Source organism: Arachis hypogaea, chromosome 15 (genome assembly GCF_003086295.3).
Source record: "Arachis hypogaea cultivar Tifrunner chromosome 15, arahy.Tifrunner.gnm2.J5K5, whole genome shotgun sequence".
Taxonomy (NCBI): Eukaryota; Viridiplantae; Streptophyta; class Magnoliopsida; order Fabales; family Fabaceae; genus Arachis; species Arachis hypogaea.
The window spans coordinates 158,932,743-159,004,831 of record NC_092050.1 but is presented as its reverse complement, the minus strand read 5'-3'; the positions used below and the strand labels follow the sequence as shown (position 1 = coordinate 159,004,831).

The 72,089-nt window shown below is 29.9% G+C and overlaps 8 protein-coding genes across 17 annotated transcripts in view; 5 read left to right on the top strand and 3 right to left on the bottom strand.

The window, feature by feature from the left end:
* The window catches only part of LOC112751893 (uncharacterized), a 1,943-nt gene extending 827 nt beyond the window's left edge, over positions 1-1,116 (top strand). The window contains exons 1-2 of the mRNA XM_025801192.3: positions 1-423; positions 651-1,116. The exon at positions 1-423 is cut by the window's left edge and continues 827 nt beyond it. Of these exons, the coding sequence (XP_025656977.1) occupies positions 1-423; positions 651-683 (456 nt within the window). The 3' untranslated portion in view covers positions 684-1,116. The remainder of the gene's footprint in view (positions 424-650) is intronic.
* A 5,364-nt stretch (positions 1,117-6,480) lies between these two features.
* Positions 6,481-10,340, bottom strand: LOC112751890 (receptor-like protein EIX2). 7 transcript variants are annotated; one of them, XR_011872907.1, is made up of 4 exons: positions 9,890-10,265; positions 7,549-9,754; positions 6,825-7,448; positions 6,481-6,679 (listed from the first exon to the last, which is right to left on the bottom strand). XR_011872907.1 is itself a non-coding variant. In XM_072218126.1 (4 exons), exons 1-3 carry the CDS (start codon positions 10,239-10,241, stop codon positions 6,840-6,842), a joined length of 2,133 nt encoding a protein of 710 aa, XP_072074227.1. In that variant the 5' UTR covers positions 10,242-10,265; the 3' UTR covers positions 6,481-6,679; positions 6,825-6,839. The 7 variants fall into 7 exon arrangements, 4 of the variants coding, with proteins under 4 accessions (XP_072074227.1, XP_029148559.2, XP_072074226.1 ...); XM_072218126.1 differs by having other exon boundaries at positions 6,825-8,212; positions 9,347-9,754; XR_011872905.1 differs by having other exon boundaries at positions 7,549-10,285.
* A 12,385-nt stretch (positions 10,341-22,725) lies between these two features.
* On the top strand, positions 22,726-27,010 carry LOC112751889 (uncharacterized). Its single transcript, XM_025801187.2, has 7 exons — positions 22,726-22,943; positions 23,597-25,273; positions 25,558-25,643; positions 25,787-26,068; positions 26,164-26,393; positions 26,479-26,603; positions 26,702-27,010. The coding sequence occupies exons 1-5, from the start codon at positions 22,857-22,859 to the stop codon at positions 26,339-26,341; spliced, it is 2,310 nt and encodes a 769-aa protein (XP_025656972.1). The 5' UTR covers positions 22,726-22,856; the 3' UTR covers positions 26,342-26,393; positions 26,479-26,603; positions 26,702-27,010.
* Positions 27,011-34,319: 7,309 nt separating this feature from the next.
* On the top strand, positions 34,320-41,563 carry LOC112751879 (ABC transporter C family member 10). 4 transcript variants are annotated; one of them, XM_025801172.3, is made up of 13 exons: positions 34,320-34,831; positions 35,483-35,553; positions 35,696-37,780; positions 37,900-38,220; positions 38,310-38,396; positions 38,517-39,104; positions 39,204-39,368; positions 39,479-39,773; positions 39,872-40,086; positions 40,159-40,464; positions 40,545-40,608; positions 40,697-40,936; positions 41,014-41,563. In XM_025801172.3, the coding sequence occupies exons 3-13, from the start codon at positions 35,729-35,731 to the stop codon at positions 41,124-41,126; spliced, it is 4,446 nt and encodes a 1,481-aa protein (XP_025656957.1). In that variant the 5' UTR covers positions 34,320-34,831; positions 35,483-35,553; positions 35,696-35,728; the 3' UTR covers positions 41,127-41,563. The 4 variants fall into 4 exon arrangements, with proteins under 4 accessions (XP_025656957.1, XP_025656956.1, XP_072074224.1 ...); XM_072218123.1 differs by lacking the exon at positions 34,320-34,831 and adding an exon at positions 34,846-35,143; XM_025801171.3 differs by lacking the exon at positions 35,483-35,553 and having other exon boundaries at positions 34,438-34,831.
* Positions 41,564-42,066: 503 nt separating this feature from the next.
* LOC112751888 (uncharacterized) lies at positions 42,067-43,828 on the top strand. The gene is made up of 2 exons (XM_025801185.3): positions 42,067-42,651; positions 43,515-43,828. Exons 1-2 carry the CDS (start codon positions 42,248-42,250, stop codon positions 43,618-43,620), a joined length of 510 nt encoding a protein of 169 aa, XP_025656970.1. The 5' UTR covers positions 42,067-42,247; the 3' UTR covers positions 43,621-43,828.
* A 597-nt stretch (positions 43,829-44,425) lies between these two features.
* Positions 44,426-45,903, bottom strand: LOC112751886 (acidic endochitinase-like). The gene has a single exon (XM_025801182.2). It carries the CDS (start codon positions 45,878-45,880, stop codon positions 44,789-44,791), a length of 1,092 nt encoding a protein of 363 aa, XP_025656967.2. The 5' UTR covers positions 45,881-45,903; the 3' UTR covers positions 44,426-44,788.
* Positions 45,904-47,604: 1,701 nt separating this feature from the next.
* On the bottom strand, positions 47,605-52,241 carry LOC112751883 (plastidial pyruvate kinase 2). The gene is made up of 12 exons (XM_025801179.3): positions 51,728-52,241; positions 51,062-51,340; positions 50,735-50,900; positions 50,455-50,589; positions 50,214-50,324; positions 50,036-50,124; positions 49,815-49,877; positions 49,540-49,715; positions 49,235-49,337; positions 48,947-49,095; positions 48,400-48,508; positions 47,605-47,959 (listed from the first exon to the last, which is right to left on the bottom strand). The coding sequence occupies exons 1-12, from the start codon at positions 51,962-51,964 to the stop codon at positions 47,852-47,854; spliced, it is 1,725 nt and encodes a 574-aa protein (XP_025656964.1). The 5' UTR covers positions 51,965-52,241; the 3' UTR covers positions 47,605-47,851.
* Positions 52,242-59,236: 6,995 nt separating this feature from the next.
* On the top strand, positions 59,237-60,807 carry LOC112751887 (probable membrane-associated kinase regulator 6). The gene is made up of 2 exons (XM_025801184.3): positions 59,237-60,289; positions 60,390-60,807. Exons 1-2 carry the CDS (start codon positions 59,563-59,565, stop codon positions 60,401-60,403), a joined length of 741 nt encoding a protein of 246 aa, XP_025656969.1. The 5' UTR covers positions 59,237-59,562; the 3' UTR covers positions 60,404-60,807.
* The last annotated feature ends 11,282 nt before the right edge of the window (positions 60,808-72,089 follow it).

The window sequence follows — 72,089 nt, the reverse complement described above, 5'->3', positions numbered from 1 at the left end:
AGGGTGGTGCTGACATGGGACTTGAGGAGGCTTCCCTGCGAAGATGGTGTGAAATATGACATACACGCTTTGCTGGTGGATAATGAAGATGATTGCGTTCGTGGGCATCAATTCCTTGATGAGTTGTGTAAGGCGATTCAGCCATCCTACTTTGATAGTACGTCCATAGGAATGAACGCTGTTGACCTTGGCAACAGCAAAGTATGCATTATCATGGGTGGTCTCGCAGAAGGCATTCCATCCTTTTCCATTTTAGTAGTTGAATTAGGGTTGGTACAAGAGGACAAGCAGCAAAGGTTCTTATCTGTGCGTGTACTGGTGAATCAAGTCTACGATACGATGCCTTACTTAGAGGACGACCGTCTTGAAGTGCTCTACAACTCCTTTATTTTCTCGCTCAGCAAGGGAATCCATACTCCCAAGGTATAATGTTGCTTATTGTTAGGGATTTGGTGAATAAATTTTCTTTATTTTTTAAAAAATTGTTATTCTTAAGACCTGAGAACAAAACCCTAGTAGAACAAAAGTATTTACTATCTTGACTATTATATATTTGCTATTATTATAGAAAAAGGTGGATTAAGAGGCACATTTAGTTTAAATAATTGCAGTCTTGGGTTTTGTATTGAGCTTGACATATTATGTTACAGATTGCATGTCTCCAAGGAAAGAGTCCAAGCTAGCTAGTGGGACGAATCCAAGCAACCAACAACAGCTTTCCAACAAGAATGACTAACTTCAACTTCTTCATGTATGCTTTATTTTATTATTCTGTGCTTTGCTATGATTACTTCTTTTTCATTGGCGATCAGATTTTGAATATTGATGTGTTTATTCCGCTATTAAATCAAGTTAGACATGTTAGTAGGATTTCAATGTTCATATATTATGTACTTTTTTAGGTTATAATCTTTTTCATTCACAAAATTGAGAAAATATAAGTTTTAGTCCAAGAGAATAGGTGAATCAATAAGAGCATATGAGTCAAGAGGAATAAGTGATGTATCTATTTAACTTGTGGCTTATTCCTCTTTCTCTTTTTTACTCTTTTTTTTTTTTGATATTTTAATATTCATTTATATAGTTGAATAAAGTGTATGTATTCTAGTTCTTTAATATCACTTTTATTGTGTTAATATTCTTTCACTTATTGAACCCAAAAAAAAAAAAAAAAACTCTCTTGAGCAAAGTAGGATAAAATAATATAATTTAGTTCAATAAATAAAATACACACATTCAACCCATTTTGAAAAAGTCACAAAAAAAAAGCCATTTTGAAAAATATTGAGATTTAAAATATGAGAGAGAGAGAAAATGTGTTAAATCAACTACTACTAGCTAGTAGTAAATTTTATTCCTAGATTAAATCAGCCACTGATGTAAAGCCATCTTTATTTATTTTGATTTCATTTTTGTTATAATTATGGATATGAGTTCAACTTTAATTTTATGCAATACCTATATATAAATCTATGTGATTAGAAAAAATCATATTAAGTGTATAAAAAAATAGAATTTAGATCTTCTAAGGTAAGAAAGTTGATAAAATGGTAAAATTAAAGGTTAATCACTATTGATTTTATAATTTCTATAAAATGTGTGTTTTATTATCTTAATTTAAGAGGGATTAATTTCTCATTTTATCATTTTACTAACTTTTTCACTTTAAAAGATATTGATAAATAAAAATAAACACTAATCAGTTATAATGTATAAAAATATGTATTTGATATCTCAAAAAAATTTTATTATACTATTATAAACAAATTTAATTTTTTTACCGTTACATATTTGATTAATCTAATAGCTAATTATTTAATTTTATATATATATATATATATATATATATATATATATATATATATTTCAATTGATTTAATAACTGAATTTCAGTATATACGTAATATTTTTGGATTAGAAAATATTTTTAAACAATAATTTTTATTATCAATACAACAAAAAATCCTAATAATAATAATATGAGTATTGAATTTTTTCATTTTACGGTATTACTTAATTCTATTTAATAAGTTATTGCATGTACAACAACATAAGGTAAAATTCAAACTCCTATTATTTCATAAAATAAATTAGTGAGCTAACTATTAGACTAATCTAAATTGATATGGATATTGAATATTGATAATGTCATATAACCAATTTGAGTTAATTCAGTAGTCAATTTATTCGTCCTTTTAAACAAATTTTAAGGGTTTGAATTTTATTTTGTACATGTAGTAATTTATTAATTAATAATAAACCTTTAAATAAAGTTCAAATGTAAAAAATTAGTTATAGACATGTCGAGTTAAAAATATAATAGTACAACTAAAAAAATATGATTCTACTATACCGTTATAAAAGATGTCATTTGAAAATTATTACTTTACCCTTAGCTTTTTTTTTTTGGTGTACTACTTTACCCTTAGCTAATTAGCTTTCATCTCTGGGTTATATATTATTTTGAGGAAATACAGGATCCAATTGAACAAAAATGACTTTATTAAAATTTATACAATACAATGATAACCATAAAAAATCCAATGGTTTATTAAATGTACATATTATTTTTGAAAAAATGGACCCTCCACTTGAATAAAAATGACTTTATTATTAGAAATTATACAATACAATGATAACCATAGAAAAAAGCAAATAATCCAATGGTTTAGTAAATGTACATACACGATTAGTCGTTATCTCTTATATATATTAGCGAATAAAGCAAATGAGAGAGTGATACGAGAATAATAATGCGCACATACACGATCCATTAATTTCTCTTTGAAAAATTATTTAGGTTCATATATCGTGTTAAGACTTAAGACTTGGAATTTGAAGTCTTTCTAGCACTTTCACACACTTAAGTATGCATACAAATCACGTTTGACTAATTAAATATATGGTCTATATATATTTGCATAAATAAATAATTTTGAAAATATAAAATATTTGACAATGTGTAGTCATAATAATTAATAAAACTATCATTTGCTAAATACTTTTGAGCTCGAACAGCGATTTCAATTATTACAAGAGAATAAATCAAACCGAGCTAATAAAATATATATTATATTAGTTCCTATATTCAATCTTACATGTAATCATAATTATATCTTATTTTTGGGTATATTAATATAACTATCTATTTAAAAAATACTGGAATAGGTTGAAATCACTACAAGAAAACAGTTCTATTGCCACGCTTTTAAAGCGTGGCAAAAAACTGAAAAAGTGTGGCGATAATTTTTCGCCACGTTTTTTGAGTTACCGCCACGCTTTTTTAGATCTATCACCACGCTTTTTTTTTGCCACGTTTTTTATAAATTGTCACATTTAAAAGCGTGGCCGTAGATGGGAGATATGGCCACGCTTTTAAAGCGTAGCAATAGAGGGAGATACGACCGTGGTAATAGAGAGATACGGCCACGCTTTAAAAGTGTAGCTGTAGGGTTAGATACGGCCACACTTTAAAAACGTGGCAATAGGGTTAGATACGGCCACCCTTTTAAAGCGTGGCAATAACAAGAGATACGGCCATTAAATCACAAAGCTCATTATCATTGCTGTCATGTTGAAAAAGAAATTCTACTGAAATTCACATATCAAATACCCAACACATTCAGAATTGTATCAAAGTTAATATTAATTATTAAGAGCTAAATCCAAAATAAACCGTCTTACACCAGTAATCAAATCATTCCATTAGTAGTATCTTTTTATGATCTATTGTACCATAACCAAAATAATCATTTTAGAGACATCAATTGAAACCTAAAAGGTTGTCAAGAACTATACAATGGCATAGGAAACTTGAACAATACTAAACTAGTAATACAAGGTGTATTCCGAAACGATCAAGGAGTATAAAATCAATCAGCCTAAGTACGTTCACCACGGATGCGGCGAACAAGCTGAATGTATTTAGGCATTATGGTGACCTCTTGGCATGGATGGCACATAAGTTGGTGTCTTCAAACAAACCAACCAAGTAGACTTCAGCCGCTTCGTGGAAAGCATGGACAGCATGGCTCTCACTACAAAAAAATGGATATAAAATGGCATCAACATAATGGCGGTTTTATAAAACCGCCGTTATATTCATAACTTCAGGCGGTTTATGCAGCTGCCATAATTTACTCATAGAAAGCGGTAGTGTTTTGGTGTTTTTGGCGGATTTTGGCGGATTTAAATGCCATTACCTGCTCTGCTTCACTGATATAAAAACACTTTTATTTCACTAATAAACATGGTGCTATTCAATGGAACTTCTATCGCAATGTGAGAACCAAGAAGAAACTGCAGCATGAGATCTGCGATTTCATCCACAACGCTCTCCTCTGGCGGCAATGTCCTTGTTGCTGCCTTGGAAGGAGCGCTCTTCTTTGATTAGGTTTATTGGCTTCGATTTGAGGGTTCGTTGCGTCGTCGCTCATCTCCTCCTCACCACAAGTAACGCCATCATTGTTGTCCTCGGTGGAGCTTCTGCTATCTGGTTTTGTGCATTTTAGTTGATCCTGAATTTTCTTAATTCTAATTTGCTAACCAAATTTTATATAACAAATGTGAAAATTAAGTAAAAAAATTAAACTCTTTCATTTAAAAATAATAACTAAAAAACTTATTATTTAATTTTGTTTAAGACTCTGTTCTTCTTAACCGATGGGGACTTTTGTCCCTTACGACCATTTTATAAAAGTAGTTTAATCTTATAAATTTTTTGTGTCATAATCTATAATATCAAGATCGATATAATTTTAAAAGATTTATATTCCCGTATTAGTATTACGGATAAAAATACTAGTTAAGCCTCTAATATTAAGTTATCTTATAAGACCACTTGCCCGTGTATAATGAAATTCAGATCAGTTACAAAAAAGAAGAACACAAAACACAGCACTATCATATGTTTAAACATGAGAGGACTTATATTCTCACAAATATTAGGGATATCTTTTATGTTGTATTTTTTTATAATTTAATTTTGATATATTGTTAATATAAAACAATTTTACATATATATTTGATTAAATAATGTCATGTTAACAAAAATAATTAATTTTTATATTGATAGCATGAATAATTATTTAAAAAAATACATGTAATTGAACGATTGCATAAAGCTTTTACACCATCAACGTATCGATTTCTTTTTAAAAAAATTCAATGGATTACTAAAATTATGTTGATTTTAGCACTACTTTGTTGGTTTGGGTGTATATCATTGTTTGCTTGTGGCGTGGAATCATCCTCATAGATTTTGGTGGGGATAATGGACTTGCCGAAAAATAAAATTTATTGATTTTAGTTATTATTTAGTTATTAATTCAATTTTTTTAATTTAGTAATTCAAAACATACTTTATCTCACATTTTTAAACATTAATAATTAATTAATAACCAAAAACAATAAATTTTTGATAGCCCTCTAATATTTCTCAATCGAAAATGTTTGATAATCAAAGAAAATCAGGCAAAAACAGTCATAACTTGTCTTATTTAGCATTCATTAATTGTTGCGACAATTAATTAATGCTAAATAAGGCAAGTTTTGACTGTTTATTTTGTCTACCTAACATTACCCTATCTCTTTCATGGTTTGTTAGTGCGTCAATTGAGAGGTTTCACAATTTGAATGTGTATAGTGGAATGAATAGGATGTATTATATTGATGTTTTTGGAAGAACTACTAAGTAGAAATTACTTCTAGAGATATATTTATGGCTTTTAATGTTAAAAGTTTAATATATAATCTTATATCTTAATAAATATTTTAATTTATTATTTTATTTATGTATAATTTGATAATTTTAGAATTTAAAATAACTTCATCAAACACTATTCTTTTTGCTTATATTATAATTGTTAAAAGCAACTTTACATTATTTTATATATCAAACATAACTGAACTAATAATTTTTGAAGTATAAACAATACTAAATCAGCGGTAGTGTTTTGCTTAGCTTGAGCGTTTAGAGTGTTTAATCTACAAAAAAAAAAAAAAAAGGGCTTATAGTTAGGTTTTCTTGATCAAACCTTTCATCAAAATTGTGAAGAAGTCAAATCTTTAATTAACTATAACCTTTTTGTTGATTGAAATTTTTTTGAAGAAAAAAAAATCCTAGAGATACAAGGTATGAGTAATACTAGATAACTAAATTTTTTCGGTTAATATCAATCAATAAATTTTAAAAATTGTTTTATTTATCTTATATTTTAAATTTTAAATCATAAATTTTTAATCTTAAATTCTAAATTATGAATATAAACTCTAAAATTGTCTAACTAAAAGTTAGTTCTTTATATTTTGTTATGAAATAATAATTACAACGCTTAAGAATGTTGTAGAATTTTTACAAAAATTTAATAGCAATAATTATCTAATCACAATTTCCTGCTTACAAGGAATAATTGATGGTACATACATCACGTTGTTCTGATGAAAGCTAAATTCAAAAAAAAATTACTCATAGTTTAGATATTTTACACCATAATCCAAAATAGATATACTTGAAAATCCATTACATAATGAAATTATAGAACACCATAATAGTAAGTATTTAAAGAAAGTGATCTACAACCCATCAACTTCAATTACAAACCAAATATCTCAGTGCAAACACCTATAGTTATAGCAACCAATGATTTGTCCCTCATCTCAGTCTCAGTGTTGAGCATCTCTGCATAAGAATATAATTTATATTTTAGACATTAACTTGGAGCAAAAGAAAACAAAAAATTACAGAGTAAAAGCTATTATTTTCCTGTTATATGTAAGGAAACATTTTTTGATGGATTAGTTTAAAGATAGAAATTACTTTGTACCTTGCAATCTTTGAGTCACTTGTGAAATTTTGCTACATATACTGCCACTGTCACATATATGTAGTCTGCCACTTTGTTCAAGAATCTGAGATAAGCAATTCTCCAAGACCTCCAAAACAACAATGGCCCTAAAAGGCCCCAGAATCCAGTGAAAAATCCAAAGCCTAAGCTCATGTGTAATGCTTCATAAAAGTCTGAATTGTCATCTGCATCATCATGTGTTGTTGGTTCTTCAGGCTTTACTTCTGGCATGTCTCCAGGACAAGTTTTGTTAAGTTGTGTACCACAAAGATTAGGATTTCCTTCAAAGCTAGAAGCATCAAAGGTATCCATGTGTCTTCCAGGTGGGATTCTTCCATAAAGAGAGTTGTTTGACAACTCTAACACGCCTAGACTATCAATCTGGGAAAGACTTGAAGGGATTGTGCCAGATATATGATTTCTTGATAAGTCTAAGGATTCTAGTGAAGTTATGTTCCCTATTTCAGAAGGAATTTCTCCACTCAAATTGTTTCTTGAAAGATTCAAAGAAACTAACCCAACCAAGTACACAATCTCATTTGGGATTTCACCAGTAAAATGATTGCTGGAGAGGTCAATGCTACTAAGACGCAACTCTGGATCCTTAAATCCACATTTAACACCTTTCCACGTTACTGTTATGTTAAATGTATATCTAGAAATATATACACCATAAAGCACATAATAATAAGTATTGTTGTACCTATATATGAGACTTGCGGTTTCAGTTGAGTTGATGCTCTTCTTGGACATTGCAGTGAAATTCTTTAAGCATGTTGGAATTTCATTTGATAAGTTATTTCTTGAAAGATCCAACAGTTGAATTTTCTTCAGGTAACAGAGATGCTTAGAAAGATTTCCAGAGAAACTATTTCCTGACATGCTCAAAACTATCAATTGGTGTAGACTCTCACCGATCCAAGAGGGTATTGGACCTGACAGCAAATTTTCACTGACATCCAACAAAAATAAAGTGGTGCAGTTCTTCAAACTAGAAGGTAGTTTGCCAATGAATCCATTGCTTCGTAAAACCAAAGCTTCCAATTTGACAAGGGAGCCCATGGATGGTGGAATCTTCCCTGTCAAGTTATTATTACTTAGATCAAGAAACAATAGCAAGCTTAAAGATTTCCAACAATCAGGCAATGAACCCTTCAATTGATTGTTTGATAAATCTAGAGTGCCCAATTTGCTACCAATGTTGTTCTCTTGACACAACAGAGATGATACATTTGAAAATTTGTTTCTAGAGAGAATCAACCAAGAAGAATATAGCAAAAACGATGGAATTACACCCTCGAATTGATTTGAACTCAAATCTGTAGATCCTCCGTTTGGGAGCCTTAGTGATAAATTTGGAATAGCACCTGTAAAATTATTGTGAGACATATTCAAATAATACTCAAGAAATTGAACCTTATACCAAAACCATTCCGGCACAGAGCCATGAATCCCCGCATTAGAAATATCCAGATAAGATAAGTAATTTTGAGTGTGTAGCCAACTTGGAAAGTTAGGACCCAACTTGCAAGATGCTAGACTCAAAGATATTAACTGAAAAGGAGGAATCCAGCCAGGGAAAAACTTTATGGATATTGAGTTGTGAGACAAGAACAAGTATTTTAATTTGGAAAAGCCTTTGAGATGTGATTCAGTGATTTCACCCTTCAAAGAATTCCCTTCTAGGGACATAGCTTCCAACTCAGATAACAATCCGATGCTTTTAGGTATCACACCATTGATTCGATTGTAGGACAAGTCTAGCTCCTGAAATATGTGTCTGTTGCACCATGAAGAATTTTGAATGAATCTTGAAAAGTCCCCACTCAAGTTGTTATATGACAAGTATAGTGACTGTAGTGTGCAAATGTTTCCAAAGAAATGGGGAATCTCTCCTTGCAGATTGTTATGAGAGAGATCGAGATATTCAAGAGATTTCATTGCTTTGTCAAAACCTAGTGGAACAGGACCTTCTAACAAGTTGTAACCAAGAGAAAGGGTGTGAAGATTGGCTGTGAAGTTGAAAATCCAGTGGAATATATTTGACGATGTCAACAGGTTAAAGGAGAGATGAAGCCTAACAAGAGAAGATGAAGAATTCACAATGGAAGTAGATGACACCAGAAAACTTATATCCATAAGACTGCAATTTGACAAATCAAGCATTTCAAGGTTGGAGCCTAAGTTGAAATTTCCTTGAAACACTAATGAAGTGAGATTATTATAAGAAAGGTCAAGGCTCACTAGAGAAGGAAAGTTTGGGTAATGAGATTGTGACAAAACAATACTATTTTGTGAAAGATAAAGCTCCCGAAGGTTAGCGCTGAAGTTGGACAACAATTGAAATGTGGATGATGTCAATAAATTGTCAGAGAAATCAAGGATGGTAAGGGAAGTAGTGGAAGAATAATTAGAATGAATATCAAATAAAAATTGAACATCATTATCAGAAAGACTACAATCCGACAACCTCAGCTCTGTTAAGTTTGGAATATGCTTACGAATCATTTGAAGCCACTGGTGAGAGTTGCCAAGACTCATTGACGTGAGGTCAAGAGTATTTAAAAAGGAGAGATTAGACACCCATTCTGCACCTTTACTTTCGAGAACAAAGTCACCGTGGAGCTTGAGAGTTTGCAGCAATGGAAGATCACCACTTTGAAAAGGGATTGCTCCTGAAAGTTCACTATTCCCTTGAAGACAGAGATATTGTAGTTGTCCCAAGTGTTTGAGTTGATATGGGATAACTCCATCAACATAATTGTAGCTCAGATCCATATACTGTAAATATGTAAGCTTGCCTAGTTGAGGAGGGATTTCTCCACCAAAATCATTATCACTGATATCAAGGTATTGCAGTTGAGACAAATTCCCTAGTTGATAAGGAATACTCCCAGCAAAATCAGCATCTGAGATATTGAGATATTTTAACTTGGAAAACAAGCCAATATGTTCTGAGATATAACTGTTAACAAAATCATTGTAACTGAGATCTAAATGTTGAAGATATTGCAAGTCAATCAAGGTGGAGATATTGGCTTGACCAGATAAATGATGTGAATATGATCCACGGAGATGAAGGCGGAGTACATGACCAGTTTGGTTGCGGCATGTAATTCCCTGCCATTTGCAACAATCATCGCCCCTCCATGTTGACAGCATGCCCCAAGGATCATCTATGCTTTGTTTGAAGCGGAGGAGTGCTTGCCTCTCATTCTCTAAGCATGTGACTTCCCCATGGATTAATCCTGCATCATACAACATAATAAGCACCACTAATAATGCATAATCCCATTTCAAAAAGTAATTGCTCATCATTTCTAGTTTCTTCCAAATAAGAATATAGAGAATTTTGTGTAATGTTCTCGATGGGGAACTCCGAGACCCAATATTCATATATATAGTGGGATAAAGTGTATGTATTCAAAATATCTGTTTGCATCTTCTAGTTCTTTAATATCACTTTTAATTACTCCATTTTTTTTATTACTGATCGAGGAATTATTAAGTAAGGTGATATATTTAATAAAAATAAAAATGATATTTTGGGTAAGAAGCAAGAACAAGGAACAAATTCAAAAGAAAAATAATAGATTTTTTAGAGCTAGGATAAAATAATATAATTTAGTAAAATAAATAAAATACATATATTCAAGCCATTTTACAAAAGTAAGATTCAAAATATGTGATCGACAGAAAGTAAATCAAAACTACTACTAGATAGTAGTAAATTTTATTACTAAAATAATTCTTACCCTACTATAAATTGTGCCCGTCTTTGCTTAGTTTTTATTTCATTTTTCTTATAATAATATGACTTAAATTATGCAATATATATATACACCTGATACGTATATATACAAATCTATATGTTTTTGTAAAGAAATTGAGGCATTTAATTTTATGAGTCTTTTCAAATTTTCACTCATTTTTTTCTTCTTCTTCTGTGATTTGAACCCATGAGCATTGATTTTGAGTTTATACTAAAAATCTGTCAATCTTAACTAATATTATGGTGATCGCTAAAGCATCTCCAATGCTAATTTCAATTTTAATTTCATTTTGAATATTTATAAAATTATTTGTCATAAATAGTAATTTAAAATTAAAAATAAAACTTGTCTCTCCAATGTTTAGTTTTAATTTAATTAGAATTTTATGTTTTTTAATTATTTTATTAATATAATTATACGAATAATAAAATTTTATTATTTTTTCATTAAGATGATGCTGTATTAATCAGTTTCATTTCATCGTCAACTCCAATATAAATTTTAATTTTAAATTAATTCACTTATTGAAAATCAAAAGTGATACTCTAAAAATATTTCATTAGAGATGCTTTTATATTATTATACATTAATTATTTTTAGGTAATATTAGAGGATCAACAATTTTAGTGGAAAAAAAATAAAGAACTGGGTAGTGTTGATTCAAATGTAAGACAAAAAAAAAAGAGAGAATACCAATTATCACCTAACCTTTCTCTTATTTTTAAACTATTAACATAAATTTAAAAAATTAGAATTAATAAGCATGTGTGTTTAATCTATCCACTAAATATAAAAAAAAAATTAAATTAGACATTGATATTTAATCAAATATTGTCAAAATATTATATTATTATTACTACTATAAGAAAATTAAACATCAATTGAAAATTACTAGCTACTTGTCTTCATCTTTAGGTAACATCACGGGCTAAGAAAATGTAAGCTTCTTTTGAAGGAGGACTTTAGACTTTATATAATGATGATAAGATGACTTTATAATATGCGTGTGTGATTCATTTATATTTCGATCTTCTATGTTTTTGCTCTAAATTATTTATGTCAATATTTTCTCAAATAATTTTTTCTATAGTACCAATTTTTATGTCGCATTCTCGCTCTTAAATCATTTTCTCTTTTCTACTATTTTGTCTTTCAGTTCCCACATATTCTCTTTTTTATACATATACATGGAACAAAGAAAAAATAATACATATATGATATATCACTTTTTTTTATATAATTTGATAGAAATAATAAATCACCTTAATTAAAATAGAAAGTAGAACCTAGTGCAAAGACTTAAAAAGATTGATTCTTAGTGCTTTCTCACAAAAGAATATCTATCAAACACACAGTGAAGACTCCTTTGTAATATAGTCAATATATAACTAGGTTTCTAAAAAATTATACCAGGAGTCTTAGGGCCAGCAAATTTTGTAATTTATAGTCATTAATTAGTTATTGTTAATATTTTTAATGGTGTGAGATTACATCTAATAATATAAAATTACTCACTATTTTTTGCTGGTTAAGTGTTGACTAAATTTTAATAAAAATACTGATCTTCTAGACTTTTTCAAATTATATTATATAATATATATGGACATTATTCATTCTTATTTCTTATATATGTTTTCTATCCCATTTGTTACGTTAGAAAATTATGTAGATAAGTAATGACAAATTAGAATGTTGAACCCTTAATTTGGTGTGAAGACTTGGAATAATTTTTAATCAATTATGTGTATGTGGTGAAGCTAAATCCCCTTGTCTTTGTAATGTCAATCTCATTAGTCATTTTAGTTAGGCTTTTCTAGATAATTATTATCTATGTAGTATATGGACTTATTAATTTGTTATTATTATTTTTCGTATTTCTAATAATACATTTAATCTGAATTGAAAAGTTGAGTCTTGCATTGTGGAGGACTTGGAATTGTCAATGATTAGTGATTTATTGTGTAACAGTTTAGACTAGTTTATAAATAAGCGTGTGAATCAACTTAATTTTATACAATTAATTTTCAGAATTGAGGTGATATTAATATATATGATTTAAGTTTTGGTAGTTTTTATTTCAAAAATGAATATATAGAAACAATTTATTTATATTATTTTTTGTTTATATTTTTTGCACATCTTATTTTTATGATACAAAATATATTTTTTATTTTTTATTAGTTACTATTAATACCACAAATAAAAATATGAAAATAATATTGTAAAATTCCTACAATACTCTTATTATTTTTTTCCCAAATCTAACCCTAATTTCAAAATTAACTCACACTTTTAACTCTCACCTCACACGCTACACAGATACACACACAGGAGAAGCAGAGAGAGTGAGGATCGGGAAGAAGAAGAGAGGGGAGGAAGGGACGGCGCCGGCGGGCTGGGAGCCGCCGTCGCCGTTGTTGTCGTGGATCAGGAAGAGAGAGGGAGAAGGAGCTTGAAACAAGAAATGGGAGGAGAAAGGAAGAAGCACGAGGTGGTGCTGTCCCGCCGTCGCTCCTAGAGACCGTCCCTACCGCAGCCGGAGCTTCCACTGCCATCGTCGAGGACTCCATCACCGCCACAAAAAGCCACCGCATGTGAAAGAGAAAAACGCGACACAGAACAGAGGGAGGGAATGACATCTTGTCGTGGCCGCGCCTTGTTGCTGCCGCTAGAAAAGGAGCTTCGTCGTCGCCGTCACGGCTGTGGATATGGGGCTTCGAAGAGAGAGAGAGAGGAGCTCGCTGAGGAGAGAGAAAGACAATGGCCAGAGAGAGGAGAGTCTTGCAAGGAGAGGGGAGCTGGTACGCCTCCATCGTTGCTACAGGCTGCGCCACCGCGCCTCTGGTCACCGGGAACCGTGCTGATATCGTCGGAAGCTACTGTTGGAAACTTTGCAAGTTTGTCCTAGCTTAGCTTTGCTTATGCCTGTTCTGTCCTTGCCGGTGGGGGGTCACCGGAGCTGCTGATGCTCCATCCTCTTATTTCCTTTGGTAAGACTAAACTTATTCTGCCTTGTCTTGCCATAAAGCTCTATTATTGACTCTGTCCTATCATGTTTGCTGTCCCTTTTTGTCTTTGCTTAGTTTAAACCACTGTAGGCTATTAGATTCGCGCCATTATTACTGTGGTTGTTCTATGTTATTGATACTAGGGCTATTGTTGAAGTTGCTGCAGTGAGGAATCAAAGTTGTTGCTACTACCTTGGTCCAAATTTCGTGCTCTTTCATTCCATTCTACTTCAACCTTCCTCACCTTTTATCTTGGCACTCTAGTTTGGTTTCTTCGGTCCCTTGGGACCAATTTGTGAGTAGGCTTTACATTTATAATTGTTTGATTGTGCATCTATAATTATTTTGACATATATCTATTATGATCTTTGAATTATACTCACTGTATTTGTCTAGAACGGTTTTAAATTGATTAGAATAATTGATTTATTAAAATTGAATAATTCATTTTGATGAAGTTTATACTTTCGGAACTATACATGAGACCATATATATTTTTGATGAAGTTTTGCATTATTTTAAATTATTTGATCTTACTTGAATATTTGTTTTTGAGACCATATATATTTTTGTTGAAATTTTACATTATTATAAAATATTTGAATTTACTTGAATATCTGTTTTTGAAGCATTGAAATATTTGTTGGTATTCACTTAGTTTAAAGATTGTGAAATATATTTGAAATGTGTTATGATTGAAAAAAGTATGATTGGAAAGGGTTCTGATGAGAAAGTATAATATGATTTGATTTGATTCAATACCTTATATATTTGAAAGATCAAATATTTGTTGTATTTGAAATTATATGTTTTGAATTGGTTTGGGAGGCTCGTATTAGAAAACCGTAGTTAACAGCTGTTATGACGTTAACTTAGATGCATCTAACTCAGACTCCAGCTAGCAGGGGTGTTGCCAGCCTAACGTGTAGGCCACACGTTAGATCTGTTATTCTGTTAGGACACACAAGAGGAAAGGGCTACCCATAGAGGTGGAGCCGCCCAAGTGTGGACTTTTGATTTGATTTCTGTATGAGAATTCTCTTATTGATTCACTTATTTATATAAATTATTATCTTCTAACTAAAATTATGTTTATATGGTCTCATGTGAATTATAGATATACTATTTAGTCACTGGGTTGCAAAATTCACTCCGTTTTTCTAAAAATAATTTTCAGGAATAAATATTTGATTATGTGAGCCTTTCTATTCAAGAGTAATGATCTGCAATGGATATCTATTCGTTGTTGAGTTCTTACACGTCATCTGCTCCATATGTCACAGGCAGGATCTACTCATATTTATTTTATTTTTTGTTTGTTAAAAATATGTAATTTTCTTATTCAACTTATATTTGAGTCAGTTAGGCTTGCTTGGAGATTATTTTTCTGAGCGCTGATCATGACTTATTTTAGGCCGTGATAAATATACTAAAAAATAATGTATATATTATATATCATTTGTATTCTTTGTGAGCCGTGAATATATGATTGAAAAGTTTGTTAGACTAATTTATAAATTAACGTAAATCATATAATTTTGATCAAAACTGAGGTGATGCTAATATGATTTAAATGTGGGTAGCTTTTATTTCAAAAGTAAATATATAAAAATAATTTATTTGTACTATATATTTTTATTTATATTTTTTTGCACATCTTATTTTTATGATATGAAATATAACTTTTTTAATTTTTATTGATTACTTGAATACCAAAAATAAGAATATAAAAATAATATACTAAAAAAATAATGCATACATAATTACTATTCCTCGTGAATATATGATTGAAAATTTTGTTTGGATGATAATATAGCAAATATGTATTTCTTTCTCTTTCTTTGATATTGACCAATACCACTAGTGTTATCCGATCCCTTTGTTAAATTCTATTCGCAATCCTTAGCTTGTTAATGAAGTACAGTGATAGTTTGTAAATGGTGTTGGTGTTGTTATTACTACATTATTGTTACATTAATTCATGATATATACATCACTAGACAATGTGGAATTTTGTAATAATTATTCATTTTTAGTGATCTTTCTACTTTTGTATATATGGAAGTATAATTATATTTATAAGATTGATTTAATGAATGATGTAAATTACTCCATACAAACTGGTCTTCTTGTTCTAGAACCATTGTAATTCATTGATATTGTGTCAATTTTATTAAAAGAGAAAATATTGGAGCCAATGAACTAAAATCCCTGAAGACCATACCATATTGCTAGCATTCATGTAAACCAAACAGTTTTTTGACACAGTTTCTCTTGAATTTAACTTCTTTAAACCATGAAACTAATCCTTTCTTGTGTCTTTTTATGGAATATTTCTAACTATTTACAAAATTAAATTATGTATTTGGTTGATACTTGGTACATGAATTTTGAAAATACTAATCCTAAGGATCAAAATTCGTTAATGGAGATTAAATATTATATTAATTTATTAAAATATTCTAATGACTTTAACTCAGAAATTAGCAATTTCTATTATAAGTTTAATAAAATCAGTTTTTTTTTTTCTGCAATTCTTTATATCAATCACAATTGTCAAATAAAATTATAATTACTAACATAAGTGTCAAAAGTGATCGAATATTATTATTGGTCAGAAAAATGGGTTGGACATTTTAGGTATGATAGAACATTACGAGGGTTAATAGTCAAATTAATTTTTAGAAGATAAGATATTTTTTAAATTTATTTTTTTTGAAAATTTTGTTCAATCAAATTAGTCTTTTAAATATTGCGAATTAATTATATTTATCCTCCAGTCACTCTATTAAGTATTAGCAATTTTTTTCAAAGATTGATGTTGTAAAATATTAATTGATAATATATATAATATCTGATATGTCTAATTAGATCGTGACCAAATATGTTTAGGAAAATTTATTAATAATCCGTGTAATAATAAGTGTAATAACCCGTGTCATGCACGTGATAAGATTGAAATTATAATGTTAAGTTGTTTTGTTAAAATTAAGTTGAATTATAATAATTTGATTAATAAAAAATAACATGTTGTTATGTATTGTTCGTTTTTTCTTAATCTAGTGTATGTTAAGTGTATCAACTCTAAAGAAGTTATTAATCGGTTTTAGTAATCTATTTTTTTCAATAAATCAGACATATATACTCAACTAGTATTTTTACCTGTGATTACATTACGGGAATATAAATCTTTTAAAATTATGTCGGTTTATCCTGATATTATAGATTATAGTACAAAAAAATTTATAAAATTAAACTACTTTTACAAAAAAAATCATAGAAGACAAAAGTCTCCGTCGATTAAGAAGACCAGGATCTCCATAGATAAAAAATCAAACAATAAAATTTTTAGTGATTATTTTTATGTGAAAGAGTTTGATTTATTACTAATAATTAATTTTAATATTCGTTATCTAAAATTTGAAATGATTTAACTTGTATACTTTTGATTAGGTGTTAAGTCGATTGCACAAATAGAAATAATTAATTTTTATATTTGTTATTTAAAAATAATATTTTTTTCTATGTATATAAAAATATAATTAAATATTAGCATGAAAAAAATTGTATTGATAGTTATAAAATTAACTCAAAATTAATTTTTTTAAATAATTGAATCTTGATTTTAACTTTTAATCGTAACATTAGTATTCTCTCTAAATTATATTTAATAAATATTTAAAAGAAGAAAAATAAAAATATAAATTAGAAAGATAAACAGTAAAAATTTAAAACTAAATAAAAAAATAAACAAATATGTATATAATAATAATATTTTTTATTTGAATTATATTATTTTGTTAATTTTATTTTTTGTAGAACAAAAAGATAGAAAAAATAGAGAATGAGAAAAAAGAGAGAGAAAAATAAAGATAAAGACTGAGAAAGGGATTTTATTAATTTTGAAAAAAAATTATTTTAATTATAATAAAAAATATCTGATGACACATTTTGATTTGTCAAATTACTAATATAAAATATAAATTACAAATTATATATAGAATGGCAAGAGTAGAGAGAAATAGAAGAAGGGAGAGAGATAAATGAGAGAATTTAAGAAATGAGTTTATTAATTTTGGAAGGAAATATTTTTTTCTCAATTTGAATAAAAGAATGTCATGTCACCCAAGCGTACCGGTCTACAGGTGCTCTCGCGATAGGAATCCTCGCGACGAGACGTTGGCCCATACCTACAGTGGAGGCACCACCCAGAGTCAATCTATGAGGTCGGGAAATTGAGACTAACACCAGATGCTACAGTTTGCCTATCTACAGTTAAACAAAGTCCAAATCTATAGTCAAGTGAAGGTTAAAAGCCTAAGAACCAAAAAACCTAACATAGTAACCCCCTAATATCTACCTAACATTGACACAATTCAAGCATGCAACCTATCAAACACACAATACAGGCACGAAACAGAACTAAGAAGAAGCAGTATATGCACGAAATAAAATTAAGAAGCAAGAAGGAAAGGGAAAACTTACCGAAAGGATGATCGAAAGGAATTGGAAAATCTCGAGTAGAGTGGACGAAACAAGAGCGATTCGGAGTGAAGAACTTCAGAGTGTGAGAAGAGGAAATGGAGAATATGTGATAATAATAAGGGAAATGGAAACTGAAACGCAAAAGGCAAGAGAAAACTGACTAGTAACGGACGCCTGAGAGCGCGAAAGGCAGGGACAAAACGGACATTTCGTCCAAGGTTCAAATCAACAATTAAGAGCATTTAATGTTTGGTGCGAAGAATGAGGTGACAAAGGGTGTTCCGATCCTTCGAGGCGAACATGCCCACTCGCGCGTAGGGGGCACGCCCTATCACGAGCGGCCGACTAAGCGACGATTCAACCAAAGATGACTGAGAATGCGCCAACAACGACGCTTGCAACTCTAGCTGGCGTGTTGGGGGCACTGTTCCGACCCGGCCCATATGGCGCGTTGCTCCGATCCGGGCGGCCGACCTGGTGAAAAGCGTGAACCCGAACCAAAGGGAACGTCCGGACCTATCCTCTCCTCCAGCAAGGCATGTGACAGTTGGGGAGGGAAATTTCTTGGAAGGCAGGTCTGTCCCTGTGGGACCCGCCCTAGGAGCAGAGTATATAAGGGGAGGGCCCTACCCCTCCCCATGGTATGTCACTATCCCTTCATCTTTACTGCCATCTGTACGGACTCTGTCTTGGACATCGGAGTCTCTTTTGCAGGTACCCCCTCCTCTCTTCACCTCAACTGCTCGGGAGGTCGCACAGCTCTTCCACTCACCCTCCAGAGTCAGACCAGGAGTCCCAATCACGTTCTAGCATCTCGGATCTCAATTTTCCCATCCTCTTTACACGCATTCGATATACCCGACCCGTTCGACAACCGACCAGACGAACATATTGTTTTGTACATCTTATTTTTATGATACGAAATATATTTTTTTTTTATTAATTACTATTAATACCACAAATAAAAATATAAAAATAATGTACTAAAAAATAATGCATATATATTTTTATTCCTCGTGATTTTTAATAATGCATATATATTTCTATCAAACACACAGTGAAGAAGACTCCTTTGTAATATAGTCAATATAGCTAGGTATCTAAAAAATTATATTATATTATATAAAATATATGGACATTATTCATTCTTATTTCTTATATATGTTTTCTACCCCATTTGATACGTTAGAAAATTATGTAGATAAGTAATGACAAATTAGAATGTTGAATTCTTAATTTGGTGTGAAGACTTGGAATAATTGTTAATCAATTATGTGTATGTGGTGAAGCTAAATCCCCTTGTCTTTGTAATGTCAGTCTCATTAGTCATTTTAGTTAGGCTTTTCTAGAAAATTATTATCTATGTAGTATATGGACTTATTAATTTGTTATTATTATTTTTCATATTTCTAATAATACATTTAATCTGAATTGAAAAGTTGAGTCTTGCATTGTGGAGGACTTGGAATTGTCAATGATTAGTGATTTATTGTGTAACAGTTTAGACTAGTTTATAAATAAGCGTGTGAATCAACTTAATTTTATACAATTAATTTTCAGAATTGAGGTGATATTAATATATATGATTTAAGTTTTGGTAGTTTTTATTTCAAAAATGAATATATAGAAACAATTTATTTATATTATTTTTTGTTTATATTTTTTGCACATCTTATTTTTATGATACAAAATATATTTTATATTTTTTATTAATTACTATTAATACCACAAATAAAAATATAAAAATAATATACTAAAAAATAATGTATATACTATATATCATTTGTATTCCTCGTGAGTCGTAAATATATGATTGAAAAGTTTGTTACACTAATTTATAAATTAGCGTATGAATTATATGATTTTGATCAAAACTTTAGGTGATGCTAATATGATTTAAATGTGGGTAGCTTTTATTTCAAAAATAAATATATAAAAATAATTTATTTGTACTATATATTTTTATTTATATTTTTTTGCACATCTTATTTTTATGATATGAAATATAACCTTTTTAATTTTTATTGATTACTTGAATACCAAAAATAAAAATATAAAAATAATATACTAAAAAAATAATGCATACATAATTACTATTCCTCATGAATATATGATTGAAAATTTTGTTTGGATGATAATAGCATCTTCTAGCAAATATGTATTTCTTTCTCTTTCTTTGATATTGACCACTAGTGTTATCCCTTTGTTAAATTCTATTCGCAATCCTTGTTAATGAAGTACAATGATAGTTTGTATATGGTGTTGGTGTTGTTATTACTACATTATTGATACTTTAATTCATGAAATATACATCACTAGACAATGTGGAATTTTGTAATAATTATTCATTTTTAAAGTGATCTTTCTACTTTTGTATATATGGAAGTATAATTATATTTATAAGATTGATTTAATGAATGATGTGAATTACTCCATACAAACTGGTCCTGTTCTAGAACCATTGTAATTCATTGATATTGTGTCAATTTTATTACAATCCCTGAACACCATACCATATTGCTAGCATTCATGTAAACCAAACAGTTTTTTGCCACAGTTTCTCTTGAATTTAACTTCTTTAAACCATGAAACTAATCCTTTCTTGTGTCTTTTTATGGAATATTTCTAACTATTTACAAAATTAAATTATGTATTTGGTTGATACTTGGTACATGAATTTTGAAAATACTAATCCTAAGGATCAAAATTCGTTAATGGAGATTAAATATTATATTAATTTATTAAAATATTCTAATGACTTTAACTCAGAAATTAGCAATTTCTATTATAAGTTTAATAAAACCAGTTTTTTTTTTTCCTGCAATTCTTTATATCAATCACAATTGTCAACTAAAATTATAATTACTAACATAAGTGTAAAAGTGATCGAATATTATTATTGGTCAGAAAAATGGGTTGGACATTTTAGGTATGATGGAACATTATCAGGGTTAATAGTCAAATTAATTTTTAGAAGATAAGATGTTTTTTAAATTTATCTTTTTTGAAAATTTTGTTCAATTAAATTGTTCTTTCAAATATTACGAATTAATCATATTTATCCTCCAGTCACTCTATTAACAATTTTTTTTCAAAAATTGATATTGTAAAACGTTAATTGATAATATATATAATATCTGATATGTCTAATTAGATCATGACCAAATATGTTTATAAAAATTCATTAATTTAGTCATTTTTTTCAATTACAAAAATTCTATTCCCAATATAACATAGTGACTAAATTGATAGATTTTGTAAATATATTTAGTTAACATTCAATTGAACATATTATGTGTCATATATACTATAAGTTAATATTTCACATCATCAATCATTGATGAAAATTATGAGTGGAGTAACTAAAAGACATATATGATTAATTCGTAATTTTCAAATGACCAATTTAATTAAAAAAATATTTTAAAAAAAATTTAAAAAATAACTTATCTTCTAAAAACTAAAATGACTATTAGTCCAATATTATTATTATTATTTGTCAAAAGAATGGACTGAACATTTTGGGTATGAATATGATAGAGCATTAATATATTTTTGGGCTGGATACATTAATTTTCTTTTTTGGACTAAGATACATTAATTTAAAGATGCTTTAGAATCCCTATACTATGTCGAACTCGAAGTGCATTATAAAGGCCCAACACATGCAAACCATAACTCTCATTAACTTTCTTTATACACTTCCACTTGCCCAATGTGGTGACGTGGATATTGTTGGGACTCTGGGTTTAAAAAACAACATATATAGTGAGTTACTGACTTGTTTGTTAGTTAAAAATCCAGTTGAAGTGTCTAATTTAATTTGTATCTATTATATTTTTCTGCTTTAGATATATGCCCAACATGTACTTATTTACTTTGGTTGGTTGGTTTTGTTTTGCACACTTTTGATGTTGCTCTTAATGAATTTCAATTCCATATGTATAGCATAAAATGGTTTAATCTATTTACTTAAAATAATAAAATATTTATTATTTTAATTAATTTCATATTATTATTTCGTATGGATTAAATAAATAAAAGAGTATTATTAATTTATTATACAAAACAAAAATTAAACTGCATTATTTGCTTAGAGAAAATATCTAAGGAAATATTCAACGAGTTGAAATGTTTAAACCTAGGTAAATCTTGAAATGAAATTAAATTTTGTGTTCAATAACTGTAAATCTTTTTTCTAAATATATAAACATTAAATTATATATTAGACTTTGACTAATAATATGTAATTCAAGTATCTAATTTAAAGCTTAACTATGAATGTTGATAATATATCAAAATTAAATTTTAAAAAGATATTCTATATATTCTTATTTCCTATAATTCAACAGAAAATAATTTAAAAAACAAGACAATCAATAAATCAACAAAATAATATTTTAATCAACTTTAAATTTGTTATTTTATTATCTGTAAATATCTTATATAAATTTAAAGATAAATAAGATATTATTTTATCTCTAACTATTATCATTAGAGGAGAGATTTGATCCTGATGGCTGATTGGACAAACTAATATATCTCTTTTTTTTTGTCAAACAATATTTTCTAAAATTAGGAAACTTATAAATAATATGATATATCAAGGAATAAGGAATAATCACTGTTTCTTAATACCTATCTTTTTGGTAGTCGCAGTCGGTGACCGAAAAAGTGTCAAAAACCTTTTGGCTTCCTACTCAAAACAGTGACCCCACTTCAGTCGCAGAAGCTCTTCTTCCAGAATGAATCCCTTCTATTCTGATTTTACTCCTCAATATCCTTATTCTCCTCTAAACAACTATGCATGGAACATTCATCGACAACCCACCGTGAGTGTTTTTTTTTCTTTAATGTTTGTTAAGTAATGTCGAATTTAATTTCTCTTTCTCTACTTATATAATTTTTGCCTGAAGTGAATTTTGGGTCACGGTCGAGTATGAATTAGGTTTCAAGGGATATGAATTTCTCTTTTGATTTGAGATTATTTCTTAATGTATTGTTTCTGTTGTTCTTTCATTAGATTTAGCATTGTACTTTACTTTCTGATTCTGGTACAATTAGTGAATGTTAACAGTTAACGGATTCTTTTTGGTGTGTGAGTTAGTAACCTAGGCATATGTATTCTGAGTTTAGAGATCATGATATAAATTATTAAACATTGATGATTTGTTTATAAAATGGTAATAAAATATAGTAATTTAGATTCGCTGTGGCCCTTCACAACTACATTACTAAACAGTAGAATTATGATAGCAATTGTGTTGTGCATGCTGAGTTTGGTTGATACTTAATGAAAGTTTGAATGCTGTGTTTGAAGTTAGATGCATGTCTGTTGTTATACTGGTTCGTTTTTGTTTGGTTTTTCAAAATAATTTAGGCCTAATTGGTGTTTTGTTGTTGAATCTGACACTTTCCATTGAATATTGCACTAGAATGTTGCCATTGTATCAATGTAGCATCATGTTTGAAATTTTGTTTGCAGATTGAGAGATATCGAAATCAAATTAACTATGGCTGGCAAAATATGCTTCATGGAGGTTTAAATCACAGCCATTTTAATTTCGGTGATCCAACCCCTCCGTATGGTTTGGGTTTTCCAAATGATGGTGCTCCTGCTGCTAACTTCTTACTGCACCAAACTGCTAGACAAATTAATCCTTTTGTGGCCCCAAGCTTCCAAGATGATGATGTCAGAGCTGCTAGCTTCTCACAGCACCAAATTGGGAGACGGATTAATCGCTTTGCAACCTCACCAGCACGGCCAACTAATCGTGTTGCAAGTCCTCGAGCGCGGCCAACTAATCGTGTTGCAAGTCCACGAGCGCGTCCAGCTAATCCCATTGTAGCTCCCCGAGCAAGACCATTCTGTGAAATTTGTGGGGTTTGGTTGAGTAGTTCCAAAAACATAGAAGAACATAATAAAGGAAGGAACCATCAGAATATGTTGAAAGAACATAAGCATACGTTGAAAAGACATGAGAAGTCCGAGGAACTTAGAGGTATAAGAAGACGAGAGAGGGAGCATGTGCCAAATGCCCTTGGGAATATAGTAGATCGGTCTAAGACAGTTCGGAAATCCGAGAGAAGAATTTCTGTTGAAAGGCAGCACAAAGATTACCTGGGAAAATTCATGGCGGAGACTTCTACTGTTACAGCTGAAAATGCTGAAGGGGAATGTAGGGATAAATCTGTAACCAGGGTTTATGACTCCAAGAGGAAAATCGGAGGAGTTAATGAAGGCAATGATGAGAACAAGATTAAGAGGATAAGAAGGACTATCGAAGCATCAAAACATGAAGGGGAATTGAGGGATAACTCTGTTGCAGAGGGCTGTGATTCAAAGCCAAAACCTGAGGGAGAAGTGAGGCACAACTCTGCTGCAGAGGGTCATGATTCCAAGCTGAAGATTGGGGGAACTAGGGGAGTTAATGGCAAGAAAATTAAGCGGAGAAGAAGGGTCATCAAATCATCAAAATCTGACACCAATGCTCCATCAAATTGTGCAAATGCAGAGTCTACCCCTCAAGTACCTACAGGGGCACCACCAGAGCAGCCTATGCCACTGCAGGTACTCTTACCAGTACCAGCAGTGGGATCAAATTCTGAACCACAAATTCAACCTCTTGTACTAGCTAATTCAGAGGCCAATGTAAATGACAAGAGTCCCATTTCTACTGATGAAACAAATGTTCAATTGCCATCATCAATGTCAATGGAGTTCAATGCTCCTGTAAATTCTAGCATTAACAATGAAATTTTAGATGGAAGTTGCAAAGTTGAAGAAAAGATGGGAGTACTTGACATCATTCCTATGTCAATTTATGTGGAGTCTACAGTCCAAGTACCTTCAGCAGTACCACCACAGAAGCCTGCACCATTATTGGAACTCTCACCATTACCTCCGGAGCGATTAAACTCTGAACCACTAATTCAACCTTTTGTACAAGTTGAAGCGGAACAGCAAGCATCCAAAGACAATGTACATAATGAGAATCAAAATCCTACGCATCATGAAACAAATGTTTATCTTCCATCATCAATCTCAATGGAATTTGATGCTCCTGCAGATTCTAGTACCAATACTGAAATTTCAAATGAAAATTTCATAGCCAAAGAAAATATGGAAGTCACCACCAAATTAAACATAGCATCAGTTCAGGTTTGTTTTGTAATATGCAATCCATTTATTAAATATTAAAAATTTGATTTTAGATGTTACCTAAATCTGTGATTAGGTTGCTGGAGTGGAAAAAAATGTGTGGATTTGTCTTCAATCAATTAGTCTATAGATCATGAGATATACATTTTGAAACTGTTCACCTTGTTAAATAAATTTCCTGCAATTTTGTATATTTTATTTGCATATTTCTATTATAGTATTTTATGGAAGAAAATTTGTTTGTTACATTTTCTACTTTATTGAATCATTCAAAGTTATTCCAGGAAAATATTTGTTTTGTATGCGGCGATCGAGGCTTTGAAGAGGCATTGGTTTATTGCTACAAGTGTCAAATATGGGCACGACATAGGTACTTGTTATTTACCTTTTCTGTTTGCTTTGTTTTGATGTAGCTGCAACAAATTTGCATCATGATAATTGAGTGTAATTGCCGCACACTTCTTTATTACTATATTCCTAATGGTCTTAGACTTTTTCAATTTTTCTTTTCAGGTATTGTTTAGACGGACCTGTGATATTCACCGAGCAAGTTATATGGTTTTGTGAGGATTGTAAACCAACGGTAGAAACATGTGATTCTCAAAATTTAGAAGATACAATCCAAACCAGGATGGAAAAAACCAATTTCACAAAGCAAATAGGGGAGAAAAACGAGTTTATGAAAGTGTGTCAACCTGCTCTGAAAACGGTTGAAAACACTCATGTCGCTGATCTTAATCTTGTAGAATTAAAAGATCATGTTGTAGCACAACCTGTTAATGATCCAATTTGGAGGTAAGAAATTTATTTTTCTAATTTTTTCTATAACTAGTGGATTTTCTAGCTTCTATAGTGATGCATTATCTAAAATTGAAATTTCTGGCTAATAGAGGAAGTCTTCACGTCGACAACAAAAGTATCAATTCCATCATCACTTCCATCAATGGACTTTTCGCACATTTGTCCGATCTAGCTTGCTCCCTTGTTAGTGAGGAAACAAGACGTTTTCAGAGAAGCTTTCCCTGGACTTGTTTCAAAGACGTGCAGTGTGGCCAAGTCGCTTCTTGAAGTATGAGATAGATCAGAACAGCATTGCACTTTATTTATTTCCTGATGAAAGGTGGATTTTCTACACAAACCAACATGTTCTTACTCTGCTTACAACTTGTATTCTTATTACCAAATCTTACAACATGCTTGTACAGATGTGAAAGGGACTATGACATGTTAGTTGATGACATTATTCGCTCTGACCTTGCCATGAGAGCTGTGCTTGAACATGTAGAGCTCCTAGTTTTTCCTTCCACCGTGCTTCCGAGAGAATACCGGAGTGAGTTTTCTACCTTCTAGCTCAACTGTGCAGATCATATACTAGTATTATTTGCAAAACAAAATAAGTTATGTATTAATTTTTAATTAATCATGCAGGATTTAAAGCAAAGTACTACTTGTGGGGAGTCTTCAAAGCAAAGAAAACTTAAATCTAATACAACAAAGTGATGTGGTGTGTATAGAGATCAGGCCTTAAACACTGCAAAACATAGTTCATAGAATAGTTGAGAAAGAGTGCTTCTTCTAACACACTTTAGTTTTTTTGGCTTATAAGTTAATAAGTTATAAGTTATAACCATGATCTAATCATGCATGTGATATAATCTGTACAGTTAGTCTTCAAGCTTATTTAAAAACGTAGCAGGTGTAATATGTATGTTTATTTATTTATTCTGTTTATTTTGATGTTAGAAATCTTGTGAAGTTGGTATTAGTGCTATTAAAATATAAAGTGCATGATTTCGGTGCAATTAAAATAAGGTGACCTTAAAATAATTGTGAAGTGCTAGTTAAAACATATAATTTTTTAATACAGCTAAAATATTAGGGGAGGAAAATGATGCTGCACTCTATCCCCTAGAAGGTGACCAAGGAATATTTTCATATCTTATTAACTATTGTTGTTTTGTTTTAACGAATTATTAAAACTGTTCTTAAGTTTGCTAATTTAATGTTAACAATTTCGCATCTAATATAAAGGACTCGTATATTTTTTGTGGGTTGTTATTATTATTATTTTTATTTTTAGTCAATGGTTAATAACTTCCGAATTGAATATGTCGCATACATATCACTATTAAGAATTGAATTCGAAAATGATGTGTTAGTGACTTAACAAAAAAATAATAATAAACTGCAATTATTATTGATAGAAAATCTCTTTTTTAGTCCAAGTGTTTTGAGTGAAAAAAGAAAGGACTGCACGTAGAATCTATAAGTACTTAAGTAGTGTAGAAAAAAAAAAATGGTGACATTGAAAGGGATTTTGTCTCTCATATCTTTTGGAAGCATCAAAGGGGAAGAAACGTGAAAGAATTTGATTGTGTTTTGTTCCAAAATTAATTACTAAATATGAGATATATATTGAAAATAATATATAAATATATGATGATTAATTTTATATATATTATATATAATCATAATTTTAAATTATGAATTATTTATGCACTAAAAATTTAGATGAATGAAAAAAAAGGTATATTATTCGTCATCTAAGATCACTTTAAATTATTTAAACTTTATAAATGTTTGAAATTTGGTTCTTTCGTATTAATCTATTCTTAATATATAAAAGTAGATGAATAAGTTTACCCAAATTACTTTTAAGATATTTTTCTCCTTCTACTAATGCTATGTCAGCAACATCGTTTATTTGGCAAAACTTTAGAATCAACCACTCAATTTTTGACAAATCAACTATTATTTTCAAATCAGCAAAAAATAAAATATACAAAAAAATATATAAGTAATAGAAATATACAAATTAGGCTATAAAATTACCAATGACAATGATTAGAAATTAATAGTGTCCAACCAAATTTGTAACCTACAAGAATCCATATTCCTATATTTATTATATTTTATCGTTATAAACAATACAATAAATTTATAACCCCAATAATTAATTTATTAATTTCTATAAATAACTCATTAAATGTAATAAACATCCATATTACAAATGTCATAATAATCTATTAATCATAATAAATTTTACCTTACAAATATTCAAATTTCATACTATTTGAACTACTTATATAAGTCTCTTATCATTATTTTTTTAAATAACATCAAATTTAGCACAAAAAAAATTTATTTTCATACTACACAACATCTCAAACTTACTCAATGGAGTATCATTCTTTAGACAATATCACCAAACAAACAGACAATTGGTTTATCAAAGTTTGCATGGTTCGTTTATGGGAAACATTAACACCTACAAATGAAGAAGAGTTTCTTTACTTAGAAATGATTATATTAGATGAAAAGGTACAAAACAAATATATTTATTGTATTTTTAAATTGAACATTTTCTAACACTATTTTGAATTTTGAACACTTGAGACATTGTCTGGCAGAGTAGGTCAAAAAAAATATTAACAGGTAATTTCACTTTATACTATTTCAATTATTCTTCTTAAAAATAACTTATTTAAAAAAAATCTACATATTTTTGTTCTTTTTATTGTAGATGTTATTGATAAACTGCATGCACATTAAGAAATTAAGGAAAAAAACCATACAAAATTAAAACAATACAATATAAAATGCATACAATTCAACAATTCATAAAGAACATGTCCTTACAAGAATTTACGACAGAAAGAATAAAGCAACAATTCTAACAATAACCAATAAAGAAAAAGGAGGACGAGCGCCACATAAGAAGACTAAGTCCATCAACCAAAACAAATGCAAAAATTAAACCACCAAATAAAAATGTTACTTTGGGGAATGAATTCTCTCAATTGTTAAAAAAATTGAAAATGTAAAGTGTGATCTCTGACCTTTCATTGTTCTTTCTCTCTCATATTTATTCTTGATCTCACTTATAAAATTAATGGAGAGATTACATTTCATTCTCTCAATTATTAAAAAAATTGAGAAGATCTATTTCCATTACTTTATACAACTCCAACATCCAAATATTTTATATTACAAATTATTTTAAACAAAACACATTTTAAATTTAACTTTAGTTTACACATATTTAATTTAATTCTATAAAATATAATTATTTTAATATTTATTATATACTATTATTAATTTATCGATGAGCGGACCTCATTCTAGTTAAATATTAATCTTACTAAACTTATTAAGATGATTTAATTTCTATCTAATTGTTGTAAAATGTGAAATTGACTTTGAAATTCTTGACATGTTTGTTTCATATATATTAACACAGCATGTAACTTCTTAAGGCTCATCTTATTAGATAAGTGTTAGATGTTCGAATACTTCTTTAAATATCGTGCAACAAAAATAGTATAATAAAGAAAGTGTATATGTATCTCTTAAAACTTGTCAGATGAAACCAATATCTTCTTTATGAGATGGACATACATTCATCATTTAAGCTAAGGCTGTTCGTGCATGCTAGAAGTCTAGAATTGAATACGAAAAATAATTAAATATCATTACAAAATGAAAAAGTATGAGGAGCCAATGAAATATTTGTACAATATGTATAATGGAGATTTATGAAGTATTAGAGATATAACCATTAATGTTACTTTTTGCCATTAGCTGAAGTTTTTGAGATGAGTAGTATCATAACATTGTACAAATATTCCATTATCTCCCTAGCGGAATCCTTAAAAAATATTTGAAGGTTTCCTATTCATCACGATACTAAAGTATCGTTTTGACGTTTTTGGTAGCCATGATGATATTAGGCCTTACTAGTTACTACTATTATCATTATTAGACACACAAGTAAATTAGGAAAATATTAGAACATCAGTATTTTTAGTAGAAAACTTTTTAAAAATAATTTCATAATGCACTAAGACATCTCTCATGAAGAATGAGAATAGTCAAGATTAAAATATAAATTTATATACAATTATTTTTATATAAATTTAATATTTTAAGATTATTAAATAATTTGATAAATTTAATTAAATTATTATTTAAAATTATTAATTATTAATTTTACATAAAAATAAATATACATAAATTTTTATCCAAGAATAAAAACTTCACCGGTTGCAAGAATAAAAATATCATCTAACATTATATATACAAAGAAAAACATGAATATATCACTTCATTCTAAACAGAATATATATGTATTATATATAAATCACGTGTCTAGCGTGTCAGATATATATATGTATATATCATCAGGGATGGATTCACATAATCACATATGATCGTATAGGAGTAATCGTCTCCATTGAATTTTAGACAAAAAAGTAATAAGTATTAAAGTATATGTATGTGTGTATATATTATCCCCGCTTTCATAATGTGTTTGCCCTCATACAAATTTTATTTTAAGTATGTTTTATGGTATATAAAAATAGAAAAGTTTAGGGTCAGCATTTTTATTGAAATTTAGTCAATATTTAACTATAAATAAAAATTGAGTAATCCTATATTATTAGATATCTTCTCACATTATTAAAAATATTGATAATGACTAATTGATGATTACACATTACAAATTCTGCTAGTCCCCTAACACTATTAATCACATTTATAAAATATATATTAAAATACTTTTTTGTTAAAAATGAGTTGTGACTTTGGTTAATTAATTTTTTATGTGCAAATAATATTTTTTATTTTATTTATGTGTAAAAAAAATGTTATTAAATATCAACACAATAGAAAAGATTATTATGTTATATAAATTTAATCCATTATCTAGTTATATATTTAACTATATATAGGAGGGGGCAAATTTTCTAATAAATGTCTAGTTCTATATAAAAATCAAAACAAGATATACTAATTTTCAATTGATCAATCAATCCTATGAAATATTAAAATAAAAAAATCGAAAAGGTTTAAACAATATTTATGTTATGTGGTATATGCAAGCAAGATGTATTGGGGTCACTTAAAATTTAATAATATTTTATTAACATAATATTATTATGTTAGCAATTTCTGTTGGGCTTTATCCTTTTTTTAGGTTCATTGAGGTTCTTATTGGTTGGAATTTTCCGTTCTCAACCCATGACCAATATGAGCTCGAAGTTTCCTTAGTAACTCGTAGAACTTCTTCGCAATGGCTCCATTTCATCAAGTTGCTCCCTGATCTAAAAAAATATACTTGATTTGTGCCTATTGTCCGTATCTAAAAGATCTTGTTCTTTTGAACATAAAAAAAGGGATAGGTGCAGAGACTCAATGGAAGCTGTTCTAACAAATGGAGTTGACGACCTTTCCTTTCGCGTGAGGAAAGGAATCCTTCTGTACAAATGAAATTCTCGAAAGGCTATACAGAAATATGTATATAGAAATCAACCTCAAGTTCAACGCGGTAAATGCATAAAAAGGAGTCAAATTTTAGGGGACGGTGCTGCTACAATTTGCGGCGAACTTGCTAGATTATGAAAACAAAATAATAATAATTTAATTAACTAATTATTCAAAATAAAGCTTAAATTCTCAAAATATAAATAAGACTAGTAATTAGTATTTAATAGTTTTTCTTAAAATTTAATTGATATAATATATATTTAATCGATACATATTATGTAATGTTTTTAAAATATTAAAATGAAAAAAATACTTTTAAATTAATATAATTTTTAATATGTTAATTAAATTATTAAAAATATAACTAATATACTTTAAATTTTGAATATCTAAATATACATATTATTTTTTTATTATTTTTGAATATTATTTTTATCTCCACTATTAAAATTTTTTGAATCTGTATATACCATGAACCATGAATCTGAAATCATATATATATTAAGGGTCACCATACTTTCCACTTTCCAATCTAATATAAGACAACCACCATACTTTTCAACTTAATATAAGACAACCATTAGCTCCTACACACTAAATCAGAATTATGAAACAATAATTAAGACATAATCCTAATAATAATACTATTGTTTTCGTTTTCTTACTACGATCTTCCACACCGTCATATCCATTAATACATTGTGTGTTACATAATCACCGCTTGTTTGGCCAAGAAAGGAACGTATTATTGTCTTGTTTCTTTTGTGTTTTTCAATAAATCCATGCATCTGTATTTCATTATCAAACAACAGTTTCACACAATAAAGAACTTTTCGTTCTTACGATGAGACAAACACTTCAAGTTTAGTTTCTTAAGTTAATTGTCTCGGGTTGCGTGGTGATCCAACCGCTTTCATTTTTTTTATTTGAATACAAATTAAAATAACAAATAACTAAGAATCTAAGATAATAAAATAGCTTTGTTGTGGTTTTCAGTTTGATAAGCATATGAGTCACTGGTTAGTATGATCTATGATAAAAATTTAGCTGTAGTCAACTTTACGTAAAATTGATAATTAAAAATAATTAAATAATTTAATTAATTTGACTAAATTTTTATTTAATAACTTTTAATTATTAATTTAATTTATATAAAATTGACTATACTGTAACACTGAGTTTTTACTCTGATCTATATATACTTTTTTATCCGAGTAATATTTTCTGCCAATTGATCGCTGACAACCAATAAGATGGAACACTAAATATAAAAAAAGTAGTATTATACTATTATTCAACTATTAGAATAATGTAATGTGAACTAATTTGGATTGGTCGAGTGTGGTCAACTCACTCCTGGAAAACCAAAAAAATAAAGAGTAATTTAATGTTGTCACACATTTATGGCAACTAATACCGATATATATATATATATATATATATATATATATATATATATATACTATTGTTTTTTCTTTTTGGTTTTATTTCTCATTTTAACTATTAGAAATATGGTGTTAAATTCATAAATAAAATTGTTGGACAAATCAAAAATCTATATATAATTTAGAATAAATGATTAAATTAGTTTTCGATAATTAATTCTTTAAATTAGTTTTTAAATTTTTTAATCAAATTCGTTTTTTAAAGATTTTAAGTTAGTCATTTTAATAATGTTAGAGAACCAAGAGGGTACTAGCAAAAAATCAGGTAAATATCTTTGGGTGAATCTAAAACTTCTATGTAAATGGTGCTTATGCTAGGCATTAGGATGTTTCTTCTACTAAGTATCAGAATATTTTTTTTCATACTAAATAGATGTTCTTTTATATATTTTATAAATTTTTTTATATACTAAGAATCAAGATTGTTGGAAGTTCTGTGATCTCTACTCCTATTTCTCTAACATATCATTCAGAATTTTAATTTGGGGTGAGAAGCAATTAATATCAAATATTATAAATTAAAAATAAATAAAATTAATTAAATATAATTATAAATTAGTTAAGTTGTTTACTTTTTGGCGGATCATCTTTTGGTTCCATATACTTTTTCTAGTCCTTTTAATCTTTTCATCACTTTCATTAAATTGGATTAAATCAATTTCAAATTAAAAAATTTCAATGCTTCAAGTTCTCTCCTCAATTAAGTTTTGATTTGATCTAATTTTATAAATTTATCGGACTAATAGTCAATTAAGACTCTTATGTATGTTATAGTATCACTTAACATGCAACACTAATAAATTTTGGCACTGTTAACAAAGAAAATAACAGAAGAATTAATACGATTAGATTAAAATTTTTTAAAGACAGATTAATTTAAAAAACGAAAAAAATTTTCAAGATATTATTTGTGTACATACACCATTCAGTATTTCATTGGGCCTGGGGTCATTACTTTGGAGTTATTATATTATTACAATTATGTTAGCTATATATAAAAAATTAATAATAAAATCAACTATTCATATAAAATATATGTTAAAATATAAAAAAATATTAAAAATAAATTAACAATATCTATATCTATATACAAATACATAATAATTAATTTAGTTGCTAATTTTTTTACTTCTACAAACATTTTTTTATTCTTATATATTTCTATTCATATGAATATATCTTTATATAAAAATTCTCGCTAAGATATAAACAAAAGTTTAATTAAATAGTGAAACACATCAATCTATTTAATAATTCTTAACTATTATTTTTATACAAAGATATTTGTATACAAGGAGCTATATTACTATTATTAAGTTAGTTTTTTTGTTTACACAACCGAAATATCTACTGTTAAAATCTGTGACTTTTTTTCTTGGGTTAATTTAAATTTCAATGATTGAAAGAACTGGTCCAAAATTTTAAATGTTGATGTTTGGCTGAAATTAAAGCAATGGGAGACATAATTTTATGGTGGAGTACCTATAGTGTATAGATATATAAAAATATTATTTATACACTAAAATTAATCACTATATATCTGAGTATAAATACATATATTATTTAGCTTATTTTTAACGTGTATTTTGTATTTCACCACGTATTTTATATTAGTGGCTAATTTTTGTGAATAATTTTAGTGTACACATAGAATAGTCGATATATATACACTAGGCAAAGATCTGTAATATTTATTATTGAAAAGGTCCTTGCAGAAAACTCAGAGAAGTGATGAAGTTTTCTTCTTCTTGATGAACCAATTATTAGATGCTTAGCTTGTTGCTCATCCTGAAGATAAATCAAACCTTGAGACTTGAGTCACAAAGCTGCTTAATAAATTAAACAGGTAAATAAGTTCTTGTTGCTTCATCATCTATCATTGTCTTTCTTAGCACTTAATTAATTATTTTCTTCACAAACTATATATATAAGTATTATTCTCATCATTGCTTTTCTTAATTATGTCTTTCTCATATCATCACTATATATATATATATAACCTTAATTTTAATAAAAAGAAATCTACTCTCTTTACTCTCCTCCCTTAAAATCAGTTTCTATGAAGCTGGAAGTGGTTCCCACTTCAGAGAATAATGATTCAATCATTCATACTCCCTCCACAGGATTGCAAAAGCTTTTAAACAATTTACTAAATATGGTAGTGCTGATGCTTTTGATGGGAGTAGTTGCTCTCAAATATTTAATTTTCCATTCATCAGGCATATCATATCTTTGTTGTAATAATGTTGGTATCCTTGTCTCCACTTTAATCATTTTTTATTATAAAGTTTGAGGTGTTTTAGCCTCTCAGGAAAAAATAAAATAAAATAAAATAAAATAAAAAGTTGATATGCTAAGTATTTAATAGTTCATAGCAAAAATTTTTAATTGTTTCATTTATTTAATTATTTTTCACTCTAAGATAGTACTTCATAAGAATTTCAGTTAAGATGCTATGTATATCAAGAAGTTATTAAAGTGAATTATGGCCTTACAGATTGAGAGCTTCTCCTCAGTTTCTCAAGAAAATGAGTCAACCAATGAACCAAGTTAACTTTTTGAAATTATGTAAGCAATTAATGAAACTAATGAATAGAAATTTTTTATAATGAGTCATTTAATACTGTATTTATTTCAAAGTTTGTTCATTTATGTTACATCATAGAACCGTTGACTTTATCTGCTTACTGAATGTATGTTTTTGTAACAGAATTTAAGCAGAAAAAGAAAATTTACAAAGAAAATGGATGATTTTTGGAGCCTGATTTGTATGGACTATGATTGTTCCAAGGCCAGAGAAAATCCTTTCTGTAATGATTTCAAGTTCTTGCAAGATCATTCCAAATGCATCAACAATTTGTTGATCATTTGCTTTGATATCTTGCTGCTGATCATGCTGTCATTCACTATGATCAAGAGGACTTCATCAACTCCATTTCATGGCCAAACGCGAGCCGAAAGATACTCAAATTTGCAGCTAGTTTCTGCCACAAGCAATGGAGTTCTTGGCTTGGTGCATTCATGCTTAGGAATTTGGATTTTGGAGGAGATGATAAGAAAAAACCACACTGCATTGCCTCTTAATTGGTGGTTGGTAGAATTCTTTCAAGGAATCACATGGCTTTTAGCATCCTTCACAGTATTAAGTCTTCGGCTTAAACATTATCCGGTAACATCATTGCGCCTTTTCGCTGTTCTTCTACTTTTAGCTTCTGGCATACTATGTGCTTTGTCCTTGTTCTATGCAATTAGCAGCAGAGGACTCTCCCTGAAGATAGCTCTAGATGTTCTATCTTTTCCAGCATCAATCTTAGTACTGTTATGCACATTCAAAGTATGTCATCGCGACGAAAAATGGAAGGAAAAGGATGAAAGCCTTTATGCTCCTTTGAATGGACAGTTGAATGAAACTGATTCTGTTGGTGATATAGTCACACCATTCGCGAAAGCTGGATTCTTCAGCAGGATGACATTTTGGTGGTTGAATCCATTGATGAAAAAAGGTAAAGAGAAAACACTTGAGGATGAGGATATCCCAAAGCTGCGCGAGCCGGATCGAGCAGAAAGTTGCTATTCTGTGTTTATAGAACAACTTAACAAACAGAAACAAAAAGAACCAACACTGCAGCCATCAGTATTTTGGACTATAATGTCCTGCCACTGGAGAGAGATTTGGATTTCAGGATTCTTTGCATTTATTAAGGTAGTTACTCTGTCTTGTGGTCCCCTGCTTTTGAATGCATTTATATTGGTTGCTGAGGGTAATGAAAGTTTCAAATATGAAGGTTATGTGTTGGCCATTTCACTTTTCTTTGCAAAGATCATAGAATCCTTGTCTCAAAGGCAATGGTATTTTCGATGTAGACTCGTTGGTATGAAGGTTAGATCACTTCTCACTGCAGCCATCTATAAGAAACAATTGAAGCTATCCAATGCTGCTAGATTGGAGCATTCTGGTGGTGAGATAATGAATTATGTGACTGTTGATGCATATAGGATTGGAGAATTTCCATTTTGGTTTCATCAGATGTGGACAACAAGCTTCCAAATATGCATTGCTTTGGTGATTCTTGTCCGAGCCATTGGACTCGCGACAATAGCCTCAATGGTAGTAATAATTCTCACTGTACTTTGCAATGCTCCATTGGCAAAGCTACAGCAGAAGTTTCAAAGCAAACTCATGGTGGCACAAGATGAGAGATTGAAGGCTAATTCTGAGGCTCTTGTGAATATGAAAGTTCTGAAGCTATATGCATGGGAGAAACATTTTAAGAAGGCTATTGAAGGCTTAAGGAATGTGGAACTTGAAATGTTATCAGCAGTGCAATCAAGAAAGGCCTACAACATCTTTCTCTTTTGGTCTTCGCCTATTCTGGTGTCCGCGGCTTCCTTTGCTGCATGCTACTTCTTGGAGATTCCTTTGCATGCAAACAATGTTTTCACTTTTGTGGCAACACTGCGCCTTGTGCAAGAGCCAATCACATCCATCCCAGATGTTATTGGAGTGGTTATTCAATCGAAAGTTGCATTCGCTCGAATTGGGAAGTTTCTTGAGGCATCTGAATTGCAGAATGCAAATTGCAGGAAGAGTTGTGTTGATGATAACCTCAGAGGCTCAATTTCAATCAAGTCTGCTGATTTTTCATGGGAAGATAATGTGTCAAAACCAACACTTAGAAACATAAATTTGGAGGTTAGGCATGGACAAAAGGTAGCAATTTGTGGAGAAGTTGGATCAGGAAAATCAACTCTCTTAGCAACAATTCTTGGAGAAGTTCCAAATACAAAGGGAACTGTAAGCTTTCATAAACCTTTCATATTCCTAGAATACACTCTTAAAACCTTGTTATGCTCCAAATTAGTATAAACTATCACATAAATTTAACTCACTATGGTAAGTTTCTTGAATTGCAGATTGAAGTTTATGGGAGTTTTGCATATGTTTCTCAAACAGCATGGATACAGTCAGGTACAATAAGGGAAAATATTTTGTTTGGAGCAGATTTGGATCCACAAAGATATGAAGAGACGCTTTATAGATCTTCACTGATAAAGGATCTTGAGTTGTTTCCCTATGGAGATCTTACCGAAATAGGCGAGAGGGGAGTTAACCTGAGTGGAGGTCAGAAGCAGCGAATTCAGCTCGCTCGTGCGCTTTATCAGAATGCTGATATATATCTCTTGGATGATCCATTCAGTGCTGTTGATGCTCACACAGCCACAAATTTGTTTAAGGTAATGACATCTTAATCTCCTTCAAAGAGTGCACTTAATTATATCTACAATGTTGTTCTCTACTGAGAGATTGCTTCGGAACTTGGCAGGAATATATCATGGAAGGACTTGCAGGGAAGACTGTGTTACTTGTGACTCATCAAGTTGACTTCCTACCAGCTTTTGATTCTGTTATGGTAATTTCTTTCATCTTAATGCACTGCTATCAATATTCATGTTAATATATTTCAATAAGAAACAATGAAATCATGCTTGTTTTTAATGATCTTTAACTCTAACTTTCTTTTCCTTAAAAGTTGATGTTAGATGGGGAAATTCTACAAGCTGCTCCTTATCATCATCTATTGGAATCAAGCCGAGAATTCCAAGAACTCGTCGAGGCTCACAAGAAGACTGCTGGTTCTGACCATCAAGTTGACACTCCTTCTGCCAAGAGAGATTCAACTTCTGGCAGAGAGATTAAGCAAGATTTCTTGGAGAAGAAGTTACAAGCTTCAAACGAAAATAAATTGATTAAGCAAGAAGAAAGAGAGATAGGAGACACAGGCTTGAAGCCTTACATTCAGTATCTGAATCAGATGAAGGGATACATATACTTTGCTGCCACTACTCTTTGTCACATTTTATTTGTAGCTGGCCAAATAATTCAAAACTCATGGATGGCTGCTAATGTGGACAACCCTCATATCAAAACTCTGAAATTGATCTTAGTCTACTTGTTGATCGGAGTTGTTTCGATCGTTTTCATGTTAATCAGAACTTTTCTTATAGCTGCTTTAGGTCTTCTATCATCAAAACATCTATTTTCACAGTTGATGAACTCCCTTTTCCGCGCACCGATGTCTTTTTATGACTCCACACCTTTGGGAAGGATACTTAGCAGGGTAAGCATATAAAACAACATTCTCTATTGGATTTTTTCTTTCATTCAATGAAATGTAATGTGGAAGTTTTAGTACTCTGACTAATATTTTATTGTGTAGGTATCTGCAGATATGAGCATTGTGGATCTTGATATACCATTTTACCTTGCATATACTGTGGGGGGTACTACAAATTTTTATTCTAATCTTGCAGTTTTATCATTTGTGAGTTGGCAAGTCTTGTTTGTTGCCATACCACTGGTTTTTGCTGCGATTCAATTGCAGGTGATGAACAAATTCTTCTTTTTACAGCCTGTTCTTCATGGAATTTAGAAGATTATTTTGATGGAAAGTTAACATGCTAAGTACTTTTGTTGTTTTCATTTTTTAAACAGAAATACTACTTTGCTACTGCAAAAGCATTGATGAGGTTGAATGGCACAACAAAATCATTTGTAGCCAATCATGTAGCTGAAACTAATGCTGGAGCTGTGACAATAAGAGCCTTTAAGGAGGAAGATCGCTTTTTCAAGAAGAATCTTGATCTGATTGATGTCAATGCTAGTCCATTCTTCCATAGTTTCACTTCAAATGAATGGTTGATCCAACGGTTAGAAACAATCAGTGCTGTTGTTCTATCTGCTGCAGCACTTTGCATGGTTGTGCTTCCACCCGAGACTTTCCCTGCCGGTGAGGCTTCAGATATTCATAGTTTGTCATACATAACTTTATTGTTCACAAAATATCTTATTGTAGAAGTTTCTTAATTTAAATGTCCATTGTTGCAGGATTTATTGGCATGGCACTCTCTTATGGCCTTTCACTGAACAATTCCCTAGTATTTTCAATTCAATTTCAATGCACTCTAGCAAATTATATAGTATCTGTAGAGAGGATAAATCAATATATGTATATACCAAGTGAGGCCCCAGAAGTTATAGAAGGAAATCGCCCTCCGGTTAATTGGCCAGTTGCAGGCAAAGTAGAAATTAGTAACTTGCAGGTAACTGAAACTTCATATTAAATTATGAAGCATAATGTTGAGAAAGTTATTGGTTTATTCATTTCAAAACAGATAAGATACAGGGCTAATGGACCACTTGTACTCCATGGAATTACATGCACATTTGAAGGAGGACACAAGATTGGTATTGTTGGCAGGACAGGAAGTGGGAAGTCCACTCTTATTAGTGCTTTATTTCGCCTTGTCGAGCCGGCCGGTGGAAGGATTGTAATGGATGGCATAGACATATCCTCGATCGGCCTTCATGATTTGAGGTCACATTTAGGTGTTATACCTCAGGATCCTACTCTTTTTAATGGAACAGTTAGATATAATTTGGACCCTTTGTCTCAACATTCTGATGAAGAGATATGGGAGGTATAATATAGCAGTCACATTCTGTTTATGTCAAAATTTGGTGTCTTCTGGTGTGAACTAATCCTTAACTTTATGTTAAGGTTCTTGGAAAGTGTCAGTTGCGAGAAGCCGTGCAAGAAAAAGAAAAGGGCTTAGACTCCTCAGGTAGAGTTTCTTATTTCGTGTTGTTACTTAAGCTGCAAGAAATTCTTTCCTAGTTAGTACTAATGACTAGTAACAAAATGTTACACAGTTGTTGAAGATGGATCGAATTGGAGTATGGGACAAAGGCAGTTATTCTGTCTAGGCCGCGCCCTTTTGAGGCGAAGTAGGATATTGGTGCTCGATGAAGCAACCGCATCAATTGATAATGCAACAGATCTTATTTTGCAGAAAACAATTAGAACAGAATTTGCAGATTGTACAGTGATCACAGTAGCACACAGGATACCAACTGTGATGGATTGCACCAAGGTTCTCTCCATAAGTGATGGTAAGTTGAATCATTTTTTTATTATCATTTAGTAGTGTTTGATTCTAACTAATGGAGATGTTTGATTGTATTATCAGGAAAATTGGTAGAGTATGATGAGCCAAAGAAGTTAATGAAGAGAGAAGGGTCATTGTTTGGGAAGCTTGTGAAGGAATACTGGTCTCATTTTCAGTCTGCAGAATCTCATTGATGATAATAAGAATGAACCTTTTACGAAATCAATTTTGTCTCATCATTTGGTAAATGAGTGAGAAATAAACCAATAAAGTTCAAGTCTACGAGGAGGATGGATTTGGATCCTCTAAATTTTGAATTTTACTTTAGAGGGTAAAGTGTGATCTCTCATTCTTGAATAATTTCTCTCTCATATTTTCTCTTGGTTCTACCTATGAAATAAATAGTAAGAGATCGTACTTTACTCTTTAAAGTGAAAATTCAAAATTTAAAGGATCCAAATTCGATCACATATTCTTGAACTATATATTGAAATATTTCGATCTAGATGGCTCATGTTCTTGGTATTTGGCAATGAAGTTATTATTTTATGTTAAATGTACAACTCTTATTTATGAACAACTTTGAAATGTACTTATGAAAAATCTAAACAACCCATTTATAAGCCATAAAGTCTTACAAGCCTCACATGACAATAAACAAGAACCTGTCCATTTTTTTTTTTGGGGCAAGTAGCCAAGTACAGATCTTTTTTTAATGTCTTCATATAACAAAAATGATACTAATAAAAATATATTATTTCAATTCCAATAATCTCACAAGTGATATCATTACACAACACATTTTATGAGACATGCATGATGCATATGAACTATGACTATCTCCAATGGACCATCCAAGTTAAATAGAAATTTAAGCACAGAAGTAATAGTAGTTGTTAATTATCATCAATCCAATAACTAGTAGTAGTAGATGTACACTTTAAATTGCTAACTATTAATTATTAGATATACAATTGAAAAGTACTCATGTTCGTGTTGGATAACTAACCAGCTGCTTTGAAAAATGGAGGGTAAAAGTGCTCTCAACTGAATCACGTGACCTGCACGTGGAGCTGAAAACACCAGATAGCAAATTGCCCCAAAACAGGATAACAAATCTTCTGCTCTGTTCAAACTTGCTGCTCATTTCATTTCTCTATTTCAGCTTTCTCCCCCACCTTAAAAGTTCAACACTTTTCTTTTTCTTTTATCACGATTTTCGAATTAATTTTATTTTTTCTGTCCAGTTCTATCCGAATTCATCACACAATACCCAAATCATCACTGGAAAAAAAAAAAAGGAAAAAACACAAAAATGTCAACCATTACATCCTCAACATTCACAAACTACAATGTTCCTCCGTCTTCAATCTCTTCAAGTTCAACTCAATTTCCAATCTTTCACCTAACCCATTTCCCAAAACACCTTCAATGTCCCAACCCACTTTCCATCTCGTCCAGAAAACCCATCGCCACAACCACCCAAATTTTCTGCAAGTCACCAGAAGCAGAAGAGTTGTCACCAAAAGAAGATGATGAGTGGCTTCAGAAGCTTCCAGAGAAGAACAAGCCTCTCTACTCACATAGCTTGCCTTGCATTGAGGCTTGGCTCAAGAGCCTTGGATTCTACCAGAGCAAGGATGATAGAGCTGTTTGGCTGATTCAAAAAGCTGATTGGCATGCTCATCTCTATTTAGATGTCACTGATCTCTACATAAGGTTGGGTTTTTCTTTTTCTATTGTTCTTATTATTATTTAAAAAATGTGAATTTTTGTGCTTTTGGTTATTGCACTCTTGGTGTTTGAGTTTATGCTTGTGTGTGTTGAATGTGCACAAGGTGCTATCCACTTTGTGTGGTTTAGAATTGGTAGATGGAATGTGGAGGCTGGATACTTTAGTTGGAAAGTTGTGAAGGGTTTGACTTAAATTGAGTTTTTTAAAGCAAAAAAATATATTTTTAATGTTTGTTATGTCTGTTGATTGTTGAATTTTCTGTCCAACTTGCTAGAAGCTAGCAAGCCAATGCAGTGTTATGTTCCCCTGCATTGCTGCAATGGCATCTGTGAGATCAAATTAGGATAGGGTAGATACTAGATACTTAAATTGGTCCTTTGATTCCTTTTAGACATATATGTTACATCAAGTTGGTGAAATCAAAGAATGGTTAAGATTTCACAATGAATCTTTAATCACTTTCTGGTGGCAGTTTGTTCTTTACTATTGTATGTTCTGAGACACAAAATAGAGGGGCTGTTTTTTTGTTCTTATTTTATTTTACCATGTTACTTTTGGATTGAAAATGGGGCATCCTACTGATATGTACTTGTGAATTCAATCTAAAAACTATTATTGAACATGCTTAGTACTTGAAGAAAAATATGTACTAAACAAAATACTTATTTTAGAAGTAAATATCCTGAATGAATTGTTGGTTTTCTATTAAGTTGAAGTTGACATACTTGCTAACTATTCATTGAGTAATCTCATTGCAATTTGTAAAGGCTCGTGATGGATTTTCCCTTGCAACAAAGTAAATGTTTTATTGTTAATAGAGATTGAAGAGTTTATTATATCTGTGTAGGTATTTGAAGAGTGGACCTGGGAATCTGGATAAGGATGTGGAGAGGAGGTTTAGTTATGCTCTGAGCAGAGAAGACATTGAGAATGCTGTACTTGGAGGACCATAATACCCCTTTTACCCTCTCTCTATCTGCCAAATATATAATGGCTTGATTTCTTGTTGGAAATAGTTAGTGCATTAATTAATATGTCAAATGTTTAGGTTTCATGTTAGAATCCCTTCTATTGAAAGGGTTCAGAAAAGTGTCTTATAATAGGATGACGTTTTGATAAATATTTGAAATGAGAGAATCTGTATGGTGACTTTTTCTATCACTCTCAGTGTTCGGGGTGTGATTTAGATCAATTTTGTGTCAAAAAATTATTCAATTCAAACATTAATTTTATTTGCGATGTAGTATGGATTGAAAAGCTTTTTAGATAATCTGATCCAATTTTAAGCGGTTTATATTGGATTTGATTAGATTTGCGATTTTGAAAATTAAAAAATACATACAAATTCTAACATCAAATCTTAAATAACTAAAAATAACATAACGAAAAATATCTTGAAAAATCAATAATAATATAATAATAGAAATAAAACTATAAATTAGTTAAAATAAATAAATAAATTTTATTTTAAATATATAAAATATTCACTAAATAATAATAATACATTAATAAAATAAAATATATAATAAGTAAAATTTTAAATACAATAATAAAATAATATTATTATACACATTGTATGTTTTAAATTTAATTGGATTGGTTTTAAAAAATAAATTTAAAATTCGATCTGATCCATGTAGTTTGCCAAAAATAAAATTCAAAATTGAATCTAAATTAATGCGATTTTAAAAATGGCCAATTTTAATAATAATAATAATAATAATAATAATAATAATAATAATATCAAATTCGAACAAATTAAATTAAAAACCTTTCTCTACCCCATCATAAATATAGAAGAGTGACAATCATCGAAGTCATCATATAGTTACATGAAAAATAAATACTACTTTTTTTAAAAGCTCCCCATAAACCCCAGAAGACACCAACTTTAGAAAGATATCACACATGCATGCAAAGTGACTTATTATTCTCTCATTTTCTTGAAGCTTTTGCAAACGGTGAAAAGTCATATACAGATATTTTGACATGAAGTTGACAACTAAAAATTATTAGATCATTTTATAAATTTAATTAAATTATAATCTAAAAATTTTTAATTATCAATTTCAAGTAAAAATAATAGTAAGTTTTCACCTTTGCAAATATAATGTAGAAGCTTCAAACATCAGCCCTAAGTGAAGCAGATTTAGGCACATAACGACGGTTCAAAATGGAAAACAGGCCTTCATATATTCCATCTCCAATTGCTTTCACTAACTTCAACGCAGATCTCATCATCAAGCTACCCTTAATCTTCTCACTGAAGTTGGTTTGAACATCATAGTATCTGCTCCAAAGCATAACCCCTCCATAGTTTGAACCTTTTCTTATGTACGGAAGAATCTCATCCGCCACAACCTCAGCAGCTACGAACCCACTTCCGGCGGCACGAGGCGCCGCCGGAAGCCCCAAAAGGACAGTGTTATTCGGCAAAACCGACGATGTCCACGTGTCCCAATACTCGAAAAGTTTCTTAGGGTTTCCATTTGAGTATTGGCATGGAGGGTTGTTATAGAATTGAACCCAAATATAATCAAATAATCCAGTTTTGATTGCTTTATCGAGGTAGTGATCTGGGTACGGACATTGCGGCGCCGCAGATAGGTAAATTCTTTTCTCCTTTGTGGAGAATGCATTGATGGCTTTGACTAAGTCATCGTAGAAAAGATTTGACCCTTCTTCGATGTCAAAGTCAATGCCATCTAATGCCACGCTTCCCAGTGGTCCGTGTTGGCCACTGAGGAAGCTTTCAAAAAGATAGAGCGCAACTTCCCTCGCGTCTTGCGGCGAGGAGAGAGAGTAGTGTCCGATGCCGCCGCCGAGGGAGAGGAACACCTTGATGTTTTGGCTCTGGCAGTAGTGGATTTGTGGGGCTAGTTTGGTGCAGGGGCTCCAATCGCCGCAGTGGCCGGCGAAGTTCCATTTCGGAGTTCGGCCACTGCCAAAGACGGTAAGAAATGCGAGGATTACGATTTTGTAGTTGTTTGTGGCGCATGCTTGTTGTAAGGTGCCTTCTTTGCCGTTTTGGCCCCAGTAGATGGCGATACCGGGGCCGGAGCTGCTGCTGGTGGTGGTGGAAGAGAGCATGGAGAGAGCAATGAAGAGGAGGGACAGTGGTGGTGGTTTTGAAGCCATGCATGGAGCTTTAATTTGTTGTGTGTTGAGTTGGATTAAGGTCCAAATATATGTTTCAATTAGAACTAAATGCATGTTAAAAATAAATTTATAAATTTATTAAACTAATAATTTAATAATAAATAAAAAACTTTAAATAAATATATGAGATATAAATAAAAATTATAATAGTGGAAAGAGATAACTTTTTCATTTATTTGTTTATTAATGGTTTCAATTCTACCTCTTTAATTTGGTGAAGGGGTTTGAAATTCATCCAATATATAATTGTTTTCGGACATGAGAAGAAATCGTTAGAATTTGAAGAGTAATTTAGTAAACAATATATATCTTTTACAATCAGTTAGAAATAGGCTCATTTTTTTTGATATGAGAAGCATGTGTGTTGTGCGTTGTCGTGGAGAATGTAGATACTAGATATGGATGTGAGACAGCTTTTTCTCAAAATAAGGGATGAAGAAATCGGATCATCTAATTTCTTTATAAAAAAGTTAAGCCTACTAATCGAACAATTCGATTAGTGCGCAAGAGAAAATTTAAATTTTGGTGAAGGTAATCGGATTTCTGATTTGTGTTTAAAAAATTAAAATAATTTGGGATATACAAATCGGATGGTCCAATTTTCACTCCAAACACTACAATTGCGTAAAGTACCTATACATTCCATAACTACGTCTTACACTATGTCCCCTTTCACATCTAAATTAAAAAGTGTTAGAAATACAATAAAATCAGTAACCAAAATAAAATATATATATTAAAATATAAAATATATATTTATATTACCCAGTCATACAAGTTGCCTCCTATATCACCACTATACATTGATTGATTCCTAGTTCTTAACTAAGTCATCCATAGCTTAATCAACCATGGCAACCAAAGACCAACCTCAAACAATGTCTCTCAGCTTTTTAAACTCCATTTAAAGGTTTGTCGTCGACCAATAGGTTACTGTATACACAATGTAGGATTTAAACTTACGACACTTGCTTAAACAGACCAATGAACTAATCATTAGGTTTGTCGTCGACCAATAGGTTACTGTATATACAAGGTAGGATTTAAACTTACGATACTTGCTTAAACAGACTAATAAACTAATCACTAGGCCAACCAACTTGGTTAGTTTATCAGTGTTCTTATTTGGTCATGTACAATACAAATGTTAAATCCATTTACAAAGCTGCACTTGGAATAGTCCTCCAATTTGATTTTTTTTTAAACTCTTCTTGAACAGCGGCAATATCTTCTTCTTTCATATAATTGAATAATGTAAAACTTCGTAAGAAAAACTAGTTCAAATGGTTAATTTCATGTAATAGTTTAGTTATATTTTGCTTTGTTTTCATTTACTTTACTGTTCTTTAAAAACACTGACATCTTTAACTTTGAGAAATTGGAGTTATCCTTGTTTCTTTTTTTGAGTATGTGCAATATAGATAAAAATGACTTGTATATAGTTTATTTTAGTAAAATAAGGTTATACAAATTTTTTATACTATTTTCATGATTCAATAATAAGTTAAATTCAGTTTGATTTTGTGTATTTCATGAAGGATCAGTCTCAAATAAAAGATAAATAACAGGAAGCAAATTGGTATTTACTCTTTTTTTTTTTTAATTCTCATCATTCAAGCTTGAAAGTTGAAACCTCTAATTATGAATCTAATATAAATATAAACCCTACCCCTTCTTCCGTGTCACTGAATTTGTGGACTTACTAAATGATTCAAAAGTGATTAACTCTTATAAAAATATAAACAAATTAAGATGATGACATATAAAGTACTAATGTATATTCAAAGGCCTTGATGGCCTATGCCTTATTTCAAAATTTTCACCCAAATTTCAAGAACATATACAGAAGTTTGTTCATGATAAACTGAAAAACATAAAATGAATAAACAAATTATAAAAGAAAAAGTAAAGACTGGCATCAATGTGCAAAGTGTTAAATAAGATGATATGGTAGTGTATAGTTCCTAAAGACTGAAACTGAAACTGAAATCAGTTACCACTCTCTATTATTGTGATCTTATGATCTTACACTTTTCGAACTTGGATATTGTGTGTGGTTTGGGACCTCCATATAGGTTGCCTACCACTTTGTACAAGTGCTACTTCTTCTCCTTCTTTCACCATTCCTTGATTCTGCACACATAAATCATCATATAGGCTAAATTAGGAGCAGCAAGACTTAATAATAATCCCTTTAAAAGGATTAAAAATAGAGTTTAATTTTCATGCAATGACAGTGTAAAACTCGTGCAATCACAACTGTTCTCTTGGATGACCATTCACACAGTCAATGTAAAAAAAGATAGTTATTTCTGCTAATGTGGCGTTATGTGATTGGATGCACACGTAAAACGGTTTTACATTGACAGTGCATCAAAATTAAATTCTTAAAAAATATGTCGCTAAATGTAATGAAATCTGCATAAGGTTCATGGTTTATCGCATACATGAAGAGAAGTGCTAGTTTATCATGTTAAGAAGGGATTCATGAAGGTTTCAAAATCATTTCATGCCACTAGTTATCATCTTATATTACATGTTATAGTAAAAGTGCTTTAATTTAAACCCTTTACCTTCAACAAATCCAAGGCTCTTCGGAAGGTCGCTTCAGAATCATCGCAAAATCCCATGTATATAGGGCAGACTCCTTGATACAGTGCCAATCTCTGTTGTACTCGTTTACTGCACAACAAGCAAAATTCAAAATTAGGTAGATAATAAATCTGTTACAGAATAATATCACATATATGCAAAATTATTCTTATTTTGCAAATAAAAATACTACGTGTGCTTAAAAAATCTGTCACTATGTGTTTGTGTATGAATACATGTATTGTTTAATTCATTTTCAACGTGTATTTTGTATTCCAACATGTATTCTATACAAGTGGCTGATTTTTTGTGTACACGTAACATAGTTGCTTTCAAATACGTCAACAAAACTAAGGAAAGAAATCAACTGCCATGACATTTAATACAGCTCAAGACAATTGCTAGAGGACCATGAAATTCGTAACACCTCACAAGGCCATCACATAATCAGTTTCATAAGATACTATGCAGGAAAACTGTTAATTTTTGAACAAAAAAGATCCACAGATGTTATAAAAGAGAACTTACTCATCAGTAAAGGCGAATATGGTCCCAGAAGGTCGATAGTGGCTCAATAGGATGCCCATGAAACCCGTTCTCGTAAAAACGACGGTTGCGGTGCCCAGGGTGTTAGACATCATGGTTGCATGGTATGCAAACATCTCACTCATGTGGTTCTACATGGATCCAAAGAAGGGGCAAAGAAAAAAAAAAAGAAAAAAGAAAAACATAATACACATATCAATGCCAAGAATCAACTGGGAGGGCAATGAATGCATAAAGTAGTCAAGGATACAAAATATATCAACTTCAAACCTTGAACACTTGACCGATATTAGGCGGCATTTGACCCCCTGGTATAGTAGCCTCTGTACGTAATGCAACTGTGTGCATTACTTTCACAGCTTTTAGCGGATACCTGTGTTATAAGAAAAACAAATATATAAATATAAAGTACATCATTTTCTAAGAATCAGCCTATTCCTCTGCTTCCATATAAAATTGGAACATTACTGGTAAAGCTCACTTTATCTTCAAGGCCTCTTATATGCCGCTACAAAAATTCGGCGGCTCAAGATTAGTACTACTCAAGCATGCAATATTCAAAACTATTTACTTACTTTCCGTGGGCAGTTTCTCCAGACAGCATTATTGCATCAGAACCTTCTCGAACAGCAATTGCTATGTCCGATACTTCCGCTCTGGTTGGTGTTGGGTGAACAATCATGCTTTCCAGCATATTTGTGGCCACAATAACAGCTTTTCCCATGCTACGGCACAAGTTGATTATCTCTTCCTACATTTACAAGCATTATGGAATTTAAGATGAGCTTAACTTGATTTCCAGTAAATGATGCCAATTGCTCACATTATCTTTATGTAACAGTTTGTTTACCTGCAAAAGTGGAACCTCTTCAATAGGAAGCTCAGCACCAAGATCTCCTCTGGCAACCATAGCCTGAAAAGGAAGGAATCAGGTAAATGTAAACACACAGAAGTACTCCACAAAACACATTCAAAAAAAGTGGAGAAGAATATGCATTTACAATATATGCTAAATCAACCACAGAACCTAGCAGCAAGTGTTAAGAGTAATTCAAGGATTAGGTTAAGCACCCCGTCAGACGCAGTGATAATGGAATGCAAGTTTGGTATAGAGTCTGCACTTTCAATTTTTACGATGACATGTATATCAGTTCCAGAGTCTGCAGTATTGAATGGAAACTTTATCATTCTTATGATTCAAATATGCACCAAACAACTCGATATGATATATATCTTATAAATGTTTTACTTTTCAAATAATTCTTCAGTTCATGCACAACTTCAGCACTCTTAACAAAGGAGACAGCATAGAAATCAACTTGGTTATCCACTCCGAATTTGATATCATCCCAATCCTTCTCTGCAGTAAATAAATGAGAAGATTATTTCCATTGAAATCACTATATTCTCAATCATCACCATGTACCCAAATACAAAAAGACACTAATTGGAAAATCATCAAGAATATGATTACTCATCTAAAGTCTCACCAGTGATGGAAGGAAGTGTTGCACTTTTTCCTCTAACATTTAAATGCCTTCTTGACTTGAGCTCTCCTCCGTCAACAACTTCACATTTAACGGAATCTTCTGTCTTAGATTTTACCATCAACGACATCATACCACCTGGGTCATCATTACATATTTAGTCAAAAATTCATCAAAGCCATCGTATAATTAACCTATAAAGGGGTCACGAAAATAAACCACCTCAACATAATATTTACATGCTTTAGGATAAGTAATTTCTGTCAAATAGTAGACCCCATACCATCAACAAGAAGCATGTCCCCAGGTTCCACATCATTGACGAAATCATCATAGTTCACACTAACACACTCTGCAGTTCCAACACCTCTTTGGATAGTAAAAGTGAATTCCTGTCCAGTTGATAGCATGATTGGTTGTGGCAGATCCCCACTCCTCACCTCAGGACCCTGAAAATAAAGAAAAAAGATATTAACATATGACACTGCACATAATTCAATACAGAAAAGGAATGTTAAAAACATAGGCTAACGATAGTAACACTATTTGCACAAAAATTTTAATACATTAATCATAATAAGAAGAAATGCTTTCATGAAGTATAACATACCTTAGTATCAAGCATAATTGCAATTACATTGTCCTTTGCTTGTGCATTATATTCTTTAACCAAGTCAATAACTTTCTGATGTGAAGCATGGTCTCCATGAGACATATTGAGGCGAGCGACATTCATGCCGGCCTCAGCCAGCTTCCAGATCATTTCCTTGGTATTGGTGGAAGGACCAATAGTACAAACTATCTTCGTCTTGCGCCTAAACGTGGGCTTCGACCACATTCCATTCGAAGCATCAAGAAGTTGCGGCACACCACGCAATTGCTCCTCAATCTAATCACCAAAACACACCATGTTAAAGTTTTCAGATAGTTCTAAAGATGCACCAACAAAGATTTAACAATATTGTGCACATCTCTTCTGAGATTTAGTTTACACATGATGTAAACACAGCTGAGAGCCAGCTAGCAAATCTCATAATTTCAAATACACTCAGCATGCAAACTACTCAATGCTCAAATCTCAATTAAAAAAACGAGATTCATTTTTCCACAAACATAACTCTATTGTTAAGGGTCACAACCATTTCCATTTTCCATAATTTTCAACATATGGGGTCCTATTCAAAATCTCAAATTCCAATATTTTCCCATCACTTTTTAGCAACAAAAAGAAACTCTAATAAAAGGGTAGCAAGAGAGAGAGAAGAAAAGAAGGAACCTTTGGATCATCTTCAGCGGAGACAGGGATAACTTCAACAGATGCAGATTTCCTCGCATTGATCCTGCAGCTTCTGAATGCATCTTGGGGGCACTTGTTGATCCCATTTGATGAGAAAACCTTGGAGGAAAAAGTTGGAGGCTTTAAGAGATTACGCGCCCTTTCATTTGCAGATCCTGAAGTGGGGCACAAAAGGGTGCTCTGAATGGATCGTGTTGTTGCCACAATCTGAGCCATTGAGAGAGAGAGAGAGAGAGAGAGAGAGAGAGAGAGAGAGAGAGAGAGAGAGAGAGAGAGAGAATGCGTTGATGTTATGAATAGAAGAAGAAGAAGAAGAGTGAGAAGTTTAAGAAGGTGGTGAGCAGATGTTGGAAAAATCAAAGCCAAATTTGACGGAGAATCTCAGAAGAAAGAGGTAGTTGGAGCTTTGGGTTTTGAGAGAGACCTCGTTCGTATCGAACACAAACGAATGGAAGTGTCAAAGTGTCCCTTCAACGTTGCTGCCGTTGCTTGTATGTTTGCCTAACATGTCTCAGCTTTAAAGCGATGTCGTTTTCGTGCATGCATTTCTTTTTTTTTTTTTAACTAACGTTTCGACGATACTATGGGCCACAATTTGGGCCTATGAGTTTAGTTGAAGTCAGAAAAGTGATAGCCCAATAATGAGATGCTTCTATTTTTATTGAAAGCATCAGGACTCTTCTTTTGGTCAGGAGAGCATCAGGGCTTTATTTCCTTTTAAAGATTCATGGGCCTATAGATGATGCCATTGGGAGGTTTTTCCAGTGGCCCAAATGGTTGTCCAAACAAACAAATTTGTGGCCCAAACTTTTCCATTTGTATGATTTAACAATTCACTATATTGCAAGTACCAAAAAATATATTCACTATTTTTCCTTGACAAAAAAAAAAAAAAAACAATTCACTATATTGACCCAAAAAAATTTCACTATCAATTTGATAATTCTATTTTTAACTTTTTGTGGACAGAATAAAATTATGTTACACTATCATTGTATATATATATATATGATGACAATATCTAACAATCAAAGTTGTAAAATATTCTTTATGATATCTACCAAAAAAATCTCTATAAAAAACTGTATTCAGTAAGAAGCTTCCAATTGGCAAATATTTTAGTAGATTTTGGTGATTTAAAGCTTGCATATATTTCATGGGATATATAATTTTTTATGTGTGCAGTGGGACATATTTTTAAGTGTCGGCTGAGCAAAATAATTTTTTTATATATTTTTTTTATTTTTTATTTTTGATATAACAGCATGATCGAACTAATTAACAATGTTCAAACTACTGTCAAAGCATTCATCATCAATATAATTAAGCACATAATAATGGGTAATGTTAAATAGACAAAAAAAAATCAGAACTTGTCTTATTTAGCATTAATTAATGGTCGCAACAATTAATGAATGCTAAATAAGGTAAGTTATGACTGTTTTTTGCTGATTTTCTTTGGTTACCAAACATTTCCGTAAATAATATACTCACAATTATTCTTTGAGAATAGTACATGGTATATATATGCCTTTCATGTTTTTCATAGTTGTATAACTTTTTGGCTCATACATATAGAGGAATTGAAGATGTTATATACATATGCATTTGATGATGAAGATATATGTATAAATAATTTGCATAATTATTATGATGAAAAGATCACGTCATATTGATATATAACTTTCAAATGGTGATTGGTGTTGTTCTTTCTATTTAGTCCTGAAATGCTAGTTGCCTAGTTCTTCCTACTACACCAATAAGCAGGGGTTGTTTTCTTGATTTGTTCCACCATGGATATATATGGGATGAGATTCTTTTCCATGAACTTTTCTTCTTCTATCACTAAAAAAGTATTCTTAGCTTTTATGGTATGTGATATACTACTAGTAGTATGCTTACTAGTTAGTTTGGCAGTGTTTTTGTCTCAACACTTTTAACATTTATTTTAAGTGATATTGTAAAATTTGATTTTTTATTATACACATGTTAAATGAGACTAAAAAAATATAATTTAAATTTATTGAGTGATTCATTCATCATGTTTAACTTTTGAATTACGTCCAAACCTTTAGGCTGCGTTTGTTTCCGAGAACAGGACAGGACAAGACACTGAGAACAGGATAGAACAAGACACTGATGAAGAGACACAAAATTTTGTGTTCTTATATTCTATTTGGTGATAAATTAGAACAAATTATGAAAATTCAATTTATTCTCATTTTTTTTCATTCAAAAAATTTGAGATGAAAAATATAATAATAAAAAATATAATTATGAAAAATTAACAAAAATAATGAAAGAAAAAATAAAAAATAAGTTGTGTCTCTCGATAGTGTCTCCATGTCATTCTTGTCAGGATGGACACAAAATACACTAATTCAGTGTCTCTGAATACATTGTCTTTGTCCATGTCTTCTCCGCCAAACACAATTTTGTGTCTCTGTGTTCCTGTCTCAGTGTCCTGTCTCTGTAAACAAACGCAGCCCTAGTTATATATGTAGTCATTTATTGGTCAACAATAAGTATTTAAATAGAATGATTAATCATTAGTCTGTCACATTAAATATTAATATTACAAGTGTAAGTAGTGTATAAAGTTAATCTCACATGAAAAAAAATATGAAAGAGTAAGTAATTTATAAAATGAGAAACTTATTAATTTATTATATTAAAATTTCGAGTTAGATATAGTGTTTTTTTCATTTGGTCTTTTTTCAAAAGTTTTGATGGCTCATATGTGCTGTGTGAGTTAGAAAAAATATGAAAAATTAATATTATATAATAAAAATTATACTTGATTCTTTTTCAAACGTTTTGGTGGCTCATATGTGGTGGATGAGTTAGAAAAAATGTGAGAAATTAATATTATATAGTAAAAATTATACTTAAAAATATTGAGAAAATAAATTGAGAGAATCAATATGCTTTTTCTTAAAGTTGTTGTACAGGCTAGCTAGGAACCATGTTGCCAATAATGTTGTTGCATATATAGTTGCCAGAATGCTTGGTTTTTACATTTCTAGTATCTAGATACTATGAAATAATTAACAATAATAGTCTAGCTATTCCTATCTATTGCATCAACTCTAATAATGTCTTGTGTCAATTGAGTTTCCTTGAATGAGTTTCAAATTTCATATGTATATGTAAAACTACCAAACGACATTTCATTCACCAAAAATATAAAAGATTTAAAATTCATGAGACTAATTCTTAATTATATCCACTGATAGAGTGATATAACAAAGAAATTACAAAAAATATATATATACATTAGTTGTTGCTAGTTTAGCTTTGTGGATGACATAAAATTAAAGAAGTATTTGACAACCACCATATATAGGGTAATACTACTCAATTTATAAAACAAACAAAATTTTTGTTTCACAAATATTTTTCTTTCGAAAATTTTTATGATGTCTAACTTATTGGTATCTAAATTGTCTAAAAATTAAGAGAGACTATAGTAAATTTTAACTTTTATTTTTATATCAAATAGTTAAAAAATCACGCACTATAAAAAATACCTTTTTTTTATTAAAATATCGTATAGATAAGAGTTAAGAGTAACAGTTTATTAATAGCTCATAAAAATATCTAAAAATGCGTTTGGTTTGGTTTGTTTATACTTTTTATTTTTAATATTTTATGAATAAAAATAATAATTTTTTTTTTACAAAATTATAAAAACAAAAAATAATAGAACAATAAAAACATAAATTAACCGTACCTTAATATTTTATCAAAAATATATATTCTAACATTTATTATTTGTTACCCAACTTCGATAGAAATGAAAATCCAACATATACTACACGCCAAATGTAGACAAAATTACAAGATAAATATAGTTCAGGAGTTCTATGGTCTGAAATCTGAAATATGAAAAACCTGAAAAGTGAACAATTAATTGAAGACATATATGTAACAACAATTTAAACTGCACAGAATATTATAGGACTCTGACATATATTATAATCCTCACTTTCATGACCCTGCAATGAAAACTTTTTTGTACAATACAAACAGCTCTATGATGAGCTAGCTGGCATTCATTCTCTACTCTCAGTGACAAGTTTATCTAATTATCTAAAACTGTATATGATGGATTTTATTCATGAAAATTTCTTCAAAATATTTGTTACAATTTTTTTAAAATTGTTAGTTCATAAATTAAAATAAATCTGTGAATCTTCCAATATATTTAAAATTTGGAAACTTCTCACTATTAAAACTTTGATTTAGTTTTGATACATTGACATTGTAAAAAGATTTACATAATCATAAAATCAAATTTATATATTTAGATAACTTTTTAAATGAAATTTTATAATTAATTACTTTAAACGACGCTTTTTAATTTGTATATGAAAGTCTAGCTGGTATTGTACTCGGTTATGGGAAGGAGGGGGGCTTCACATTGGTGTGGTGTCAAGGTGGAATGGAAATCGGACCGTGCGATTTTATAACCTATTTCATAAAAAAATTACACACTACTAAAAACACGGAGGGTCCGATTACCACCTTCCGAAAATTCAAAATTTCACCAGTTCCAAATCGGACTCTCCGATTTGTGGAGCCAAATTTGAAATTCAATGAACTCGCACGGTCCGAGTTTTAGGATCTGACACTAACAAAAAATCTACCCCACAGATTGATTTGGTACCCCATGACTTCATATCTGGAGAAGACACGCACACGCCTTCCATATAAAAAAAATTGAGCCTTTAAACGATATATAATATACAATTAATTATTTAAATAAAATATGTCAGTACATAAAAATTAAATTCTTAAATTTTTTTTTTTGGATAAAATTTATTTATCATTATTAGCTGTTGGTAATTTTTTTTTATTTTTTATTTTTTGCCATAGTTAAGGTTGAATTGTACTTACATGAATGGTGTAAGGTTGCTATCAGAATTAGACCACATTAATGAGTGTTGGATTTAGCAGCCAATACTTATTGTCTTAAATGGGACATAGAAGAGGGGACCAATTGGTTTCAAGTCACTCTGCTATCCTGGCTTGAAGGCTTTTGTCCTCAAAACCTTTGTTCATGTCTACTTCTTTATCCGACATCCCTAGGGACCCTTGTCTCCTTTCTTTTTAAATTAATAAAATAATAAAAATTCTTGAGTTGTTTTTCAAAACTAAATAGTTCATCTTCAGCCTGAAAATGACATATATAGTTTACTTAATTTTCTTCACTAACATTTTAAACTATAGATTGCTAAGAGATTTCTATATGCATCACCACAAAAGGCTTGTGGTGGATGGAAAAGCCTGAGATTATTTCCTTCCCATGAAAACCTCTTGATATTTTTTTTTCCTCTTTTTCTCTAATATTTCATATTTATGTTGACCTTAATTCTAGAGTAATTGTAATTATTAAGTAATTTATCCATTTCTGTCTGTTTCTATGAAAAAAACAATGAAAATTCAGATGCAGTTAATTTCATGTAAAGTTGATAGTTGAAAGTTGTTAGATAACAATTTAGTCAAAACCTGTCAAACTATTTAACTCTCAAATTAATTTCACATCAAGTTAACTGTACCTAAATTTTTAGAGAAGATATTCATTGTATTTATGACTTATGATATTTGGTCTTTGAGCATTTTGTAATTGGTTTCCAATTCATACTTGTATAGTTGTATGTTTGTATTTGGGTAAATAAATATAAATTTACATATTAATTTGATTAAAAAATACTAATAACTTAGAGATAGTTACCCACTAGATGCATAACTACTAATTCAATATGTGAGTACTTAATTACTAAAAAGTATGTAAATATTCATACAATTGCTTGAATAGTTTGTATTTTTAATTTTACAAATAAGCCTCTAATTTTTTTAATTTAAAGACATATAAATTTTTGACTAATTGAAAATATAAAATTATTCTTGATCTTTTAAAAATACGAAATATTTAAGTTCTTTCGTTTAAAATATATAAAAACAAATTAGTTTATGAAGAGACTTATATGTATTATATTTTAAAAAATAAAAAATATTTTATATTTTTAGTTAATCAATTTATTTATCTTCGAAATAAAAAATCAAGGACATATTTATTGTTTTTTTTAAAGACATTCAATGTAGAAGATAATTTCTAGATATGTTTAAGTATGTTGTGTCTTGTATAAGACTCTATTAGGAAAAATAATAATTTAAAATATAAATAAAAAATGCATGACTCTACATACCTATGGAATACCAACACCACTTTTTATGTTTCTTGAAACAATAATATTGTCTAGAGTATCTCATGCATATAATAATGATCCAATAAAATATACAAATCAAAATCATTTGGGTTACATGCAAATAATAATAGTAATAATAAATGTGGTATAATGGGATATTTAATTTTATCCTTTGTGTTCAACTTGTGGTGCAGCAGTTAGAATGTGATCATCAAAGTGATGAAATCACCCTTCCTATTAAATGGTCATATCAATCCAAATCCAAATATTAAACAAAACCCAACACAACAAGAAGACAACAACCAAACATAGAATCATAAGAAAAAAAAAATTAACTCAAACTAAAATTTAGAAAAATAAATAATCCACCACATAGAGATATTGTTTTGGAAACAATGGTTTATATATAACAACAAAGTTTTTGAGGATTTGAACTAATTATTTTGTTGACTATTCAGCTCATGAGATTACAAAGATTCCCCTTGCTTACTTTTGATCTAGCTAGTGAACAAAGGCTTATTAAAAGCAACATTCCAAATTAAAGCAGAGGACTAATTTTGTTTAATTTTTTTTCTTTTAGATTCTTAATGTACCTACCTAAACATGAATTGCATGCATGAACCTCCTCTTGCCTTTTTTCACTAGTTAATAATAAGGGTAAAGTATATTTTTTGTCCCTGAAATTTGACAAAAATTTTAAAAATACCTTTAAGTTTTATTTTGTTTCAATTTTGTCTCAAAAATTTTTGATTTGCATCAAATATACCCATAACGGCTAATTTTTAAAAAAATTTAAGATCAATTCAACAACAATTTTATAAGAACAACCTTCAACATAAGCAAATTAAATATAATTTTCATGCATTGTTATTAGATTGGTCTTAAATTTTTTGAAAATTTAGCCGTTTAGGGTATGTTTGATGCAAATTGAAAATTTCTCGGACAAAATTGAAACAAAATAAAACTTAGGGGTATTTTTAAAATTTTTGCCAAACTTCAAGCACAAAAAGTATACTTTACCCTAATAATAATTATAAAAATTTAATTTTCATATATTATTAATAAAAAAAATTACGTAAAAAACCTAATTATATTACCATATCAATAAAAGTAACAAAATTTTAAGTTCGAACTTAAAAATCATCTAAAATTTTTTATTCTCAGTGCATCAAAATTATACTCTAGTTATAGTTATAATGTGATATCATAAACTATTTCAAGTTCTAGAACCCAACCAACTCCTCCTTTTAGTAAAAAAATAAAAAAAATTTAAAGCAGCAAATGATTAAAAAGAAAAAGGTGAGGTTAACTAGTGATGCAACAAGACATTATGGACCTATAGTGAGGGCTCACATTTTTCTGTTTCTTTTCTTCTTTTTCTGAATTCCAATTATTAAATTTCATTGTCTCTTGCCAGACAGCCACATACCCAATTGTTGGAGAGAGATTACATAACATAACATATCATATCTCAAAGCTATATATATACATATAAGTTTATAACATATATATATATGTTCACATCTTCAAACATATGCTACATAAGAGAATTAAGCTTGAGATTTTTCAATTAATTTGAGTTATTAGAATTTAGAAGAAGCTATGGAAAGTTCACATTCACATTCTTCACAACCTCTTTCTATTGAAAGCTTCTCTTATAGTTGGTTAGTGAACCTTAAACCTTCACTAGAGAGCTTAGATAGTTCATTGAGAACTTCTCTTGATGCTTATTATTCTGATGAAGCTTCTTCATTCATTGAGATGGATCCAAGAATGCCACCTTCAAAGAGATTCTTCCCAAAGAACAGCAACAGCAACTGCTCTCAAGATTTCAAGTTTGATTTCCCAACTTCTTCACAATCACAAAGTGATGCAGATCAATTGTTTTCCAATGGCTACCTCATGCCTCTCTTTGTTCAATCATTGAAGATGGAAGAATATGATGATCATGGGGTCCTAGATTCCAATCTTCCAAGCCTAAATTCCTCTTCGAATGCGTCGAATGGCACGGCTGCGCCTTCTTCTTCGGCTCATTCGAGATGTCCTTCATTGAAAAGGTGCAGAACATTATCAAGGAGGATAATTCAAAAGTATCTGAATTTCTTAAGGCCCTTGTGTAGAAAACTGAGGGGTCAGAATCACAGCAAGACTAGTTCGAATTCGAGCACTGAGAAAGTTGTTAAGAGGAGTCAATCAGTGAAGAATAGGGGATACTATTCTGAAGCATCTCCTAGAATCAGTGTTGCTTATTCTGCAGATGATTGGAGAAAGTCTTGTGATTCTGAGAGCTCAATTTATGAAGCAGTTCTTCATTGCAAGAGATCAATTGGTATGTTAATTCATCAATTCAGAACAAGCTTTTTGTTTTCCCTTGAATTTGATAGCATTATGTTCATTTCTAACTTTGAAACTTGTTTTTTTTATTGCAGAAAGAAGAAGCTAATGATGCTGCAAGTTGGAAGAATTTGAAGATAGAAAATCAAATAGGAAAAGGAAAAAGAATTTAGGTGAAGAAATTATTCAAGGCCAGAATTCAGCAGCCACTCATTTTCTCTGTTTCTATCTTCCTCTGCTTGGAGAAGGATAATGGAATTTCATAAAAAAAATAAATATGTGGTTGGTGAGGCATAATTTTCAAGAAAAAAAGAAAAGAAAAGAGAAAGAGTACAATTTTGTTTGTTTATCTTGTTAATATGGGGGAGAAAATTAAAACACTTTTTACTTCAGTTGAGAAATTTTCTTCAACTGATGTTGGAATTAGAAAATTGTGTGCTAAATGCCAAAATGAATCAGTATGTATATATATTATAATGCTGATAATTTCATTAATATTATCCTTTGCCTATAGCTACTTTGTTCTTCTTCTTTTTTTTCCCTTCTTAAAAGTGTTGATTGATTGATTCAAGTGATTGAAGACAGTTTTGATGAGCAAGTTTGAAATTTTAGAAAGCTTTTTGCAAATTTTAAGGTAATGATGAATGAACAACACTAAAGGAGACATATATAGAATGATAACAAATTAAATATGCAGAACACTAGCTAGATTATTGTCTCTGGATTTATGTAACATAAACCATAATTAAGTACTCTAATGATGTACAAATGAGTGAGAATTTAGTGCATTGTTAACTTCCAATTGTTATTTAGAAGAGTGTTAGTTAGTTTATACAGGACTAGTTAAATTAAGGGTAAAGTATATTTTTTGTTTCTGAAGTTTGACAAACGTTTCAAAAATACCCCTAAGTTTTATTTTGTTTCAATTTTGTCCCAAAAATTTTCGATTTTTATCAAATATACTTTCGACAGCTAAATTTTCAAAAAATTTAAGATCAATTTAACAATAATGCATGAAAATTATGCTTGATTTGCTTGTGTTGAGTGTTGTTCTTATGAAATTGTTGTTGAATTTGTCTTAAATTTTTTAAAAAATTAGGCGTCAGGGGTATATTTGATGCAAATCGAAAACTTTTGAGACAAAATTGAAACAAAATAAAATTTAGGAGTAATTTTAAAATTTTTATTCAATTTCAGGGATAAAAAATATACTCTACCCTTAAATTAAAATGCAACATAAACATAGATAATCAGTTATCAAATTAATTATTATATATTTATAAATATATATTATTTAATATATATTAATACGAATAATTAATTTAATAGCTTAATTTTTTATTTACATAAAACATTGTCGTATATATATGTTTTTGTTTGTGATAATAATTACAAAGTTTAGTATTTGTGACACTATGTTACCCTTTATTGAACAAATTGGGCATTGTAACTAGCCAAGTCACATGCCAAAAGTTGAACCATTTTTTCACTGACAAGTATGAAGGATATTATTAAATGAATGAAAAAGTATATGTAGTTCTGTGACTTCTGTCTATCATTGTATCATATGTTGCTATACTATGATTTGACATGCCGAGAATGTTTTTGTTCCATGATAATTAAATTCATTTTAATGCTAACATTAATAATTAGAAATATCTGTTGAATATTTCAATTAATAACTTGATTGTCATTATCATTTATTTAATAAACCTTAGCTTCTAATTTGAAGGTCATTAAGAACCATATATATCTTCATCGATAATATTAAAGAGACAAAAAAAATCAAAATTTATTTTTAGTTAATTTGTTTTTATTATTAAATATTTCACATCCTTATTATGGTGATGATGACTATAAAGTATGAATTCTTCAATTATTATGTGATTAAACAAATTAAAGGTAATTATGCCTGAATTTAGCTTGATTAAAGAAATCAATGATGCATGTGAGTGATCCCTTATTTGGATATTATCCAATTAAGGAATAAGGAGTCTCATCAATCTTTGTCTGCCAGTTACACTCCCTTTTAAATTGTTCTCTCTAGAAGGGAAAGTAGATAGCTACTACTAGCAATGAAAATTAAACCTTAGACATTTAATTTTATAGAAAAAAATTCAAATGAACTAGATGTATCTATATTTTAATAAGTTTAATTATTAATCTCAATTATAAAAAATATATAAAATATATATTAATTAAAATTAATTATTAAAATTACTGAAATACTAGGCTGCATTTATTTATAGAGACAAGACATTGGGAGAGGGACACAGAGACACAAAATTGTGTTTAACAGAAGAAACATGAACAGAGACAATGTGTCCAAAAATACTGAATTAGTGTATTTTGTGTCTATTCTGACAAAAATGACACAGAGACACTAACAAGAGACACAACTTATTTTTTATTTTTTTTTTATTATTCTTGTTAATTTTTCCTAATTATATTTTTTAGTATTATATTTTTCATCTCAAATTTTTTGAATGAAAAAAATAAAAATAAATTGGATTTTCATAATTTGTTCTAGTTTATCACCAAATAGAATACAAAAACACAAAATTTTATGTCTTTATCTATCAATGTTTTATCCTATCTCAGTGTCTTATTTTATTCTGTTCTCAGAAACAAACACACCCTAGTGTTGTTGATACATTTAAAAGCTTTTTAATTATATATATATATATACACACACTACATTTTGACACATGAGATTTAATTTGCCCTAATTAAACTCTAGTAAGAAAAAGAAAAAGGTGAAAGGAAAAGATGTGTACTCATGTTTCGAGGTAGAATTAATGAAGTTGAAATTCCATTGAGGGCCACGTTAAATGATGTATTGTTAGGACTTAGACCTCACTGTGAGTGTGAATGATATGATTCTTGATATGTAAGGACCATACGGTAGACCCCACCTCATGCATTTATCATCACTTATAGAGAATCAACAAAATTATCCAAACATCAGAGTTTCTTTCGTGCGTAACTCATACCAATATGTTTGAAAATTTTATCAAAATATTTTAAAAAAAAATTTAAAATGTGGCGAGTTCGAGTGTCTCTATCTTTTTGGTTAAAAAAAATTAAATTTATTATTTTTAGTTAGTATTTTTAGTTATTAATTTAATTTTTTATTCTAATATACAATCTAATTATATATTTTTAGTCCACACAATTTTATAAATATTATTGACTAATTGCAGTTCAAAAATAATAAATTCTATTGACTATATCTATAATTCTTCTAAAATTTAATAAAAAAAAATAAATTTTCAGAGTCTAAATTGAAATTTTAACTTTTAAATTGCTATGAAACTACTAATTTCAAAAATTGACGCTAATAATAGAAAGATACAACATAAATGAATGATCAAACTCTAAATTTTTCTGATATAAAATTTTGATACTATGTTATAATATCACTTTTTTTAAAAGCTTAAATTGATAAGAAGAGACAACATAAATCATTATATCTTTACAAAATAAATTTTCTAAAAAAGAATATTTAAAAAATAATTTTATGATAAAAAATTGACTAATAATATTATTTAATTATTCAAACATAAAATATGAAGATAAAACAAAAAATATTACTTCTTTATGTCTGTCCTCATTCTATCTGATTTTTAACATACGCAATAAACAAGTTTTATTATAAAATAAATATATTATATTTATTTATTTTCATAATTTCTTTAAAAAAAAAAACTTGCAATATACATGGATCATGGATGTTGAATTTTGAAATCCATTAGTACAAATTTTTCGCCCAAATCATATGGGTTTGTTGGAAGGACCACACAGGAATTTAGCATTATTAGTTATAACAGTTATATATACTGCCTAATGTTATAATAAGATGTATGTGAAGAAGCATTATAATAACAAGAATGAAGAATTATTAGTAATGACAGATTGACATCCATAATAATGGAGTATGGTACTATTATGGTAGTTAGTTGATTAGTTCATCCCCAAACACAACCAACTTCAACACATAATCATCATTTCAGCATGTCAGCTTCAAAACTCAAAATTTGTCTCCATAAAAAGCAGATATTTAGGTAGATGCTACATCCTTGATATACCATGCTGAATTATATCTTCAAAGATACTTGTTCCTTAGTCAAAAAGTTTATAATATACTAGCTAGTATATATATTTTTGAATGAATGTTTTTTATGTATTCGTTAATTGGAGCTGTTAAAATATAATTAGGATCAATTAGGATCAATTAGCATTATTTAGCATATCTGAATATTTATTATAGGATATTACGTCTTTATTATTTCGATTCTCTTAGTACTTATAAATACCGTTTTATATTATATCATTCTACACAACTTGATTACACTCAATAATACATAAATCCTTCTTTCAGTTTAGTTTCTTATTTCTAACAGGAGCAATGAATTTTCATAGGTTAGTGACGGATATTATTATTAGTGATGAAATTTTTTATTATTTATCACTCAAATTTAAAAAATTTCAGTTCATCCCCATTTATTATGTCATTGTTTCGGATACATTTCTCATTAATTATTGATAGAAAATTTTTGTTACAAAATTTCGTCGCTAATACGAAAGATTTTATTATATTTTAAATATTGCAATTTTTGCAATGTGTACTATGATTATTTTTAATAATCCTAATACGATCCATTGAATCAACACCATATTACAATTTTAAGATGGTGAAAACTTAGGTGTAGTCAATTTTACGTAAAATTTATAATTAAGAGTTGTAAGATGAAAATATAGTCAAATCAGTCCAATCATTTAATCACTCGCTCTAAGCTATCAACTTCACGTAAAATTGACTGCACCTGAGTTTTCATCTTTTAAAAATAGTAATAACGACGCTTATCATATAAAACCAATAGCGTGGCATATGTTACTTTAGTAATCTACAAGCTTATGGCATAATTATTGAAAAGTATAAGTTCTAAGTACCCCAATATTTTGGTTTAACGTGAGTTTAAAGATAGAGTAATTAAGTAGTGATTGTAATAATGGGGGTAAAAATTAAAGACATGATAAAAACAATAAAAAATGGTCCCCTCAAAGGGAATGGGGTCCAATATATATATATGTGTGTATATATGGAATCTTAATGTTAGCCATTGAAAGTGGTTTGAAGAGTTATATAGTTATATATGCATGCTAGTTTGGCTAAGTAGCTAGAAGCTGATCACATGGAAACATGAGTAAGAAGGGGACATAGAAAAGATGTGCTAAGAGAAATGCCAATTCCCTTTGTAAATCTCTCCTTACTTTTTGTTTTCCTCTTTGGATTTTATATGCTTTTGCGGTTAGGAAAGCACAACAATGTATGTCACCACCACTTCTTCCCCTTTTATTTTTTAGGCCTTTTAATTTATTAATTATTGTCACACATATAATAATTAATGTTTTTCTCTTGTTGCTATACAACATCATCATCAGCTTATTAGCTAGGGTTTTGGGGGGACCATAAACCTTACACATGATCATGCTTCTTCTTGATATGTATTCATCATTTTTCCACCATGGCTTTTAGCAAAGATTTATATAGTCCATAGCTGCATCTTTCATGCAATATATAGAACCATAGATTCCCCGGCCCCCACTTAATTATTCAAAAAAAAAAAAAAGTAAAAATCACATATATGTGCTAGCTGTAACAAAAAATAGTAAGATGTTTTTTTCAAAAAAAAAAATTGGTATATATGGGAATAAATAATTAAACCCTCAGAACCTTTCTAGTAGTTATTATATTAATTATCCTTTTTTTTAATTATTTTTAAGTATGGTTTTCATTTTGAAAATAAATACAGTGTAACTCTTCTAATATATTTAAATACGGTCTTGCAAACAAAAAAAAATAAAAAAGAAGCTACCAAATATTTTACATGTTCAAAAAATTATAAATTACACATCTAAAATTCAAAAATTACATATCTAAAATTCATGTTTCCCATATACCGATTTGAATATAATTTTGGTTTAATTACTCTATTGGTCCCTATAATTTCGCAAAATTTTCAATTAGGTCCCTATACGGCTATACTTTTTCTTCTTTTAGTTGGGTCTCTACACTATTTTTTTTCAATTAACTCCCTTTTGCCAGTAATTGACTTAATTTTATAGGGACCTAATTAAAAAAAATTGATGTAAGGATCCAAATAAAAGGAAAAAAAAGCGTAGGGACCCAATTAAAAAAAATTTGGTACAAAGACTCAGTTAAAAGGAAAAAAAAAGTACAAAAACCTAATTAAAAATTTTACGAAACTATAAGGACCAATAATAGAGTAATTAAACCTATAATTTTCTATCTAAAAGTAAAAATGTTTGCCTTAATTTTATTTATTTTTTATACAGGAAAAACAGTATCTTAATTTGATTGGACAACACAATGCAACTAGAAACTGACCTAGAAATAAGGACAACATGCATCAGTTATCCTTATTATGTCCTACATTTAAGGTTGAAGGGATGTTTGCAAACACTAATTAATAATACTATTCATCCAAATAATTATTATAAATAAACAAAAATAACAAAACCTCTCATTCAATTCACTTTCACCATAATATATACATAGATCTCTCTGGCCTAGATTGGTTGGTACCTAAAAAGTTTGGGACACCCCACAAAGGCATAGATAACTAAAAGATAGCAAATGATATTGTCCTAAAAAGATGGGGATCTAGGGTTTCAAATTTTGAAAACAAGCATAGCGGGACAAAATCAAGATTAGTAAAAGTAAACGGCCAAGGTGCTGAAATAGCTCTCAATGTTCCTAATTTCACCAACATTAGGGTGAACAATATGCTTAATAGGATGCATAAGATAAGGATCCTTCTACTGTTAGGGCTTAATGATTACTCAGTAAAATTAGTAATAATTGTCTCAAACCCCATACCTTTGAAACATCAATCTAAACGGCAAAACTTCTATTGCTTGATGCTGACATATCATAACATTTTTAATATAATTAATTCGTGCAATATATATAAAGATATAAGAAAATTTTCTTTCGGGTAATGTTAGGAAGAGAAAAAAAAAAAAAAAACAGCCATAACTTGCCTTATTTAGCATTTATTAATTGTCGCAATAATTAATGAATATTAAATAAAGTAAGTTATAGCTGTTTTTGACTGATTTTCTTTGGTTACCAAACATTTCCGTTTTCAATATATATAAAGATATAAAAAAATTTTAAATATTATTTCTCAAACACCAGTATTTTAATAGTTTTAATTGTTGATTTTAATCAATATATTATATATATTTTTATAATTAAGATTAGGGTTAAAAATTAAAACTACTAGAACATTAATATTTTAGGAAGACTTGAGATTTTTCCAAAAATATATTTTTTGATATAATATTAAGAATAATGTTTAACCTTATCTTAGATTATATGCTGATATGATTGTCGACAATTCGTATATCTTTTAGACTATTAAGTTATTTTAATAAAAAATAAATACGTTAAAAATTTCAACTTACCATTCAAAGGAAACTAGCAAATTATAGTATATATATACAAAATTTTCATGTTATTCTCTACACTAATATAACTTTTTTTCATTCACCAGAAAAATTAATTTTTATTGCTCCCTACTTGAGATACACATGCAGATATTCATCATCATCAGTAGCATATGAACATATAATAAATTAACCTAAAAGTTAATTGGTGAATAGGGAGTTGTTGCTGAGGGGACCATGCAAAACTATGTGGAGTTGTTCCACACCACATATATATTGAATATTTATATTAATACTATACATTCAATTAAGTGGTTAATAAACAATAAATTGAAAAAAGAATAATTTGAAAATTATAATAATCTATTATAAAAATTAATTAATAAATATGATTGTGATACGAGAAGATCTATCATTATTATTGCTGTAACAAGTGGACAATAGTAGAAGATTAAGCTAAGAGAATATATATTTCGATTTGAGAGAAAAAGTGTGAGAGCAATCTTGAGGTTTTCAGAGTCTTTTTGACTTCATATGTAACATATATACTCATGAGTTGAAAAGTATATAACATTGAATAATATATGTTCCAAGCTGAAACCCTAAAATTAAATATCTGACACTTGGAAACTTGGAGTAGGTTTTCTGTTTTTCTGCTTTTTAAAGATTAACCAAATAAAGCTTTTTAATTAACTAATGCTCTAATAAAGATTTGTTAAGGATTAACAAAATTCATATATATATATATATATATATATATATATATATAAACTAACTTTTATGAGCTATTAATATAAAAGAGTTTTAAACAAAAAACAATCAATCGTATGTTATCATCTTAAAAAAATTAATTTTTAAATTTATTATTTAAACATATAAAATTGTAATATATGTGTATTATTTTTTTTCCAAAAATTTAATTTTGTATTCTAACCTATCTCTTCAAACACAATTTTTTTTTTGAATTTTTTGTATAGGTTTTTTCTTATTTTAAATTTATTTTATACTATTTTTTTCTTTTAAAATCTAACAAAGATTGAATTCTAAATTCTTAAATTATAGAAGTTCTAATACTATATTATAGTTTTATTTCACCTAAAATTTAAGCTTATAGAAAATAAAAATGTTATTTATATACTAAAATTAGCTACTAAAATCAGTCACTAATATATTTATGCATGTGATTTAATTTATTTTCAATGTGTATTTATATTTATTTTAATCTATATTTTTTATACTGATAATTGATTTTAGTAGCTGATTTAATATATTCGTAACATAATATAGTATTAAAAAATAAAGGCATATATATACGTGTGAGCGTGTACTAGAAATATTTTTCTATAAAGAATTATTTTTATTAATAAATGTTCTTATAACAAGTTAAGAAATAAAAGCTGTAAAATTGATGATAGCCTTTCATTATCAGAATATTATTACTCGTGACTTAACTTTAGTTTACCCCTAGTTTAATTACTACAGACACGTACCAAGCTAAGGGTAGGTTAACATTTACGAATCCAACAAGTTTTTTTATGAAAACAATATGTAGGGAAATTAATTGATCATAATGTATACTATTGATGATTACGTTCCTAGCTATCTATCTAGCTACCTAGTAGATTCAAGTTAGCTTCTTAGAAACGAATGTATTGTAGCTATATATATCAAGGGGACCAAAACATGGCTACAAATGCCTGTTGTCGGAATCAAATGCAGGCAACCTAAAGAATATATCATATCATATAAGATAGGAAATATTTCAGGTGCACCGGGAGTATCGATGCTCCAATTATTTTAACCGTTGATCTAAATTATAAAAAATATATATAATATATATTAAATAAAATTAATGGTTAAAACAACTGGTGCACCGGTACTCCCCGGTGCACTTGAAATGTTTCCTATAAGATATAACTAATGTATGTTTGTAGTATCACACTTCAATTAAAACGCAACAATTCATTAAATGCATATACACAAGGGTCAGCAACATATGATAATTATTAAGGTCCTCCTTTGAATTTTTTGGATATGTATCATTTTTATATTCATTTATTATAGCTAGATAGAGAATTTATGCAAAGGAACAAAAAGTTCATAGCCGTCGTCCTCAGTTTAGAGTTATCTCCTTTCATCATGCACTTTTTTGCTTTTCTTATATTTGCATCGGTTTAGAATAATATATAAACATGTCACCACTTTGCTAAACATACCACACCACTTTTCTCCTTGATTATAGAATATTTTTTTTTTTCTTGTATACACACTATATATTGAGTTAGACTTGTAAGCATGCATTTTAGTAGTGTGTAAAATTTGTTTACAACTGATATAATACTTTAAGTTATTGACGATAGTATTTAATTTAAAAAAAAAAAAACATTTATGTGTATCTTAAGTGCATTTAAGTTGAATGTGTACATTATTCGAAACTAGCAGTCGGGCCGCTCGCGATGCGTAATAAATGGCGAAACAGTGATTAATCCCAATATATATATGTGTGTGAGAAGAAAACATGATCAAGGCAAAAAAATTATAACATTAAAAAAACATACATTCTTGTTTCTGAAATAAAAATGTTAGAAGTGTCTCTTAGATAAGATGATAACAAGAGTATTTACGGTGTTAATATTTAACTATTTGTGTGTAATTATTATAATATATTTTAATTAAATTTAAAGGGTTAAGTAATTTTTTCATTCCTAAAAACTGAGATGAAAATCAAAATCGTTTCTGATCTTTTTTATTATTAAAATCATCCACAATGTTATAAAATCGTCATTTTTCTATTTCAATTATATTTTTTTAACTAAATTATCTTTACGTATTAATAAAAATAATATTAAACAAAAAGCCCCACCCCATCCTACTCTCCAGCATCTCTTCTTGGCTCTGACTCTTTCCCAAGCTACTGCACAAAAACACCATATTGTCATTGCTAATCCATAAACTTCTGACTCCAGGTGCATAGGATTGGTAGATTTGTCCAAAACAATTCCATAAAAGGTTTAAATTTAAAAACTAATCAATAAGTCATTCCATCAAATATCAAAATTGCTTATCTAAAATTTAAAACCTATATTATTTATTATTACAATTAATCAATTATCCAAAGAAAGTCAAAAGCATTATCTGTAATAGATACTGAAAAATCAAGAATGAAAATTGAATAGTGGGATCTCCAGAACAGCGAAACAGGGAAGGGAATACAGGTGTCACAGCGAAAAAATCGAACAACCACTGGAGAGGCAACGGCAACGGCAACGGCAACAAAATCAACGAGAAAAAAGGCGAGAAGACGAACAGAAGGTGAAAACAAATCTAGGCGATTAGGGATGGCAATACCACCCGAACACGCGGGTACCCACTCCGCCCCTACTCGTTCGGAGCGAGTAATTACCCACTCCGGAGCGAATTTTTAGCGGAACGGGATCAAGTTTAGGTAATACTCGCCTCTACCCAACCCGCTATATATATAATATATATAATTTTAATATATAATATGTATAATATATGTAAAATAATTAGTAAATAATTAATAATATTATATTATATTTAAATTTATACTTTAATTCATGTTATGTTGTGATGATGGTTATATAAATTTTGAAATTTAATTTTATTTGTTGAATTTTAATAATTATAGGGGCGGAACGGGTTAAGGTTCAACAGTTTACTACCCGCGGGTAGAAGCGGGGCGGATTCTATGCGAGTTGTTGTACGGCAGGGTGGGATCGGGTAGAGCAAAAACCCGCCTCTACCCGCCCCGTTGCCACCCCTATAGGCGATGCGATGGAATGGTTGGGCCGATCTTGATGTGTTGGCTGTTGTGGGAGGATAACGTGCTTTTGGTGGAAAACAGAAAGCCAGAGCACAGAAACTCAAAATTAATTGAAGAACAAAAACTCAAAAAGATTGAAGAACAAAATTCCTCAGTAGTCAGTACTCACTGCGGGAGAGCACAGAAGGCCAGAGCCAGATGACGACGCTTTGGTGACGGTGACGACAACAAGCCGACGACCACGACAACGCCAAGCCGACGACCAGATGACGCCAACGCTTTGGTGACGGTGACAATGACGCTTCGACCCGCGACGATGAGGCTCTGACCCGCGACGGTGAGACTCCGACCTGCGACAGCTTCGTTTGACGGTGGAGTTTGTACTTCGTACGAAGAAGGTTGAAGAGATTAGGGTTGGGAGGTGACCAGAGAGTCTGTGTTGAAGAGGAAAGTGGCTCAGCATTTAGACTTCAGCCTTTTTTTTAAATATTATTTCTATTAATAGTTAAGGAGAATTTGGTCAAAAAAAATATAA

Excerpts from the sequence above, each read along its gene's own strand:
- LOC112751887 (XM_025801184.3), top strand. The coding sequence starts at position 59,563 with ATGGAAAGTTCACATTCACATTCTTCACAACCTCTTTCTATTGAAAGC.
- LOC112751890 (XM_025801188.3), bottom strand. The coding sequence starts at position 10,241 with ATGAATATTGGGTCTCGGAGTTCCCCATCGAGAACATTACACAAAATT.
- LOC112751888 (XM_025801185.3), top strand. The coding sequence starts at position 42,248 with ATGTCAACCATTACATCCTCAACATTCACAAACTACAATGTTCCTCCG. Across the intron at positions 42,652-43,514 it reads GTCACTGATCTCTACATAAG|GTATTTGAAGAGTGGACCTG; the intron begins GTTGGGTTTTTC and ends ATATCTGTGTAG.
- LOC112751879 (XM_025801172.3), top strand. The coding sequence starts at position 35,729 with ATGGATGATTTTTGGAGCCTGATTTGTATGGACTATGATTGTTCCAAG. Across the intron at positions 38,397-38,516 it reads CAGCTTTTGATTCTGTTATG|TTGATGTTAGATGGGGAAAT; the intron begins GTAATTTCTTTC and ends TTTCCTTAAAAG. Across the intron at positions 40,465-40,544 it reads CTGATGAAGAGATATGGGAG|GTTCTTGGAAAGTGTCAGTT; the intron begins GTATAATATAGC and ends CTTTATGTTAAG.
- LOC112751883 (XM_025801179.3), bottom strand. The coding sequence starts at position 51,964 with ATGGCTCAGATTGTGGCAACAACACGATCCATTCAGAGCACCCTTTTG. Across the intron at positions 50,901-51,061 it reads CAATTATGCTTGATACTAAG|GGTCCTGAGGTGAGGAGTGG; the intron begins GTATGTTATACT and ends CTTTATTTTCAG. Across the intron at positions 47,960-48,399 it reads GAGCCTTGGATTTGTTGAAG|AATCAAGGAATGGTGAAAGA; the intron begins GTAAAGGGTTTA and ends TTATGTGTGCAG.
- LOC112751886 (XM_025801182.2), bottom strand. The coding sequence starts at position 45,880 with ATGCATTTAGTTCTAATTGAAACATATATTTGGACCTTAATCCAACTC.
- LOC112751889 (XM_025801187.2), top strand. The coding sequence starts at position 22,857 with ATGAATCCCTTCTATTCTGATTTTACTCCTCAATATCCTTATTCTCCT. Across the intron at positions 25,644-25,786 it reads CAAATATGGGCACGACATAG|GTATTGTTTAGACGGACCTG; the intron begins GTACTTGTTATT and ends TTTTCTTTTCAG. Across the intron at positions 26,069-26,163 it reads GTTAATGATCCAATTTGGAG|AGGAAGTCTTCACGTCGACA; the intron begins GTAAGAAATTTA and ends TCTGGCTAATAG.